The 55,153-nt window shown below is 39.1% G+C and overlaps 1 long non-coding RNA gene across 1 annotated transcript; it reads left to right on the top strand.

The window, feature by feature from the left end:
- The first annotated feature begins 986 nt into the window (after window positions 1-986).
- Window positions 987-3,730, top strand: LOC149775950 (uncharacterized). Its single transcript, XR_016416198.1, has 3 exons — window positions 987-1,242; window positions 1,787-1,895; window positions 3,566-3,730. It is a non-coding gene; the product is annotated as an uncharacterized LOC149775950 (long non-coding RNA).
- The last annotated feature ends 51,423 nt before the right edge of the window (window positions 3,731-55,153 follow it).

The raw sequence follows: 55,153 nt of genomic DNA, 5'->3' as shown, positions 1-55,153 counted from the left end.
TTACGAGGTTTATTTTGTCTTGATTTTTTTTAATTAAATAAATATTTGTTCCATGTCGGGATTCGAACCTTGGTCCTCTGCTGCGAGATATGGCAACTATCGCTATTGATTAAAGTAAGGAATATGCTTTTTCTCGCATCACCCTCAACACCCAGAAGAGGCAAATACTGAGTTCATGAAAAATTATGTATGTATCTTCCATATCATTCCTTCGACGATGTTCCAAACACTGCATAATTATCAACAGCATTTCCTTCCAAAACATTAACCTATTTTCATACAAAATCAGTTTCTACTTGAAACTTATTACCTATAGTATTATATTTTCCAATTTCCCTTAAAGATGCTTTTTGTATTAGTATGCAAGAGTGTCATGCGGCCGACATAAGCTACATGTATCTCTATATCTACCCCGTCTTCCCTTTCTACAGTGACAACATGCCATGCAGCCGACATAAGCTACATGTGTCTCTATATCTACCCCGTCTTTCCTTTCTACAGTGACAACATGTCATGCGGCCGACATAAGCTAAACGTATCTCTGTATCTACCCCGTCTTTCCTTTCTACAGTGACAACATGTCATGCGGCCGACATTAGCTTTTTGTATCTCTATATCTACCCCGTCTTTCCTTTCTACAGTGACAACATGCCATGCAGCCGACATAAGCTACATGTGTCTCTATATCTACCCCGTCTTTCCTTTCTACAGTGACAACATGTCCTGCGGCCGACATAAGCTACACGTATCTCTGTATCTACCCCGTCTTTCCTTTCTACAGTGACAACATGTCATGCAGCCGACATAAGCTACATGTATCTCTTTATCTGCCCCGTCTTTCCTTTCCACAGTGACAATATGCCATGCAACCGACATAAGCTACATGTATCTCTATATCTACCCGTCTTTCCTTTCTACAGTGACAACATGCCATACAGCCGACATAAACTACATGTATCTCTTTATCTGCCCCGTCTTTCCTTTCCACAGTGACAATATGACATGCAACCGACATAAGCTACATGTATCTCTAAATCTACCCCGTCTTTCCTTTCTACAGTGACAACATGCCATACAGCCGACAGAAGCTACATGAGGACCGCGATACAAGACCATTTCTCCAACATCCGACATCATGAAACAAATCCAACGTACAAATAATTGGCACGAACATTCATTTACCAAGAGTTTCGGAGATTTGTACTTAATACGGAATTCCACAACTTTAGAACAACCAATAATGTTTGTTTCAACACTCAGTTTTATGCCATTCACCCTCTCTTTCTCTCGCTCTTTCTCTCTGCGTGCGTGTGTGTGTGTTTATCAGATACACACACAATTGATCGATAATAATCCATTTTTAAAATGTTTCAGTGTTTGCATATTTCTCTGTTCATTTCTTTTCATTCTTCCTTCCTTCCACTCTTTTTTCCTTTTAGCCTCGTAATTTGTAATGACGTAATGTAGATTAGTTCATACGTGCTGTTGTAGGCAATCTGCTTCGATTGAGTACCATTACTAGCCGTGGGGTTAATATCAACACGAATATTTTCTATCCATTTGAAATATGACGCAAATTTCGAAAGTTTCACTTTTTCCTGCGTTTATTGAAAAATGCACGAGTTTCGTTCCGTTGCGCTTGAGATCTCTTACTTTTAATTGTAGACACTTAAATACTTATCTTTAGTATCAGAAATCCAAATTTCGGCGATTTCTTTATGTCATTTGTATCTTTTTTAGTGAAATAATATTTCCTGAAAAAATAAATTTCATTGTTTCTTCGCAGGTAACAGGGTTCAATATTATTGGGATCCTGAAAGAAAAACGGTTTGGGACTTTTGATGACAGAATTGCAGGGATTTGTGAACATTATGACACGGTCCATAATTCGCCAGGTATCACTTTAGTGCAGACCGCTATGCATCAAGTGTGGCAGATTTCATTGAATGGCTATCTACATTAACACAATTTTGGATGAATAATTCAATGTACTTCTGGCCGAACTCTGTTTCTTGCAAAATAATTTTGTTCTTAATACAATGTAATAAAACATGACATGCTACATGCTCATTACTATTTACAAGATCTTAAGGAAACAACATGTTTAATCTAGGGAGTTATCTCAAAAGGCACTTACAATCTTATTGAGTACTTCAACAACAACAAGTTTTACTAGACCAACTACAGTCTCGTGCTGTACAATATAGGTTCTCTCACATAAGTTGGTAGATGTTCTAACCTAACTTTCTCAAACTTATTTGTTCTGCAATTAACAAGAACTTAGGAAAGTAGTTTTAGCTCGCCCCTACGAAGTAGAGGAATGATATTGTACTAACGCATGTGTTAGCGTCGGTGTATTTGTCATCGACAGCGCATGTAGAAACATACCCATATGTGTAGCTTCACTGGGTTCAAACAATCGTTTTCTTCCTTTGACCTTAACACTTGTTTAGAGATGGTTTCACAGGATGAACATTATGAGACAAAGTCTTGACATGCACGCACATTATTTGTAAAGTTTTGGTTAAGATTGTTGCGTTTAGCCCATGTTTTGCCACATCTTATATACCTGAACTCACGACACATGATGAACGGATGCCTTTAAACAGGGGTGGGCAAACTACAGCCCGCGGGACATTGGCTGTAGTGCCTCAAGATAATTACTGATACATGAGCAATACGTTTTTAAGTCGAGCAATCACTCCAGGTCTACTCAAATCATGTGACATTCACCCAGTAAAATCTGGCTTGAAGGCGGTAGAAATACTAATAGGTTCTAAATAACGTTTGAAGAGTTTGTTTGTATACAAAACAGTATGAAGGAACCGAAAATTGATCTCATGTTTGTGTGATCTAATTGTCGTATCTCAACTTTGATACCATATAAAAATATCCTGTTGTTTTGATTTATTGTTTATACCATATCTATTCGTTATGATTTGTCCCAGCACATAAGAGGCTATACATGGCGGCCAGTTTAACTGGAGGATGGAGAACCTGAGAAAACTCTGGCAAGAAGCACAGACCTACGGTAAATCTACTGGCGAGTTTTCTCACATACTCAAGCCGGTAGAGCCCGAGTGTTCGACTCAGGTGAAACAACAGTGAGCTCTAAAGGTGAGCGCCTTAGACCACTCGGCCACCCGGAGCCTCTTGGATAGAATGTACATATCATGCATATGGCTTTAAGAAACAAGGGTACACTGTAGATTTTGTAGTTGTTGATTAAAATTTAAAAGTTACTTTCGTGAAACATACATAATAATAAACAGTGCAATAGAGAAAAACATTTAGAAAATGGTTCAACATTTCTTGTAATGATTGCTGGAGACTGAATTGATTTTCTGCTTGATAATTATCACTTAAAGTTGGTTGTTGCTTTGGATTACTAGAAGTTTTACAGAGGCGATCCATACAATCGTGTGTTACATTATGCTTTCTATAGTTTCTTTCCTTAGGGGTCGATGACAACGGATCTAGATTGGCAGCCATGTTGGATGTCGCAAAAAGAACCAGTACTCTGTAGAGCGATACCACGGTTATATTTATCTCTTTTGATTTGCAGGAAGGTAATGAAAACAGTCAAATAACAGCTTTCAGCCAATAACATAAATAATGGGACTATCTAAACCATGCATCCTCATTAGTAAGGACACTAGTTGGTAATTTCAAGCCTCAGTAGTCACACGTTTATCTGGATGCAGTGCAAGCCGGCCGATGAACTCAGAGAAGTCAATCTATATTATGATATTTTTAGTAAGTAAACTGAGACAAAAAAAAACCTGAGTATTCATATTGACACCATTAAAGAAGTCGCTCTGTTTGTTTCTGATTTCCATTATTCTATATTATTTATTTTCATGAGATATAAACAATTTCTTCCAACATTTATGGTCGATAAAAAGTTGAAGCATGATTTAATATGCTTACCATGGCATTATTTTGAGAAGTGAGTGACTTCAGACGAGATCACGATTCTTCACCACACATAAAATGCGAGTTTGAAATTTCCGGATAACCAGTATATCTTATTAATATTCGTTGATTGATCGATAACTGTCAATAAGCTACATCTTATGAACGATTCGCTCGGACTCTATACCAATCAAGATGACAGCACATGTTGCAGTATTACATAATAGTTTTGTCCCCTTATTGTCTGTCTAAACCCAATAAGTATCAAAAAGGGAGTTAATGCTGAGAAAATAATTTTGATTTTTTGCAGAATTTGATTTGCTGATTAGTAGGAGGAACGTACTCAACGGATCACTGGCACTTATATACAGATTGTCACGCTCATTTATTTACAAGAAATCTATGACATGATGAAACCGTTTTTTGGTATGTATGTATGTTATGCATGTATACATGCACATATGTATGTATGTATTTTGTGGGCCTTTTTGTGATATCATATACATGCAGTGTTTTGTTTTATACAGAGCATGTCATAGAAAACAGACGAATGATAGCAAAGCTAAAGCAGTATGCATTTGCTTAAGTTATGTAACACAAACTATCGAGTTATCGGATCCCTTTCTTCATTACAGATTAGATGAAATTTAATTTGTTTATGATGTAACCTCAGCTTTTATGCTATTGTTTGCTTCAGGTCATTTGAAGGGAAGGGAATTTTTTCTTGCACAATGGCTGCCCGGATTCCTGGTCAATAAAAACAACACAGATCACTTGACTTATGCAAATCAGACGAACATACACGGATTGTATGTATTGGACACCATCATTGAGTATAGCACCAGTGCACAGTCTCAGAGATTTCCCACCAATTTGACAGAGGATATGGTAAGTATCTTGGCCCCGTTTATTTTTGTACCCAAACCTTCATTCAACGCGTTCATCATTATCATGAGTAAATCTTTAGGAGTGGTATAATCATCAGTGCTATGGGGAGCGATTTCCTGTATAGAGGAATTAGAAAAAAATCAAGCCTGACTTTGAGCAGTATTTTAGCCTGGTGTTACATCAATACATGCCCTTCTAAATAAAAAGGACCACAGCTGACTTTATATATCTCAGTTCATGGATAGCTCTTTAACTAGAAATGTTAGGATGTTTATTTCTTCGTAGATGGTATCTTGCTACAATAAAGCTCGATGGTAATCCAACATGCTACCTTGCAAATTAACGGGTTAAAATACTGAGATAGACAAGAACGAAAATGTTAGTCATATGTTGGATATTAATTTCATTTCTGCATGATAGATCAAATGTGTACGTTTAATCTACCTGAGGGTTGATACATAAGACAACAAACTTGTTTGGACTGATATTTGCTGCCTAAAAGTTGAAAACACTGTGACATATATATCTCTGGAATGCATCTGTGCATAGTCCTCTTTTGCCTGTATTTTGCATCAAAGATATAGAACGATGGCAGCCTTACATTCATCCGATCTGTTATTACATTTGTCCTACTCATAATTGTTATGAGGCACGCATTTCTTCATCTTACATGTATATAATACCTCTTGTTTAAAGCCTTACAAAACTGATCCTTTATTTTACATAATTGACTTTTGTATTGGTTCTTTGTGCAGAAAAAAACAGGCGAATATTCATCTATCTTTATTCATTTGCCATTTCAAGATACACTATCTGTTATAGATAAATTTGAATGTATATATGGATAAAGATCTCTTAATCCGGAAGTAACCTTAATCATAAAAGAAGCAAAAAGTAAACAGCCAAAAATATCGAAAAATGTAATGTATTCGTTGAGCAAATGTACAATAATTTGGACATGCTCTTTTAAAAAACAAACTTAATCTATCCTGTCTTCTCTTAATAGAAAACCGAAACACTTTTGTGGTCGGTATTATATGAAAGATTCTAAATGTGAATAATATTTACACCAAAAAAAAAAATTAAAGGTAAAATTTCATCCATACTAAAGTATATTTACATTTCCGGTGAGTTGTGGACAACTATTATAATTTTTAAAAACATAAATGTTTTGGGAGCCTGTTTTATTGTGAATAATAAAGCAAAACTATAATGAAATAGCTATGTTTTCATTTCTTACACGGATTGCAATAGTATATGATGATACCCTGAAGCTCTGTAAAATTAGTATCATCGAGAAGGAGTTTTATGACAAAAATATTATTAACTATTACGTTCTGAACCTAAATGATTCCGATATCATACAAAATGTTTACAACACGCTGTTATCTATGGCTTTTCTGTTAACATTGAACAATGCCGACCCTTACAAAACTGTTTGACAGGATTTGGTTGTCATTTTGCAGATAAAGTAAACCATGTTTGAATAAGATCCTTCCAGAACCCGTACGGTCAATATCTAATGATATAGTTAACAAAATCAATCACAAATAATATATATCAAATATATATGGCCACAGAAAGCTTAATGCTTTTAGGTAGCAGTATTTCAATTGAGCTTATTTATTGAGGTTGATTTTAAATGAAAACATATTTATGTTCCTTGAATGAATACACTTGATGAAAACTATAGGTAGCGAACGTTGGTTCCAGTCTGCTGAACAGGTTACGGATATGGCTGATCTAACATTCGCTTCATCAGTCTGGGCAACGCAAGACGCTATGATTAATGTACCAGTAGTTGTGAGGTCTACAAGTTTATTATATGTGTCCTATATTGATTATCTGCAATACGGCAAAACTCGCGCATGTTTCAAAAGAAATAAAATTAAATCCGATGTTTGTAGCAACGATTAAACGAGTCCCTATCGTCCCACTATCATATTATCGCATCATCGGAATGGATGGAGTAAAATCTGTTATAGGTAAGGGCACTCCAACACTCGATCGTAGAGATCAAGAAACATACACTATTCCATATTTGTAAACCAACAGGAAGCAACAACAAAATCGATGATAATTTTAGTCCAAACGTACTAGATATTATTACTAATGTGCTCTTATTTCGGGACAAATCACCTCTGGAGATGGATTAAAACAACTTAACACTACATATAAATCTTGTCTTGGTACTAAATTTAACACTTAGTCCAATCATAATATTGCAAAATTATTTAGCGAGACAAAAATATGTAATGCTGAAATTCGGTTCTTTAAATAAAATTATTAAACATTTTTGATATATACTTTTAAAAATATTTCAGCGATGACCTTTTGAAAAGACAAATATAAAGTATCATATTAGAAAGTCGGCAGAAGAAACTGAACCGGGCAGTGTTGATGGAATCAATTGCTTTCTCAGTTATTTTTTTCTCGCGTTTGACATATACACATGTACTTGAATTAATAAAATCAGGTTAACAATTTCGGGTTCATTTTAACATCTGAAAACTGCTTCTTGGACGTGAAATTCGTTACCTGAGCATGAATTCAAATCATATAACAATAGCATAAATATAGTTGCAACAATCTCAAAATTCCTCAAGTGCCTGACTAGAAATAGCTAATGGGGAGAAATGCTACGTGATTGTACGCCAAAAGAATACAAAAGTGTGCACCAATGTTTTGCGGAGCACACATGTTGTGATGCATTTAGCCATCATTATATTTTACAGTCTAATATTGGCGAAAATTGTCAACTGATGTAATTAATTCTGAAGGAAAAAAATACTACTCCTACATGCTGGAATTCATTTTTATGAGATAGCAAATGCATGACAGATAGAGTTTCAATAAAAAAAATATTAGATTATATCATGGTTATGTAAGCCACATATTAATTACACAAAATACAAAACAAAACGTATATTACTCGGTTTGTTCGACGGTATCAAACAATCACTGTTGAAAAAACTTTGAAGCTATTAAATCTATGACAGCAAAGTTAAATCGTAAATAAAATATATGGACATGTTCAGCAATTCAAAATTGGAATAGGACTGCGTTGTTTGTGGTGACATTATCTTTCTGTTAGTAAGTGATAGTGTTACGCAGGAATTGTATCGGCGGATACAACAAGAGTTTACAAAAATGCAGCAGCTAGTATAAACTGTTGCTAAGCCCTGTCATGAATTTTCAATTTGTAAAGAAAAACATTTTATCAAAAACGCAGTTAAACTGCTCAATATCAGTTTCGCACGTTTCAGCAGCATTGATTGGTATTTATTTGTGCTACTTTCATTTACAATAAACTTTGGACTGCTTAACGAAAATCATGTTATCTTGCAACCTTATTCCAAGATAAAGGTTAAGAAAAACATATATCTGAGTCATTGTTTAGAATATTGTGTACCAACCTTAAAATCACATTTGTGCTACTAAGCATAAATATCTTAGGTGAAATATCTTAGGTTGACAAATCGCTAGAGAGTCTAGTTTTAGAAAAAGAGTGACCCAAAACATAAATAAACATAAACGTTAAGAAAGGTGGATTTGTTCTCTATTGGAAACAGTAACTTACGTCAATTATAATGCTTACAACAATACAAATGTCCGTGTTTAATTCATTTCAAGATGTCTAAATTATACCTATTTCTTATTTACCTGTATCATTTTTTTTTGCTTAATGCTATAGGTCAGGTCTCTAACACTACTTGTACTAAGTGCTTTATAAGACAATATTATACCTGTACTTGTGTTACTGGAAACTTTTAATGCCCAAAATAAGCAGATAAAATTCCAGGAACACAACTACAGGTATAAGACTGTCTTTATTGTACCTTGTGATGCAAACGTCTTTTCTTTTACATACACTGAATTACCATCTATTAACTCTAAAGCACCTGATCCAATGATACAATATAAGAACTATATATTAATCAGAACACATTTCTAGCAACCCAAATATAGGTAGAGGATCATATTTGTCATTTGTGCCAATGCAAAATGTCGGGAATAAAATATAACAGTATGGCATTTAAGAAGCCAGAACCTTAGTTCATTTTTTAATCCCTGTAGAGATGAAAATATACATGCCATTTATCTTGCCAATTTGCAGTGTAAACTGCAGTGTTGAACCAAACTAGAGCAAGAGCACTAGACCATTCGACAGAAACAAACAGGCAACAAGGGATGAGTATTTTAGTAATGAATAACTTTTGATGGTTCTGCAATCTATTAAAAATCGACAACTAAACATATTGATTGATATCTACCATTAGAGTAGGAAGTAAAATAAAACACCGCATGTATAGCCCTTTTTCTAGTTGTAATTGTTTTAATGGGTTACGTGTTTCTTTCAAAGGTTTTACATCTATTGAAATGCATCCTAATGAAAATATACATTCCTCTGCAACAGCAAAAAACTCCTCCATGCATTCAAAGTATAAATCAAACACATCACGGTATTACAACTGAACCAAGTACTTTTATTAAACCCGTAAAATATTTACAGGTTGTCTTTCCAAGTTTAGGCTATACCTTAGATTTGTACAGGATAGTTTTGATATACGTTTAGGTATAAAAGAGAAAGGGGATCTTAATAACTCGCTGATAATTAATCTGGGTAGAATGCCAATTAAAGACATGATATTTTCAGCTTAAATGGATTTATCATTTACATAGCTATATAGATATGAAGTTACCAACTATCGTAAGAAGCAACACGAAAGGAATATTGAATAAAAAACCCGACAAACATAGATCACAAGCAGATCTTTCCAAATACTTATACCACAGATCTTGTGATTATTATATAAATAAATAAGTTTAAGATTCCGTTAAGCATCCATAACATAATAGTTCCTTTTCCTCTCTTTTTGTATGTTCTCTCACAGGATTTAAAATTCATAATTATGCTAGAAGAAAACAGGGATTATATTCTGCATTAATTGCTCTATCAATCAGCACACAACATACAGCAACAGAACTCTCTGTTACGAATATGTAATTAGAGAAAAAGTTCGCTGACATAACGGCTAATATAACTCAGATAAAATTCCTGACTGGCCCTGGAATGAGTCTTAAATATAAACATAGACCTAGAGTAATAGGTGAAAAATGCAAAATAAAAGAATATTGGTTACTATTGAAAGCGTACCCACTATGATATATTCTAAATAAAAAAATTCCTTTCGGCATCAGCTCTCTGAAATCACTATTTCCTACGCAAATATTGGAGTTAGGAATGCAAATCCGAATAATAAGCTATGCATTTGAAATGCATAACAAGGAACTGCAGATACATAAATATCCACGTACCTGCACGGATGATATCAAGAATGATTTAAGCGGTGATGTTAGCTTTGAAAATAATTCTAAAGTTCTCAAGGATATGTTCACATAAATACTATAAATAAATATATGAGATATTTTTGGGAATAAATGGAAAATGTTTAAACGTTAGTCTTTTTAACGTACTTTCATAATAATTAAGGTGTTTGCTATATATTTAGGATATGACAATCAACACTTATTTATCAATCTTATCTTCATATTATAAGTGTGCTACTGATGTTAAAATAAAATCTTTTTAACCAAACAACTACCCAAATTAAATAGTAACCGATTGATAATCGAAGCATCTCTCCTGTCTGTTGAAAGTAGCTCTCATTTTCTTGGCCGTATTCAAACAAAGAAACAAACACTGTATTACCTACACAAAGCTCCATTTCTTTTTAGGTCTAAATGACGCTAGAACTAAATAGAATAGGTACGCAGTAATATATCCTAGATATAATATTTCAAACCAGCTTCATATCATGATAATTTAAAATGGTATAACTGCGATAAAATAAACTAAATAGAAAGTGCTATACAGTTTTGATTTGCTTTCACTATTTAATTTCATAATTACATGTGTCCATCTTGATAAATCATGGTGATATGCTTGACATGTGACAGGTTTCAACCAAACACTCTTGCTACATGTCAAGCACTGCTCCGGTGGCCTAGTGGTTAGATCGTCCGCCTCGGATGCGGGATGTTGTGGGTTCGATCCACGCCGAATCATACCAAAGACTTATAAAAATGGTACTAACAGCTGTCTCGCTTGGCACTCAGCATTAAGAGGTTAGTGTTAGGACTAGTCGGCCTGGTGTCAGGATAATGTGACTGGGCGTGACAGAATCCTACATGTCTGCGGCATGATGCCCCAGTGCTAGACATCACTATAAACTGCCACACTGCAGACATCGTAGCGAGAAGAAACAAGACGGCCACTATCGCGTAATCGGCTTGAAGCAGCTGTTCCGTTTTTTAGTGCCGTTTTCATGATATTTGTGCTTGTTGCCTGTTTTCATCTACGTTATTGTGTTCATTACATATTGGCTGTTAAATTAGCACGTGTTTCTTCATCTCCTTGTTTTGGAAATGAGAACAATTAGACTTTTTTTCAGCTATCTTGCTCCACTGTTTTTGAACAAACCGGCATCACGTGATACTCGCCAGTCAACCCGTTTATGCTACGATGGACCCTCATTAATTGTTTTAAATGATCACTCCTCGGCTTTCCACACTACATTGTGCTCTAGACTAAACGAACTGGGACTACATTCATCATTACCTAAATGTAAACAGAAGCGAAAAAGGAAACGTTGTTGCAAAGCTGGTCGGCGTAGAACAGGAAGAAGAATTCCAGTTATCTCCCTTATTTCGGCTCAACAATTTAAAAAAAGTTCGACCGTTAATTTAAATAACCTAATTCAAATCCCTATTAATTCGCCAACCTTTGTGTCGACTATCCAAGAGATACCTCTACGTAATGCATTATTCAATGCCCATTCACTCGGACCACCGGTAAAGCGCATAGAAATAGTTAATTGTATCAATGACCAGAATACTGACGTCTTTTTCCTGACCGAAACATAGCTAAAACATCAGGCGATGAGCCCAAGTGTGTGGATCTAACACCCACTGGTTACTCCATCAGGTCGTTCCCCCCGTAATTCTTGCGGAGGTGGAATTGCTGTCATCACAAAGAACTCCATTATAAGACGTCTTAAGCACACCAAAACATTCAATTTCGACAACACATCGTTTGAACTAGTCCTAACAACACTCACACTGGAGCAAAGGTCGGTCCATTGTTCCTGCCTATACCGCCCTCCTCCTAGTAGAAAAAACAAGCTGGCTGACTCTCTCCTTTTGGAGCAGTTTCCGAATCTCCTGGACTATGGCAATTCGATAGGTGGCAACCTGATTATTCTAGGAGATTTCAGCTTTCACTTTGACTGTCCCGGAAACCCAAATACATCAAAACTCATAGATTCCATTAATGTTTTCAACCTCTAACAGTCAGTTAACCAACCCACCCATAAACATGGTCACATTTTAGACTGGATTCTTCATAGACCTGATGATAACATTCTACGGTCCTCCCTGGTATCCCATGACCTTGCATCAGATCACCTCTGCATTATATGCCATATTGACGTAATCAGTCCCTAACCCTCCACCTTTATCTGCTACTAAGAGAAATATCCGTATGATAAATAGAACCAAACTAATGCACGACATCCAAACTAACCTAACAACTTGCTTACCTTCTACCGCAGAACAACTCGATAACTGCCTGCGTCCATTGCTTGACAAACATGTCCCAGCTACCAAGTACAGAGTATCAATTCAAACGTGTTCTTCATGGTATAGCAGTGTTAGGGACCAGCTTCGCATTGCTAAAAGAGACCGCCGTAAAGCTGAGAGGCTTTGGCTTTCCATATGACGCACTATTCATAAGCAAATCTATGAAGCCGCTAAGAAGAATGTCACAAATGTAGTCCATGCAGCGAAATCAGCCCACTATACTACTAACATTATGGAAAGTTCCAGCTGCAAAGAGCTCGTCGAGATTACTAACAAGTTAATGTCAAGGAACAAATCTACACCACTTCCAACTACCTTCTCTCCAGTCGACCTTCCGGACATGTTTGCAAATCTCTTCCGTGGCAAAGTACAAACCATCAGAGATAAGCTTGACAACACAATTTCAATTGATTCGTCGTTACCATACAGTTGGGATACAGAATTTGAGCGGCAATCATTAGCAGCATTTGAATCTGTCTCTATGGATTTCGTACGTATAACCGTGATGAAGAGTGCACCAAAGTCATGTGAACTTGATCCAATTCCAACATCACTGCTGCTTGAGTGCTTAGATCCAGTATTGCCTTCACTAACTGATGTTGTTAATACCTCTCTCTCATCCGGGGAATTCCCATCATTTTTCAAAACTGCCATTGTAAAGCCTCTGCTGAAGAAACCAACACTAGACCATAACAATTTAAAGAACTACCGCCCAGATTCTAATCTCCCATTCATATAAAAAATCTTAGAAAAGGTTGTTCTATCCCAGCTTGTATCTCATCTAAATTCAAACAGTCTTTTTAGCAATGTACAATCTGCATATCGCCCTTGCCACAGTACTGAAAATACTCTTCCAAAAGTAGTTAATGACATTCTCTCTGCGTTGGATAGCGGAAAGATTACAGTCCCCACCCTCCTTGATTTGTCTGCAGCATTTGACACAATAGACCATGATATATTACTTCACCGTCTCCAGCATGTATTTGGCATTCAACAGTAGTGAATGGGGCCACCCTAGCGTCAATGGGAATTAGCATTACAGACCCCCCCCCCCCGGGCCACTCTAGCGTCAAGGGAAAATTAACATGGAGAAAAATCGTGGGCCACTCTAGCGTCAAGGGGAATTTAACATGGAGAAAAAACCCTGGGCCACTCTAGCGTCAAGGGAATTGAATGTGGAGAAAAAAAATCGTGGGACTGTCTAGCGTCAAGGGAAATTGAATATGGGATTTTTTTTTTAAAAAAAATAAAAAAAAAATTTTTAAAAAAAATGGGGTAGGCAATTGAAAGTCATTCTCTTTTCGAGAAATATGGGTGGCCCTGAAAAGGGCCTTTGGTTTTTCTTCTTCTTCTGCTTCTAATTTCTTCTTTTTCTCAACCAACTTCTTATTTTCTCTCCTACACTCTTTCTCTTCTTTTCTTTCTTTTCTTTCTCCTCCTCTTCTTTCTTCTTCTTCTCTTCTTTCTTCCTCTTCTCATTTTCTTCTTCTTTTCCAATTTTTTCATTCCATTATCTTATCCTTATCCTTTCCTCTTCATCCTCCTTCTCCTCCTTTATCTCTTTCATGACACCACTTATTATGTCCTTTACTTTTCTTAAATTGTTGATCTCCATCTTTACTCGATGGGGACTATAGGAATAGTGGTCTTCATTGAGTCTCACTAACATCTGTTCCATCATTCCTAAATTGTCCAAAACGTCTTGTAATTTTTGCATTTTGTCAAGGTGGTTCGAAGCCATCTTCTTTTTTATTCTTTGTAGAATGGTTTGAACGACGAATACTGTGGGTTCTTATATGAAAAGCGCGGACGTGAAGGAAAACATCCCCCAAAACATAAAATTGATCTTACCTAGATCATGACCAAACAACGCGCGGACGTGAAGGAAAACATCCCCACTTTCTCATTTCATATAATAAAACCCAAACTATACTCTCCACATACGCTAAGAAACAATAAAGAAACCCATAATCTACTATTCACACTAACTTACGTGAGCAGTTACAGACACAAACACTTACACTCACACTATAAAAAAAGAGTCAGTGTTTATATTCACACTACTCTACCTACACACATTGGCAAATTAATGGTTATTTCTTTTCTTGAGTATTGAGTAGCCCTGAAAAGGGCTGTTTTTTTTTTTTGGAACTTCATGGACACCTGGTTAATGATGGCATCTTCCAGGCCTGGCGCCACATACACATCTTGTTCTCCAGTTGCTTTTTACTTTTTTGGGGGAGAGAGCAGAGGCGGGATAAATAGCTTCAGAATCCCAATTTTCTGTTTCTGGGATTCTGAAATTTCTTCTCTCCTTTTCCTCCTCTTCTTTGTTTCTTCTCTCCTCTTCCTCTTCTTTGTATCTTCTCTCCGCCTCTTCTTTGTATCTTCTCTCCTCCTCTTCTTTGTTTCTTCTTTCCTCCTCCTCTCTCATTCTTCCCTCTTCGACAATGGCCTCCCCGGCCAGTTCGTTCAACAGGCGCCTGGCATATTCCAGATGCACATGAAGTTCCAACAGTTTCGCTAGTCTGGTGTTCATTCTCGTGTTGATCAATCAACAATTGTAGCTGAACTTTTGTTGTTGTTGTTGAGTTGGATTATAGTGGTGTGCGCTCGCAATGAGCATGTGCCACTGGTTTGTGGTGCCACAGGCACCTTTTTGATTGCTCCTGGAGGAAGGAGTGGTGCCACTTCCTCCAGGCATTTATGTGTTCACAGAACACTTTTTGATTGGGCCGTCAGGTCGAAGTACTTTTGTGTACATATCGACCTGATTGTAAGGCCTATATTTTTGTTTGTATTTGTAAGAGTGGGATTGGACCCAGCACGCACTCTGTCATTCATCTGCATTGATGAGCGACCAGTGGGATTGGACCCAATCTAGTTCGCGTTTTAATTTATGATGCGTGCACTGCATTTATGGGTTTTGATGTCTGTCCGTGGTAAGGGGTGAAAGTGGTCGGGCTCGGGCGGAGTTGTCTTGCCACAGGGTTTTTCGGATCCAGGATATTTGTTCTAAATTTCCGTCTTTTGGAATTTGAATAAAAAATCTGTGCTGTTTTTAAGAGAGGTAGAGTTTATTGAGGTAGATGTTAGCTAATAGGTGACAGCAATTTGATTGGTTTGTTTTGCAGCATTGTGCTGCTGGCCCTGGATGGAATTGGTGTTTTTTTCCATCTTATTGAGTAATTATTTAGGGTCCTATTTTTCTAGTTATAAGTTTTGGTTGCAGCCTTGTGCTGCTGGCCCTGATAGTCATTGGGTCTTTTGACTACCTTATGCTTGTAATATTTTGGGGTATTGTTCTATGTTATTGTTATATTTGCAGCGTTGTGCCGCCGGCCCTGATAGTCGTTGGGTTTTTCGACTACCTCATATGTGTAAGTTTTGGGGTCTTAATAAGGGTATCCCTGATGGTCTATTCTTGCGACCACCTTATGCGTTCTATTTTTGGGATTACATAGTTATATCTAGGTTTATCTTGGCTGTCACCTATGTATAGAGAAAAGAGTTTTTGTAGCTGTTGGTTAGGATGTTAGGAGAAGGATAGGTAAGGAGGAGTGGAGTAGGATTTTATTTTCACCACCTACCCCTCTGTACATTTCTTCCTGGTTTTTGTACTAGTTGTTTTTTATGGTTGGTGTTTTTTATTTTATTCTTGTTATTTGTAAAGTTTTATCAGCCAGTGGATTTGTTTTGCTTATAATTGTTTGGATTTATCCTTAGTTTGTTTTAGTTTATCAGGTCCCTGAACGGTCGTGTTAGTCTGTGAACCCACCAGATCTATCCGGCCGTCCCAGTTCCTAACTAATTGTATTTAAATTTTTGTATAAAGTTCGGTTTTTTAATGAAAGTAATTCCTTAGTTTCTTTTAGTTTATCAGGTCCCTGAACGGTCGTGTTAGTCTGTGAACCCACCAGATCTATCCGACCGTCCCAGTTCCTAATTAATTGTATTTAAATTTTTGTATAAAGTTCGGTTTTTTAATGAAAGTAATTCCTTAGTTTGTTTTAGTTTATCAGGTCCCTGAACGGTCGTGTTAGGCTGTGAACCCACCAGACCTATCCGGCCGTCCCAGTTCCTAATTAATTATATTTAAATTTTTGTATAAATTTCAGTTTTTTTAAGGAAAGTAATGATATTGTTGTATGTGGTGTTTAAGTTGGGGTTTGTGCTATTGAGGAATTCTGGATATGTACTCGTCGATCCTATTTTATTCTGTTCCGTTTTGAAAATTTCCCTTTCTTTCCGTAATTTGTAACATATGTTAAAGATATGGTGCAGGTCTTCAGGCTCCCGACAGTAGTAACAATTTGGGTTGTGAGGTTTTGGTCCTATGTGTTTTCCGTAGCTGTTGGCCAACTTGGTTTTTCCTGTATAAATTCTATTTATTACTTTTTGATCTTTCCCTTTAAGTAAAGGCGGTTTCCTATTTCTAGTGGTTTCTTTGAGTGTGGTATGTAGTTTTTGCCTGTCTTGCTATTGTCCCAATATTCCTGCCATTTCTGATTTATCATGACTGTGATTAACATGTAGATTTCACTAACATTGTAAGACAGTGGTACGTGGTTTAGCTCGCTTAGTTTTAGTTTAGCCAAGTTATCTGCTAGATTGTTTCCTAGTATGTTTATGTGGGATGGGACCCATAGGAATTCTACTTGTTGTTTATTGCTTTTTAGTTTCTTTAGTATTAAGTTGGTTTTATTTAGGAAATTTTCTCTGCTGTTGGTGCTGTTATTTAGAATGGTTGTAAGGACGCTTAGCGAGTCGCTTATTATTACTGTTTGGGGTGGGTTGTTTTTCTCCACCCATTCTAGTGCTTGTAGTATTGCCCAGAATTATGCTGTGTAGATTGAACAGTGGTCCGGTAGTCGGTGACCAACTTGTATTTTAAGTTTGGGGATTACGTATGCAGCTGCTGTTTTTGCGGGTTTAGTGGTTTTTGAACCATCTGTGTATATTTGTAGATGGTTTGCATATTTAGTTGCTGAAATTTCTGATGTTATAGTGTGCAGCTGCAGTTCTTGATTTAATTTATTACCATGTTTGGTGGTAGAGGTATTGATGTTTGGATCTTCGTTATACCAAGGTTCAAGGGTCGAAGTTATTGTATTTTTCTTTTTGGTTTATGTCTATGGGAAGTAGTTTTGCTAATTCGTACACTATTTTTCCTGTTGGTACGTGGTGTTTTTGGGTGTTACTAAAGGAGATGTTGCATTTCTCTATTGCTAATAAGGTGGGGTGAGTGTTTGATTGTGTTCGTAATCGGGCTGCATATCTCAGTATTAATTCCTGTCTTCTGAGATGGAGCGGTAGCTCACCTGTTAGTACTTGGAGTTCTGCTAGTGAAGTTGATGGTAATGCTCCAGTTATTGTAATTAGGGCTTTTCGTTGTACTTGCTCTAATTTTTTTAGTTGTTTTGCTGGTGCTAGGTTGTAAACTTGGCACCCATAATCAAGTTTGGATCTTATTAGTGCCCGATATATTGCTAACAGTGTTTCCTGATTGGATCCCCAGTTCAATCCTTTAAGGCTTATTATTCTTTATTCTTTTATTCTTTAGGTGTTCGTCGAAGTACATACCCAGGAACTTCTTAAATTTAACATATTTAATTACTTGATTGTTTATTGTAAAAGTCGGTTGTGGCTTATTTAGTTTACGTGTGGGTGAAAATATTATGACTTCTGTTTTATCCTGTGACAGTTTGAACCCCCATTTGTCAGCCCATTTTCCTATGTTATTTAGACTATCTTGTATAGTTTGTATGGTTTTTTGACTGCTGGGGTTGCCAGCTTTCCATATTCCGCTGTCGTCCGCGAATTGCGAAATTTCAATTTGTGTGGTTGCCAGATTTTTATCTAGGTCGTTGATCATTAAGTTGAAAAGAGTGGGACTGAGTACACTGCCTTGTGGAGTTCCATTTTCAAGGGGGTGTATTTCAGAGTGTGTGTCTCCAACTCTAGTTATTATTTTGCGGTCTGTTAAAAAGTTTTCGATGAAATTGAACATTTGACCAGTAATTCCATAGTGATTTAATTTGGCTAGTAAGCCTTTGGTCCATACTAGGTCAAATGCTTTTTCTAAGTCTAAGAATACCGCTATTAGATTCCTATCTGCTTTCCTTTTTGAGTTGAGGGCTAATTTGATCGCTGTTTCCAGTCTTATGAGTCGATCCGTAGTGGATCTTTTATTTCTAAATCCGCATTGGTTTTCGGATATTAAATTATTTTGCTCTAGGTGGCATTTTAGGCGATTAGTTATTATTGTTTCCATGATCTTGCATATATTGTTTGTTAATGAGATAGGTCTGTATGAGCTGACGTGGTGGGGGTCCTTATTTTGTTTCAGTATAGGAATAACTATAGCAGTTTTCCATTTATCAGGTAGTATTCCTGTTTTCCAGATTTTGTTTAAGAAATTAATTATTGATTTTTTGATGTTAATTGGAATATTTTTATACATGATATATCCTATTTTATCCTCTCCAGGGGAAGTTTCTATTTTGGTGCTTAGTGCCTTATCCCACTCAGCAGTTGTAATATCTTTGTTTAAGTAGGAATTTTTATTGCCAAGGTCAGTAAATAGTTTACTATGGGTTCTTTCTACCTTGTTTCTATGATGTTGAAATGAGTTGGTGTGGTTTTTATTACTGCTCATTTTTGCAAAGTGCTTAGCTAGTGTTTCAGCCTTATCTTTGTTTGTAATTGCCCCTGGTAATTTTGGTGTGCTATTATATGTTTTTCCTCTAATGGCTCTAATTTTGTCCCAGACTTGTTTGGTACTGGTTTTGATATTTATACTTTTGCAGTATTTTTGCCAAGTAGTTTCTTTGGCTTGTTTAATGATTTTGTTGAGTTCCTGTTCTTTGTTTTTGTAAGTGGTGAAATCCAGTGAGTTTCCTGTGCGTCTAAATTTATTGAGTGCTTTTTTCTTATCTTTATGTGTTTGTTGGCATAGTTCGCTCCATCACGGGACTGGTTGTTTGTTGGGGCGGCCATTTGTGTTAGGTATGCTAGATGTTGCAGCTAGATTGATAGTATTAATCAGGTTATCATAGTATGTGTTTAAATTATCATTTTCTATATCCTTGTGGTCTATTGTGCTGAGTAAGGTTTTATACATTTTCCAATCTGCTTTCTCGTATTTCCACTTGGGTTGTGTTTGTTGTGAGTTGAACTGAGTAGTCATTTGCAGGGTGGTTATCAATGGGAAGTGGTCACTGCCTATGGTGTCAGTTTGATCCACTCTCCATTCCGCCACCTGTGCTATTGATGTGGAGCATATGGTTAGATCGATGGCGGTGAGGGTACCATTTTCGGGGTTTAATCGAGTTCTGGTAACGTTGTTTAGTATGGTCAGGTTGGATTCTACTATCCAAGTTTCAACCAACCTGCCTCTTTTGTCCGTTCGATCACTTCCCCATATCTCGTTATGCGCATTGAAATCTCCGCATATGACTACTCGGTCCACCTGTTTGTTGTCATTAATTTGTCGGTATAAGTCTATGTTTGAATTTTTACTACTGCCTCCTGGATCGTATAAATTAAATATTTGGATGTTCTCTATTCCAGTGTTTATTATTAGTGATTGAATTTCCACTGACTGATTTTCGTCTACTTTAAGAGGTATGGGCACTGGTGTTACGTTGGGCATGTTATTTATAATGAAGATAGCTAACCCTCCTCCTTGCCCTTTGAGTCTATTTTGAACGTACCCTGGGGCGTAACCCTGAATTTTTGGTAGGGCCCTTATTTTGTTGGTGATTTTTGTCTCTTGAATGCAGATTATGTCAGGTTTTATAGATAAGTTTTGTAGCTTTAGTCTTAGCTCATCTATATTGCCTGACAGTCCCCTCGCATTCCATTGCCATATTATTAAGTCCCTATTTGTTGTACTATACATGATGGTTATGTTCATTTATTGGTCTATGGTGTTGTGGAGTTTTATATCCTACTTGTTCCAATATGAGTTTTAGTATAGTTTCTAGGTGTTTGATCCTACTTTCTAGTGCGTCTAGTTTGTTATTTGTAATATTTGTTGGATCCTTGATTTGAGCGGTGTTAATGATATACGACCTTTGTGGGGAGGGTGGGTGTGGGATGGTAGGTCTACTAGAAGTTTTTGAGGATTTTGAAGTGACAGCTTTCAAGTTTGTTGTGCTGTTAGATACGGTTTGCTTCGGCTTGTTTAATAATATTTCCTGTTTAGCTAGATGGTAGCTCATGTTTTTAGAGTTCATTAGTTGTATAATTTGTTCTTCTGTAATAGCATGGGGGCAGTTTGGTGTGTCGGGTAGGTGGTTTCCCTTACAGTTTGTACATAGTGGGGTTTCCCTTTTGCATTGCCCTCTGTGGTTACCTCCGCACTGTTTACATGTGTGTTGGTATTTGCATTTAGTGCCATAGTGGCCCCAGTGTTGACAATTGTTACATAGTCTGGGTTTATTGATATATGCTTCAAGTTTATATCTGATTCCTGTGGGGTTTAGTTTAATTATTGTAGATAGGGGTAGGTTAGATTCTATTACTGCTGTGTTAGTTTCGAATCCATGGTGGTTCCTTAGTTTGAAGGCTCTATTGATTTTGGTTCCACCTTCCTTGATTTGAGCAGTGATTTGTTCATTGTTTAATTTTTGCAGATTCCTGGTTAACTTCAGGATAGATTTGAAAATTGTTTTTGGTGGCTCTGCCTTTTCCTGTGTTGGATACCTAGGTTTGTTTGGAATTCTGATATTTGAGTTGAGAGTGGCTCCTGTGGTTGTTTGGTGGTGTTTTTCTACTTGGACTGGTATAGTGTTGATGTCCCTTATTTCTAAATATTTGGCCATTTGCCTTTGAGTGCCGCAGTGCACTATTATGTATCCTGTGTTAGGTCTAATTATTTTGAGCTGCCCTGAGTGATTTCTTTGTAGGGCTCCTATGATACTGTTTGTAGTCATGTTGGTAAATCTGGGGTTTCTACTTTTAATGTATAGTGTTAGTTCTAAAGGGTGGTACTTAGATTTTGGTTTTTGATTTGCGTGTTTTGTACAGTTTGTTTGGGGGTAGGTGGTTTTCTCTAATTTGGTAATTTCTTCTATTTGTGGTATTTGGTTTGCTGGAGTCCGTTTTGTCTTAGTCATGTTAGTTGGTTCCAATTTTTGTTTCAAGGGTCCTTTTCCTTTTCCTAAATATCCCTTTTGTTTGATTGTTGTAAAAACGGGGGTGGGGGTGGATTCTAAATCGGTTGGACTATAGAGTAAGTCTTTTTCCGTTAATGGTTTGGATGGCCCCGGGGTTTGACTATTATGGTATTTAATTGCACAGCTTTTGGTCGGATTTAAGGGTTTTGTTTGGGTTTTGCCCGTAGGCGTTATTGTTGAGTTTCCTTTGTTGGTCTGCTTAATCCCCTGCTGTGCTATCTCGCTATAACTTCCTGCCCCTGCTGTTTTTGTCTCAATTTCTATAGTTATAGGTAGCTTTCTAGGGGATAATGCCAATGTTTGGAAATTGGGGGTTGGTGTTCTAAAAGAAAGGTCTATCGTGTTGTTTTCCATGGCCAAGGTACTTTCCAAAACCTCCCCCCCGGCAAGGTATCGTAAGTATTGAATATGATGGGAGAACTAGGGCTGATTTTTACTGCCTGTGCTCTTATCAATTCAAAGTCCGGGGTTGAGGAAGTGCATGATAATTCCGTGGCTTGTATTTGTTTGGAGTTTGGTGTAGTTTTAAAAGTTCCTATGTGTGTAGGAGCAGAATCTGTAGTGTGTTTTTTAGCATTTATTTTGTCCATTTTCCTTTTTTGCCTAACTTCCCTGTAATTTCTGGTGTTCCTATCGTGGATTGCCTGCTTTGCTAAATTTAGAGATGCCATAGTATTAGTTGGAGGTAAATTAGGTAGTACAGTAAAGAAAAGATGAGAGAGCTGTTTTTAATCCTTGTGACAGAAAGTCTTACAATATTACCGGTGCTGTAGCTGGACTGCCGAACGAGTTTCAATTTATAGTGAAAGCGCGGACGTGAAGGAAAACATCCCCCTAAAAACATAAAATTGATCTTACCTAGATCATAACCAAAAAACAACGCGCGGACCTAAAAGAAACACTCACTCACTTTTTTTATACTTCCCATCACTATTCTAAAAAATTTTTTCATTAATCACTTCAATATACTATCCACATACGCAAAGTAATCTAACCTTAAATCTACTCTCCCCACACCTCAAACACCAAAAAAAACCATCATCTTAATCTACTATCCACGCCAACATACGTGAGCGGTTACAAACACAAACTTACAAACACATACACTCGCACTATTAAAAAAAAGAGTTAGTGTTTATATTCACACTACTCTACCTACACACATTGGCAAATCGATGGTTATTTCTTTTCTAGAGTATTGGGGTAGCCCTGAAAAGGGCTGTTTTTTTTTTGTTTTTTTTGTTTGCTATGGCAATCTTTTAGTTTCTAAGAATGCGTCGTCCTCTGAGGATAGACTTTCTGACGATAGGTCTGCTTCTTCGGAAAGAGAAGAAGAACTCTTTGGTGTCGATACGACAATCGACAAAGCCTCTGTCAGGTTCAGGTTCCTGCTGCTGCTGCTGTTGTTGTTGTTGCTGTTGCTGTCTCTGAAGTCTGTACTTCTCTGTCCATTCTTCTTTCTCCCTGTTCACTTCTTCTCTGAAGAGCACTTCTATCAGGTCTTCAGTGACTTTTAACATTCTCACATTCTCTATCTCTTCAGCTTTCGGTATCAGACTGTGTCTGACCCTATGCAAATTCACGTAGGCTTCGTTTAGCTTAGCTAGTTTGGAGCACATCTTCGTAGGAGGATGAGTCGACAATGGATGGTTAGACTGGAAACTACCCCGGTTCTTAAAGTCAAAGCGCGGACGTGAAGGAAAATATCCCTCCACGGTTTTCGAGCCGGAACGTTCAATGAGTGACATGAGAGGGATAGAGAGAAGTCAAAGAGCATCAATCAAACATTCTTATAGCCAAGCAAAAGACAAAATCATTTTTTTTTAAAACACAACATTTTTTATTCAAAAATCACTTAACACTAACCATCAAGTGAAACATTTTTAACAATAATCCAACCATATAACATCAAAATTTTTTTTCAAAACACAAACAATTTTTTTCAATTTACAGTCTACTTTAAACAGGGCTGACAACGTTGTGAATCAAATTGTGATTTCCACTGTTGGAAGTCATTAAGCCATTGATGGACACTACGTTTCCTAGCCTGAGACAAAAGATAAGCATAATGGTCACAAAAACATCGATCTACTTTCACATCGTTTCTAGAAGAAGAACGAGGATCAAAATGAGTCACTAAATGTTCTAAGGAATAGCCCAGGCTGCGATGATGCAGAAAATACACACAATACTGTCCACACACCAAGGAATCTGTGCCTTGTAATTTCACATTATTGAATCGGGTGGTTTTAGCATTTCTTCTCATAAAGTCAATGATATCGTCTTCCAAAGGGGACAATTCGTACGAATCGAAATATTCCACACATCCTTCTTGAGGAAAGTAAACGGCTGCCCAGTGGGTTCCTGGGAGATGACTGTCGTCCGTGTTGATCACGTAAGCTAGATGGTCTTGAGGTTTGCGATGAGGGAGTTCATCTTTAGCACAGACGACGGGATTCCAAGAAGCCGTATACGAACTGTGGTTCAAAAGGTAATAAAGTTCCCAGGTATCCATGTTTTGTGTGCTTTTTTCTTCTTCTTCACAGGTAATAATACGTCGTCAATTCGATCCTGACTTTTTGCTTGAAAATGTCTGACAAATAACCGTTTCTTCGTTTCGTCTCCTCACTCTGATTCAGGAGAGCTTCGATACGATGGATCTCTTGAGTGGTTAATGGTGGACAAGAATGTTCACGCAAGTCTTTATACCACTGATGCAACACGACTTCGTCCGAGATGAGACTCCAAGCATCGTCCAGATACTCGTCCATTTTTTCTTCTTGACTCAACATCAGGCATTTATCGTGTTGAATTTGACTGGGATGATCGTTTTGACATCCATAGCAATTTTTCTTGATCAATTCCGTCATTTTTTCGACCAAGTGTTTGGCAAAACAGCAGACTAAATGGGCTTCTTGTTCTGGCCATCTTGACTTCATCATGATCACTTCTTCTTTTTCCACGGTCTCCTCACATTCCATCTCCAAAGTTTCTCCACTAGGTAAAGAGGGATAACAGTCTTCCATGGCTTCTAATAATCTAGAATGACTTCTCTCAAACTGTTGATTTATATGGTATTATCAAATTCTGCATACAGGATGACGTTCACCGTGTCTGGTAGAGCATTAGTAAATTGAAGTTCCACTCGAATCTGGCCGGATTTTATAGGGTGGAAATGTCCCTCGTCGCTGCCTTGGTCTGGAGTGAAATCGAAAGCCCACAAAGCATAGCCTCCTGCATAATCCTCGTACGTAATGCCATGACTGGTGTTGGTTCCTAACTGACCGGTAGCTTCGTACAGCGACAAGTACGATCTCAAATAATTCCTGTCACCAAACTTAGGCTCAAAGGGTCGGGTACACAAGGTCTTTCCATCGCGACTGACTTCGATCTTGGACATATTGTAATGATGAAACTCAAAAGGATTTTCGCTGTGAAGTCTATTGAAAGCTGAATTCTTGACGATACCAACAATCAAACGTTTGGGTAACTGGCCTTGGAACAGATGATCTTCGATCATGGATCGCTGTCCAGCAGGAATGGTGAACGTTTTCACTTCTACGCGTCGTATCGGATACTTGGCGGTCGTTCTGCTCAACGTCTGACTGACGTCGTTTCCCACTTTGGGTAACACTTCCACACGACGCACGTAAAGTCGGGCTTCTTGAATGATAGGTTTGTATTCACCGGCATGGGCCATCAAATGGAAAGCGGCACTGCTACGATTCAGTCTCAGGCGGATATCCACCCCGTTGAGCAAATACTTTTCTTGTAACCACATGTCCAAATGCAAACGATCCATCAGTTCTAAACTTCGCCCTTGCAGAATTTTCTTACGACGGTCGTTAAACCCCACATTGTGAGGATTGCCATCTTCTGTGAGGGCTGTGTCGATAACCGTGCCTACACCTGCCGTGTCAGGTTTCCATACCACGCAAGCATCCAGATGAGTATTCTTGGCTTCTTTTCCGTACGTCAAGAGATTTTCCAAGTAGGCACGATACGGGTAAGAATCCATGCTGCTACTGACTAGTTTGTTATTCAAGTACAAGTCCACTTCGCTGAACAAGGAATGCATGAAATTGTTGACAGGAGCTACTCTAGCATCGTCTCCTGGATTGGTGTTGTCCGTTTTGATCATTTTCACTTTCAAATACAGGTAACTGCTATTCAGATCGATGTAATCTTCGGGTTGTCCTTTGATTTCAAACTCGATGGGAGCGGAATCCGTCAAAGAGGAGACGGGGTGAAATTCCACCCACTGGGATTCTTGCATGGTCATCATGGTGGGGGGCATGGCAAAGAGACCCAGTTCCGACGTGGAACAAGCACAGGACTCTCGGTGCATCATTTTTTTCTCTTTCTCAATAATCGAAAACGTCTAAGTCTCGAACGGTTCTTCTTTTCTTGGCCTTTCTAGCTAGAAGTCTGGTGAAAGGGTGTTTTCTTCGTCGTCTCTTTCTGCCTTGTCCTTGCTGAATGCCTGAATCGGTAGCGTGCAGGGCATTTATAGGTGTGTCTCGTCGGCCTAAAATGTCTTTGCCTGTTTGCAGCAAGACATTTTTGCCTGTCCTCATGAAAGCTTCTTTAGGGTTTTGCTTGTCGATGATGACATTTTGGAGAAATTCTTTGCCTTGCGTCAGTGCCGCATCTTTCAAGGCGTGCAATCCGCGTGTCACCATCGGTTTCAACACCGGGGCCACCGAACGAAAGGCCGATTTCAGCATATCTCCTAAACCGTGTCCTCGCTGTCGAGCAACCCCTCGGTACACAGGATACATGACTTACGAGTCGTGAGAGAACCGTTTTCGAAAATGGAGTTTCACCGTGACTTTTCCTTTGGTGAATGGAATATTTTGTCCCAAATCTCCTTTTATAGTAATGTTGACCGTGTCCAAATACGACTTGCTGACAGGCAAATAGTGAGGATGTACAAATTCGCGGTGGACGTGGTAAGTGTTTCCGCCTTCCTCGTCAGCGTTCGTGGCAGAATCCACTTTGAAAGGAATGGCACGCAGTAACGGCACGGAGGTGTGTCCCACCACGTTGTACTCCACCACATCGGAATACACGAACATCAAATTCAGTCCTTGATTCAGTTCTACTGGGGTACGAAATAACTTGCTAAAAGACTCGTTGTTATAAACGATGGGTAATTCGTTTTTCTTCATCATGGTCATTCTCATGTTCATGTCTCCGCCCAACATGTCAAACAATTCTGGACAAAATAAGAAAGACATGATGTTACCCCCATCAGGAAATTTAATCAGGAAGCGACGAGCTGTTTTGTGGTATTCCAGGGTGACACTTTTTTTGGCAATCTCCAAAGCTTTCAGAAACACGCCATTAAACCTGGTGGCTATGGTGTTGACCAAATGTTGACCGCTAAAATAATAGCCTGGGGGAATGAACAAGTGACAGGTGGTGTACTTTTGATTTTGTGAACGGGTTTTCTTGTCATATTTGACATTGCCATTCAACCACTGTTGCATTTGTTCGTCATGAACTTCCACATCAAATTTATTTTGATTGGGAAAGACATTGAGGACTTGGGTCGGGTAAATGATTTCCACTAAAGCCACTTCCCAATGGGCTTCGTGATCTAAGGGGATGGCCTGAGGTAATTTGGCTGTGTAACAGCACAGCGTGTTGTTGGGAAACACCTCCATGGAACTGTCACTGGGTAAGGTTCAGTAAAATTGGTTTTGGTGACTCATAATTCCAGAGTTCTGTGGCTGTCCGAGGGGTTACTGGACATCAGAGGCGTGTCTCCGCCCAAAATGAGGTTCTGGTTGTGGTTGGAGTGGTGACTGGCACTGGCACTGGACACAAGGTTCCCGTGGTTCCCGTTCGAAGAGAATTTCAGAGAGGGATTGGGAAGCAGGTAACCGATGCAACTGCTCAATAAAATGGTCCACAATTGTTTGTCTCCTTGTTGCAAACTCAAATTGGCAATGGCTGCCCCGATGACACAATACACCACGAAGATTTGGCAGAAAAAGACGATTTGCGTTTTAGGCACACGTTCTCCACACCACACCCACAAGGGTTGTTTTTGTAAATCTTGCACAGAAGAACTAGGTGAAGGAGTGGTCGACGTAGCTGCGTCTGTGTGAAAGGGCATGATGGTCACTTCTTTTTATAGTCGATGACTTGCGAAGCGTCGATCCAAGAATCGATGTCGTACACGTCGTCTTCTTTTTGGTGACACGTTGTAACTCGGGCAAATAAAACGTTCCTTTGAGCACTTCTCCGTTCATGTCTTCCAATTTATAGACGGTAGGATGACGGCCATGCACTCGTCCAGTGACGCGAAACAATTCGGTCGTCCAGTTAGGTAAGTAACCTTTGTCGAAAGTGCGTTTGGTTTTGCCAATGCGCACCCAATCTCCTACTGCCAACTCTCCACTTTTCTTGGGGACAGCCCGCGTCGGGGACGTACCAAACAGGCGCTCAAACACCAGCACTTCGTTGTCGGGAGTCACTTCTTGCGGGGCACGTCCGATGCTTCGATGGTAAGATTGGTTGTACGCTTGCACCAGGTGCGGTAAGATGTCGATGTACTTCAGAGTGTGGTGATGCGTAAAATATTTCCACATGCGTTCTTTCAAAGTGCGTTGAAAACGTTCCACGATGCTGGCTTTGGTTTCGGGATTCTCGGTGGTAAAAAAATGAACGTCACGTTTCTTTAGTTCTTTATGGAAAGCTTGGTTCAGAAATTCGGTACCTTTGTCCGTTTGCCATCGAAGAGGGTGACGACCACTTTGTTTCAACACCCGTTGCAGGGCTCGCACTGACTCGCTGCTGGATTTGGAAGTCAAGGGCACGACCCAGGCAAATTTCGAAAAGACGTCGATGACACAAAACAAATATTTGTAGCCACGATTGTAGCTGGCCAAATGAGAGACATCGGCTAAATCGGCTTGCCATTGATGATCGATGCCTTCCACTCGGGTGCGACTTCTGGCAAACTTGCGTCGAATGGGTTTGTGTAAAGTGTAGGTAGCTTGTTCTTGTAACCATCGTTGCACTTGAGGTAAACGGAGCCTTTTCAGTCGCGTTTTGGCAGCACGATACAATTTTTGAACTCCTGCGTAACCTGCAGGATGGGAGGGATCGTAGTAAATGCTGGTTAAGACTTTTTCCATTTTTTTGTGTTTGTTTGTGTGTTAATAAGTCACCCACTCTTCGGTGATGCTACTTTGGGTGGGACGAAAGGGTGGTTTGGAAACGGATTTACGTGTCCGATGGGCTACGGGAGTAGAAGTCGAAGGTAGTGGTGGTGGAGGTGGCAATGGAATGGCTTTGGTTTTCTTTTCTTTTTTCACTTCTGGTTTCCCTTCTTTCTTTTTCACTTCTGTCGAAGGAGGAGTGGACATCATCTTTTTAACCCAAGCTTTCATTTCTTCTCGTTGGGGTGTGGGGGAACGGTGTCAACAAGGATGCTGCAATCTTACTCGAAATGGGAGCTGCTGACGGTGTTTGAAACACTTCTCGCATCTCTTCTTCCTCAGGTCTTCGTGGGGTAGCATCTCTGGTGACCCCTGGGGATGGTAGTAGTGGTGGTGGTGGTGGTGGTGGTAGTGATGATGGTGCTGAACTTTTCATCAAGGTCTTAAAATCTTTCAAAGTGGGTAGAGCTGTTTCGTCTAAAGCTTTCTGGTGAAAGAGTTGCAGTCGTTGCAAGAGTTGACCGTACTTTTGCGATTTTTCTGTTTCGGACAAATCTTGGCGATCCATCAAGGACTGCAATTCGTGTTGTAAATGGGACATTTCGCTCAAATTGGGATTGGGAGGTAAATGCATGGTGCGTTGTTCTTGCCACCGATGGTATTCCATCCATCGTTTGTATGGTACTAAAGCTAGTTTTCGTTCTTCCATGGGGTTGTCAGCGGTCGATTCTGAGATCTTGGGACTTCCGAGGGCCTTTTTATCTTGCTCCCACCAGTCCTCCCAACATGGTTCCCAAGACTCCTTTCAGTATGGGGCCTAACAAGAGGGGTAAAATGCCTCCACGTTGGACCAACATCTTCTTTTGACGAATGGGAATTTTCTTTTGAACCATTTGGCGAAGAACGGAACGATGTTTGCTTAAGCATTGTTTCTGGTGTTTGGACAAAGGGATCGTGCCTTTCAAAACGTTCAAACAACATTCGCACACGGTATCGATGATCTCTTTGGAGGCCGATTGAATGAGTTTTTCTCGTAGGGGTGGAGAAGCTTTGGACAGGACAGATAACATGTCTCCATGTTTGACTAAACGAGGAGGCAGTCCTTTCCTTTTCTTTCCTTGGGGTTTTCTGGAGGGTGACATCTTCAGGAGCACCAGAACACTGATACCCCCCGACTTGGTCAGAGGTCTTTTTTATACTGGAACACGTCGCCACTGATTGTCTTTACGTCGTATCAGTTTGAGGACAGGCATGACACGTCGTGCAAGGGTACGCAACGGACTAAATCGAGCCAGTTCTTGCTTGGACAAATCCAGTAAACTTTGTAACATGCCCGATCTTTCTTGGACTTTGATTTTGGGAGAAGGTATTTTGTGAGCAGCAGCCACTGCCACTAAATTGGAGGGTCCTGCCACTGGGGAAGTTCTTTTTGGGGTCATCAACGGAGAAGTTCTTGGTGTGATCAACGTCTCCAAGTATTCTTCAGTTCTTGGTGTCATCAACGGAGAAGTTGATGAACTTGAGGCTGCCGGAGACGCGGTCATCGCCGTGGCAGGTCGTGGTTTGCGAGTGTAAGGTTGCGTCCTGGCCGAAGTGCCTCTCTTGCGACTAGTTTTCTTCTGTGCGCTTTTCTTTTTCTGGGGACTTTTTCTCTGTTTCTTTTTTTGGGGGCTTCTTTTCTTTTTCCGGGGTGGTGTCTGGTAAGAGGAGGGTCCCGCCACTGGAGAAGTTCTTCTTTTTGGGGACCTGGTCTTTTTCTTTTTCTTCTTGGGGCTTTGTTGGACTTTTTTCTTGGGGAGAAGTTTGGGGGCATTAGGATCCCATCTTAAGAGAGAACGAATGATGACCCCTCCTAGAGTACCGCTCCCTCCAGGTTTCAAAATGATTTGTTTTTTGGTTTGAGTGTCGATGCGGGGATCGGCCAGTTGGGTCAAAGCGACTTTGTTTCAATCGGAAAAGCGTTTGGTTTGATGAGGAATCTGAATGTTTCCTTGGAGTATTTGACGTGCCGTCACCGTGAACCATCGTAAGACTTCTTTGAGACTAGCTTCTAAGACACGAGCTCGTATTTGTGGATTTTTTTCTCGACTGATGCCATACAAGGCACGAATCAATTTGACGGGAAGATGCGACTGAAGGGACGTCATGTTCGCACTGAGAGTGAGACAGACGAAAAAGGGTCTGAGGTTTTACTAGATTTTTTTATGTGGAGTGAAATTAAGTCGAGGACGGAGAGGTGACCAGGACAGGCCCTCCGTCTTGGCACCAGTGGTGAAACAAGTGGGTACGAAATCGCAAATCCTCGGGGCTCGTAGGTTTCAAATCGACGAGTAAATAGACGTGTGGCGTTTGAGTGGCATCGTCGTACGCGTGAGTCAGCCAAGGCGTTCCTAACTGTTTGGCTAAGACTTGCACTTGCGATTTATCTCGAGGACTTTTAAACAAGACCACGTAATGCGCATTGAGACTGATGGTGCGATGGGCTTTACTTTGTTGAAACAAATTTTGGGTAATGTAAACGACACTGGCATTACGGTGATGCCCTTTGCGCGTGAACCACAGTTTAATTTCTTCTTCGTCTTCTCCTAACATGTCGTCGAAAATGGCCAAATGGGTTTGACGGGAGTCAGAGACGATACCGTCGTCTTCTTTAGGAATGCCTTCCACAAACACGATGGAATCGCCTTGACTTTCTCGCAAGAGGCTGTACGCCGATTGCCACTCTTTGTAACACCACACGATCCGCTGAGGTGGCCGATCGATCAAATGTTGTTTATGTTCGATCAAACGTTTGACGAATTCGGTTTTGCCTGAACCGCTAGGTCCAGCAATGAGCATGTTAAAGGAATGGCGAAGATACAAAGCCAACCAACTGGCACGATCTAAGTGTTCGTCGATGACTTTGACAGTAGAGGAAGAGGGAGCAGAGACAGCAGAGGTAGCCATAGTGTGAGAAATGTCACTTGTGACACGAAAACAAACAAGACAAGAGTTTATATACTTTTTTCAGAACACGGTTACTGAATGTTTCAAATATGAACAACACGAAAGACAAAAATACATAAAAGCCAAAGGCTTAAGTACAAGGATAAAAGGCACATGATAAGCATTAACGTGGAATAAACACAAGTGTCTGTACAACATGTTTTGGGTAATGTTCTAACCAGATCTATAGTAGGGGGTAATGTCACACAAGTGTCCTCCCGAAAGGATCTTTCAGGCCTGTCCACGACAATCCCGTCCTGGGTGACGGGTTCTTCTGGCACCGTCACTAAGACGGGTTGAAAAGTAACTTTTTTCCTTGAACAACTCTCGTGCATACTGGGCCACTTCTTGGGTCCAAGCCTCAAAATCCCATTCTTTCCAGGCACGGACATCTGTCCAATGGGGATGTAAGTCACAAGCTACACACACATCGTCATACACGTCTTGGGTAGCTAAAAGTTGACGAATCTTTTTTTCCTGTTGAGGTCGAGAAGTATCCAGATGAAAACGCAAGGCTTTGAACAAAAGGAGTTTTTCGTGACCATTTAAGGCCATTGAGGTGGTAAGTACTGATCGTAAAGAGTCCACAAAGAATCGGCTGGTAAACGAAATCCCAGAAAACAAGTCACTAAGACACACACCACTTGTCGACCCAAATTGAATGGATACAGTTATTGTAATAATCGATGGTAATGATCCACGGTTTGAATATGGTCATTGAGTTCCTTCCACGGAATCTGTTCAATGACATGTGACATAAGTCGTGGCATGGCAGCCTGTTTTTATATTCTCTTTTTTTCGGATGCAATACACGTACTTTCTAGCCAGAGATCTTCGTTCTCCAGTAGGGAATCTAAATCTTGCATACTGTAACCGAAACGTCAGAGTTCGTTTAGAAGTTTCCTCTTCCGCTAAGTAGATTCCACGTAACAAATGTTGGTAATCCTTTAACTTGTCTTCCTCAATGCGTTGCACTAGGTGAATCTCGAAGTAAACATAATTATGAACATGTCGATCATTAGCGACCTCAAAGTTTTGAACAATGTCTGACCATTGAAACAATTTCTGACGAATCAGTTCTCTTATACCATTCAGGTAGCAGCGGTTAAAGATCTGGTGACGTAACGGATGCAATTGTTCTTTACGTTTGACTTGTATTTTCACTAGCTCTCGGTAAATCCTTTCTCTCAACTCCTCAGGCAAGCCCAAAATTTTCTCTTGTAAAGTATCCATAAGTATATACACTGTTTTTGGAATCGTTGGGTGGTGGCCAATAGCCTCGTTTACCTTTGTGCCTGATGTAATATCCACTCATAATCAGTCTTCTTGTACTTTGGAACAGAGCATAATTTAAAAACGGTTCAATAACTTTGCGTTTGCGTTTCACTTGTATTTTGATCAGTTCTCGGTAAATGCGTTCTCTCAACTCCACAGGGAAGGCACGAATGTTCTCTAGCAAAGTATCCATGAATAGGTCATACTAAATCCTCTTTGGTCTGACACAAGACATGTACTGTTTGCACAGACATGGTTTCAATTCATTGTCGAATCTAAATCGTTTAGTTACTAATTTACACGTTACAATTCGTTCAGAAGTTTCCTCTTTCACCAAGTTGACATTGTGTACAAGATGTTGGTAATTCGTTAACTCTTCCTCTGGAATTCGATGCAGTACGTTTACAATGTAGTAGATAGAATCGTCCATACCAAACCATTCCTTTTTAAAACCAGGGGGTCGTTGATCAATGTCTGTCCAGTGGAACACTTTCAACTCAATCAGTCCTTGTATAGCATTCAGGTACCAGTGGTTCAAACACCGGTGACGTAACGGATGCAATTGTTCTTTACGTTTCACTTGTATTTTGACCAGCTCTCGGTAAATGCGTTCTCTCAACTCCACAGGCAAAGCACGAATGTTCTCGTGTAAAGTATCCATGAACAGATTATGGTGAGTTACTTCAATGTCTCGGTCCCACTAAGGGTAAGTAATGACAATTCGGTGACCATCGAGCCTGTTCTACGTAGGCCGAATCTTACGGTTCCCAGTGGTGAAGTGACACACCGCAACTGAAGCACTTGACTTTATCTCCTTCGCCCAAGTAGAAAAATCCGGCTCTGGCTAATTCTTCGGGGGTCGGTCCTCCCAGATACTTAGGCCATTTTCCTTTGAACGAGTGAAGACGATTTTCAAAGTCGCAGTATTCCGACAAACGCACAGGGAACGAATATTCGTCTTTCACAGGTTCGTTTCGATGAGGGTTGGGTGACATGAACAGGAGTTTGCTCAGGGCTGGATGACATCCGTAGGGGGGTAGACGTGAAGGTGAACATGACCCTTTAAAACGAAACCCAGTAAAATGTCCAAGAGGACGAGCGGCATCGCTTTCGCATCCCTCAGGTTTGACACGCACAGCATCACTTTCCATGATAGGGGTAGTGAGAACAAAGTTTCCATGATGCTTTACGGCATCGCTAAGGTCACAGCGTACAGCATCGTTCCCATCGCAAGGCTCACAATCGCACTCGTCTGCAAACTCCGTTACGCAATTACAATGGTAACCACATGGACAATCGCAGTTTCCCTCCGGACATTTTCCGTCGCAATGCATGGGTCTTATCCATCCAATATTAGTCACACTAGAGGAAGATACAACTTTTTTACAATCCCCAAACTGGAACGATGTCTCTTTCAAAGTATTCATCTTGTTCGCTTGGTCTTGGTAGTCACAATGAACTATCGATCTTGCCTAGGGTTCCTTTTTATATACAGACCAATACCGATGTGACCGTACGTCAACGTAAAGTGATTGGGAAGTCTAACTCGCTTCTGGTACACGATTTGATAGACTTTTTCCAAGGGCCGACTGACGATGTGGTGAGTGGGTAAACGTACAATCTTGTTCGGTTGATAGGTGGTCACTTTAAAGTGTTCATCCTCTCCCTGATATCATGAACCTGGCTGGAGTTGCCCCAGATGAGGTTGTTATTTTTTAGGATCGATATGGTAAACTAAAAACGAGCAACATCAGATGGAATGATATAATTCGACGAGTACTCGGTGCAGTTACGGATAATATCCCTGTGTTTACTGACAGCGGCAAAATCAGGGATTCAAGTATATCGTTTACAACCATCAGAAATGAAATTGCAAAAAATGTTGCTAATCGCGTGAAAAAACACCGGCTACACAATGACGGGTGAACTCAGCATGAACGGAAATAAGATAGTAGTTTTAAGAGATCCAACATCCGACGAAGACGCAGCAACAAAAAAGTACGTTGACGTCAACTACAACACCGTAGATGGTAAACTATCCACGTTGCGGGCCGAGTATGACGTTCACGTGGGCGCGTTTGCAAGATTTCGAAGAAATCATCAAAAAACCGATGAATCCATAGATAAATTCTTCGGCACTCCGCACGCCATTGACATAAAACTTTCTGATATCAAGACGAACATCGACACGATCAAACAAACACAGCAAAACATCGTATTGGGGATTCCTGAGATCGTTAATAAAACCAATTTGATTAAAATTTCAGCCGGAATAACTGGGTATATTACCAACATCGTATACACAGTATCATCTGGATTCGCAACTCGGTCGCAGCAAAATAAAACTATCAAACATACCGCAACAGTCACTGGCGTGTACAGGTTGTCTGTGTTCAGTGCTGCAAAATTTGAAATATTTACAACGTATCCATGGCGTCATTCAACTGATATGTTTTCCGGGGTTGTATCTGTTATATTAAATAGCGGAAGCGAAGAAATTTTTATTCTGGAAGCAGCTGATAAGAAATTAACTGCAACATCTTACTGGTGATGTTTGGAATTTGTAGCTGAAACACCTCAATTATTTACTGCATAAAAATATATGGATGGTGCATAATACAGGTACAATCAAGCGCGTGAATGGCAGGCAGCATTAAAAGATCGAGTCGAACAGTATACAGTAAAACTAAAGAAATATCGACGACGATTAGTTATCGTTGATGTGATTTTTTATTCAGTATCCGCTGTTGTTGCTGGAACAGGTGTTATATTGTCAGCGGTGACAATGATGGCACCAGTAGCCGTAACTATTTGTATTTCAGCAGCAAAAACGATTGCAGGTATGCTCAATATCATTGCAAAAAAAATATGTTCCTGCACGAATGAAAAATTATCCGATTACATGATAAGATTACATACAGCGACGGTCGCATACTCGAAGTTATCTTCGTTGTCATCAGCGAGTCTCAGTGATGGAATTATATCTGATTTTGAATTTTCAATGATGACTAAAATATATCACGAAGGTATCTGTATTAAAAATACAAGTACTAATAATGACGGAATTACTCCAGCGGATCGTGACTAACACAACTCCGCCAATGATAACGATGATCTCGGTAAGTTCAACTAATCCTGGATTTAGTATTAACTTTCCTACTGCAATTCCAGTAAAGGAAATAGCACTAGCTCAATTACGGGATATTACAGCTGGCCAAATATCAAATCAAAATCATTTAATGGTACACCAGCAAATAATTCGCTTGTATTTGCTAACAAGAACAAACCAGATGGTACTCCTGACTGGATATATGTTGGAATACCCACTGGTAGTTATGAGATTGAATAGATCAATGAGGAAGTTCAACGTAGAATAAAATCAATAACCGGTAAAGAAGCAAAACTATCGATTAATGTTCATGAGCCGACTCTGTCCTCGACGATTGAAATACACTCTCCTGATTATGCCGTTGATATTTATCAGTCCACGATAAGATCCGTGTTAGGTTGGCCGGATGTTCCCCCAGTACATGAAGGACCACCTGAACCAAAATTAATTGAATTTCTCACTGACGAAGCCAAGATTATAACAACTCCAAAATACCGAAATTTGTATCCATGGACTGGAAGGGATACTCGTATTGTTCATGATGGTAAAAGATACCCTATAACACGGTTTTCTATCATTGATTTTGATAAAAAAGACTTCAACTAATATTGTTTATGAAAGAGATTTCAGATCAAAGGCTAACGAAATTAAAACTGAATACACAACTAAATTAACGATATTAGTACGTTTATTTAAAAATTATATCCTGGAGTATCCCAATATCGATCTAAAACATCAGATCATTACAACGATACAACATTTAAATCTGATTATTTCAGACATTAAATACGTTAATCAAACTATTGTTGAGGTAATAAATACTAGTACGTATGATGTTGGAGAAAAAGATAAAATAACAACCATCAAGCAGATATACCTTGATCATTATAAAATAGCTGAAGGAGATTTATTAAAATTTACATTACCAGGATTTGAAACTGGCGAATTAATAAGATCACTCAATGATCTTGTCGCGAAAAACCTTCCTGAAATACTAGCTGTGTAGAGAAAAACACCCTCACCTCCAACTGTTCTCAGACATAATAATGATTCATGATTGTGACGTAGTCGATGGTAGCTATCAAATATATCTCGGAAAATCAAATCAGGCTCAACAGGGATATATTTTATATACATTTACACCACAAGTATCCCCTGGAAATTTAATTGTGCAAGAACCAACTAATCCGATGTATCTGCGGTGTCATAATATGTTAACACGAATAAATTTTAAGCTCACAGACCACCTTAATCGCTTAATTGACCTACATGGAGAAGAGCTTGTAATAAATCTGTATGTGAAATCGTAGATCTTTGATCTTAAAGATCCGTGAATTAATCAAGTAAATATTATATAATGTACCAGTACGTGAGGGTTTTTATACATGACAAAGAAGTACTTGAAAACGCCATCAGAACAGCGTTTTCACAACCTCCAAACATAAAGACATTTAACGTTAATTTAGTTATTGATGAATACGGAAACGAGGATTTCTTATTAAAACAAGAACAGTTAGATGAGCTCCGTCGAGAACATATTGTCGCAATCATTTGTAACAGAGATCAGATTCTAAATTATGCACACTCCTGTATTAAACTCGATCAACTTAAAAAATAATATTTCAGAATAAATAAAATATTTCAAAATAAATAAAAATATTTCAGAATAAATAAAATATTTCTAAATAGATAAAATATTTCTAAATAAATAAAATATTTCAAAATAAATAAAAATATTTCAAAATAAATAAAATATTTTTTATTATTGATATGGTGATTGGTACTTAAAACTATGCAAAATAATCAGATTGTGTGTCTGATAGGGTGATTGGTACTCAAAATTATATAAATCAATCAGTTTTGTAATTCTGATGGGGTGATTGGTACTCAAAAAGTATACAAATTAATCAGATTGTATGTCTGATGGGGTAAATTATACAAATCAATCAGTTTTGTAAATAATTATTATAATCTGAAACAATTTATTCAGAAAAGAAATATCTTATTATTATTCTGAAATATTTTATTTTTATGAATTCGATCAGATTGTGTCTTTGATTTGTAGTTTGGTACTCAAATTGATCAGTTTTGCAAAAAATACTACAAAAATAATATCTTATTATTATTCTGAAATATGTTTTTATTCAGAAATATACAAATCAATCAATTTATTAATTCTGATGGGGTGATTGGTACTCAAATTTGTGTAAATCAATCAGTTTTCCAAAATATGCTACAAAAAAATATTTTGTTATTATTCTGAAATATTTTATTATTATTCTGAAATATTTTATTTTTTTATTATTGATAGGGTGATTGGTACTCAAATTCGTGTAAACCAATCAGATTTGTAATTCTGATGGGGTGATTGGTACTCAAATTCGTGTAAATCAATCAGATTTGTAATTCTGATGGGGTGATTGGTACTCAAAATTATGCCAATCAATCAGATTTCCAAAATATACTACAAAAAATATTTTATTATTATTCTGAAATATTTTATTATTATTCTGAAATATTTTATTTTTTTATTATTAATAGGGTGATTGGTACTCAAAATTATGCCAATCAACCAGATTTTATGATAAAAATAATATTTCAGAAATAAATAAAAAATAATATTTCAGAATATTGCTACTCAGGGTTGCTTTGGTAATTTGTAACTTCGTTACCTGCTGACATAATTTTTTTTTAAGTATCTTATGCGGGTACTGATTGTTTTTTTTTCGTTTCGTACTCGCTGGATAATCCCGATCTGATTTTTTCTACTGCAACAGAAAGAGGAACAGATTCATTTACTTGATCATCGTTCACCATAGCTAGTGACTGAAACATAGCTACCTGAATCCGCTTTATGAACTTATATTGAGATGATAGAACATACTTATTTTCATTTTTAAGTTCTTCTAACGTTTCAAAATCAGATATTATTTTCTCAGGATTTAGTTCATCAGATATATTAATTCCGATTTCTTCTAGATTTTTAAGAGCAGAAAAAATGTCTTTGATATATTCATGGTTCATTATATAATATATAAATCTTTAAAATATTTTTTTTATCCCTATAGAAGCCCTATCGAGTGTTTAGCGAGTTCGGCGGGATGTTTCAACGACGGCACAACATATAGTATTTACATATTTACAACCCAGAACTCGTAGCTTGCCACCGCATTCTACCAAAGTTCAACGGGCATACACGGAACACAACACATAGTATTAACATATTTACAACCCCATTAAACTTGTAGCTTGCCACCGCACTCTACTAAGTTTAGAGGATACACAGAACATATAATCTTAATTAAGGACGGCACAACATATATTATGAATGACGAGCCCCTAATCGAGTGTTTAAGCGAGCTCAGATTATATATATATAATGAATGAAGGACGGCACAAACATCCAATGAATGAGTATATACAATGAATGAAGGACAGTACAAAGATCCAATGAATGAGTATATACAATGAATGAAGGACAGTACAAACATATACTCTCAACAGAACACCCCCCCATAATCAGCCCGTGGGTGATACAAAACATATATCAACCACAGTGACGTGGTTGGAGAGGTTATGTTGGGGGGGGGGTTGGCGCAGCCCCCCAATTATTATAAAAATCGCAATTATGCGTACCACCGACACTTGTCAGCCATGGGGATTCGATCCTGGACCGCGAGCGTCACAGTCCAATACGTTACCGACTGAGCTATCGAACCTTCTTACAAACATATGTTTTAGAAATTGATACATAGCTAATAATCATTGAAAAGGAACTGATTTCAAGTATTTTTGCTCAAAATACAATTCTGAACTCAAGAAATACGTTTATACAATATATTTTCACCAAACAAGTTAGATTTATAAAGCTAATATTTTTCTGGATAATAAAAATAATTAGGGAATTCCCTATTTACTATGCCGCTTATGATCCACGCCATCTATGATAGAACAATCCGGTCTAGATCTTACAATGGATTCCTCTAACTGCCAGATTTTTCCATCCTCCCTATAACTGTTCAATGGAGAAAGTATCAGAAATATATATTACGAGATTTCTCACTCATAAACATGTATCCGTGAAGAACATAGTCAAAGGGAGTATTTAGTTGTAAATATTACTCGATGAAAAAGCAAAATAGATAACCACACATACGTACACAATCTCGTATTATATATATTTCTGCACTGAACAAGGAAAATGCAACTGATTTTTAATTCCAAACATTATTATACATGTATTTCTATAATCGAGTCAATATATGCAGGATCCCTGTACTGTACTGTAGATCTAAAATTAACCCGCTACGATCGATACAGACTAGACGCTGGTTTCTGCATTCACTAAGCTGAAATATACATGTCATACTGCGCTCGGTTTTCTGTATTTTAGTTGAAATATACATGTATTTTATGTGCTGTCTATATATAGTACGCTGTTCTAAATGTTTCATGATTAGAGCAGAAAATACACGGATCTAAACATATAACCGTATATTTTTGTAAGTTAGAAACCTTAAACGGGTACAGTTACTATGTAGATGAATATGACCATATACCGAGAAAAGCAATATATCATAAAATTACCTCCCTTCGCTAAAGTCGAAAAATAAGTAGTATAATAATGAGAATTTCTGACAAAAAAGATAAATAATTAAATAAATAGTTAATAAATATAATACTTGCTGGTGATGATAATTATTGATATCGGAAGGTGATTTTCTGTTTATATTTTTTGAGAAAGTTTTATGTATATTTTACGCAACTCTTTGTACCGAACGTGGATTAATATCAAAGTATCTCGCAACCGCGTTCATTGATTGAAATATAATTTCTTCGCCAGTTTCTGTGTTTGTAGCCTTGATCACCCTCCTTCCGGTTGTTTTACATCTCCCCGTATTACCACGTATATTATTCTTGCTCTGTGTAACAGGTTGTAAATTGGATAAGGAGTTGTTGTGAGGATTTGAATCAATATGATCAATAACAAGACCATCTTTGATCACTCAGAAGAAACACTCGTAAATGAAACGATGACAGTGATATCCTTTCTTCCCAACAGTAAATCTAAGATAACCAGTATTAGTAACAATACCAACCGGTCCTTTTAACCGACAATTTCTGATCACACCATTACGATTTGATTCATAGTTTGTTATGATAGGATGTCTCACAAATTCTTGCTCCATTATATAATAATATTATTTGTTTAAATCATTGTTTGTCTGAAATCTTGATATATAATCCTCCACGGATTTTATAGCGTTTTCACTGTTGTTGTTTTTTTGGTCATAATATCTCTTAAGTTCTCTGAACCGTTCTCCACCGCCATTTACACATAAGCCTGTTTTTTCTCGTACTCCAACACCACATCGCAGACACAATACTGGTCCTAGACTCCCTCGCCGTATACTTTGTAAGTGCATCCAACAAAATTAACCTCTACAGGATTTGTTGCAGCGAGTTACTGAGCTGATCATAAACCAAATGCACTGATTCATCATATATACATACATATATATATATATATATATATATATATATATATATATATATATATATATATATATATATATATATATATATATATATATATATATATATATATATATATATATATATATATATATATATATATATATATATATATATATATATATATATATACATATATATATATATATAATATTCTTTATTTAAATATTTGTTTTAATTATATGAACGAATTCGAGAGATTATCCCAAACTAGGCCTTCTAAATATAATTTAATCTCGACAGATTTTCTCCTGACTTACCAGTACGAGTTCTGGTTGATCCGAAAAATAAAAGTTTGATCTCGAAAATTCATGACGCCAAGAAAGAATTTTACACGGATGGTGCATCTCATGTATGGTCAACGTTCAAGATTATACGCCCTGATTCTGTCAAGGACAAAGTTGTTGATGCTACAATGAATGACAAACGAGCGGCAACTATCATTAACTACATCGCTGAGTACGAGGGAGATCAAAAATATTTCTTCAGAGTAAAATTTATTGTGTTAACAGAAAGATGTAGTTGGATTATCCGTGACAAATATGGTCCTGTCCTTGGTAAGAATAAAATTGCCATATTAAGTAAAAATTCCAGACCGGGTCTATTGACTGGTATTGACAAACCGTATTATGAGCGAACGTACCCTGTAACAGCAGTTATTTATGGAATCTATGAGATAAATAAAAAACCCAACGTTGATAATCTGGCACCCATGAAATTTTCAAGGTTAAATTGTGTAGCAGAACGAGTAATAGAACATTGTACAAACGCGATGCGTGGAAACGGATTAACTGATTTAAGACGTGAAAAAAATAAACTCGTGGGCTGATTCAGTTAAGGATACCAGTGCTACAATAAAAGATGTCGCTGAATTAGGAAAAATATTAAAATTTCCAATAATAGTATCAACGATAACGGAAGAAATATTATACAAATCAAAATATAAATCGAAAGGAGCCCCAATAAATATTATTGATCATAATGCGCACGCATGGACCAGCGCAGTAACAATATTTCCACGTGATCGAACTGTTAGATTTTACCCCCAGATAATTCTGGGGAGGCATGTTTGATTTTATTAACAAAATAAGTAAAAACGATCCTGTGTCGGTATGGTTATTTAAAAGTGATGAGGAAGGTGGATTTGATCAGTTTGTTAGACCAAAGGGTGAAATATATCGAACAGAATCTCTCCACGACGAGATGAAAAATCTCGCGAAGTTTTTCAAGTACAAACACGCGGAAAATACTGACAAATTACTAACTAATTGTTTTACCGTTCCATCTGTTGCGGCTCATTTCGCTAGAGAAAAAAATTCATGGAAACCAACACGATTTGATTTATTCGAGGACGTACGCGCAAGTTGCGTCGAATACGGACACGGTGGATTATGGAATACCAAGTATAATTACAATGATGTTATTTCGGTTGATATGGTTGCATGTTATCCGGGAAGTTTTCTAGGATACGGAGATTGTTCTGGATATTTTGCTAGATTTGGTCACCCAACAAACGAGATGACGTGAGTGGCAATTAATGGACCATTACCTGATTTTGATCTGACTGGATTCGCTTGTGTTGAATCATTCGAGTTTAACGAAAATCTTCACCAAATTTTTTATGTTTGGTTTGGTAGACGTTTTTGTGAAAAACGTTGGGCGCCTACAGTTTTATTACGATATATGCTAGATTGTGCGATATTGGTATCGTTTGTGGTTAGTGAGGCAATTATATCATATCACGCGCAGACCGAAGTTTGGTTGCCCATGCCAGATTCTATCAGTCTCGATGAAGTTATTAAGGAATTTAAGGAAAAACGTCCTGGTGTTTCCGAAGATGATATTATCAAAGAAGCTCCTAAAATTCTCGAGATTAAACTTAAAAAAAACGAAAAAACCACAAAAGATCTCCGTAGAAGAATTATAGGTAAATTTACTCAGAGTGGTGCATATGATCATAAAAGACATTACGCACGATTTATTCTAGATGATGTCGAATACGATTTTATAATCGCTGATACAACAGCGAGAGATATATTTGTAAATCGAGAAAGTGTTTATTTATCCGACGGAACAAAATTGGGTACGATCGTTAGTTACATAAATGATGTCTCCCCACAATATACTCATCTAAGATCTTCTATGTTGGCTTATGTTTCTATAAATTTATTATCGATGATTAATAGATTTCCTGAGACCTCAGTCAGGGTCGCAACAGATTCGTTTTATATTTCGAGTAAATATTTAGAATCTGTTATGGAATTTATAAGTAGTGATGAACGATGGAGTTCGTGGAGAATAAAAAAAGAAATATTACAGAATTATACAGAATCAGCAGATGTTCCGATGAGAGATTTTTATCGTAAGGGTAATAAAATATCAGAAATGTCGAAAGCGCCGTCGGTGAGTGATCCAATAACTAGATATAAGACAGTATATCTCAATGGACCTGGTGGATGCGGCAAGACGACTCGAGCAATTAATGTTTTTAGAAATTCAAATATGATCGTGCTGACACCCACACATAGACTTGCACGAGAGATGAAACAACGGCTAGTACAATCGTGCACGTATCATAGTTTCTTTCGGTGGCGCGGGGATGCATGGACTCCTGAAAGAATGGGAGAAAATATATACCTAAAATAATTATTTGGGACGAGATATGTACGGTGTCATTGGATACATTAAAAATGTTTCTTGATTGGTTGTTGACGATAAATACCGCTTTAACAATGTGTGGCGATCATGGTCAGCCGCCGCCTTTTGTTGGACCATCTCCACATGATTGGTTAAAAAATTTCGTTGATTATTACGAAGAAATAGATGATGATCATAGAGCTCTTGATGCAAATTTAAAGGAGTTTACAAAATTAATCAGATTACAATCAAACAAAATTCAGTGTGAAATAATACGCGGAGTGATCTCAGAGACCTCAATGAACGAATTTTTGAATTTATGGAGACCCGACGATTTGATAGTAGCAAGCAGAAAAATAATCAGAGACGCTTTACAACGGCAGTTATTTCAGCTGCATAAAGAAAAATACTCAGAATTGCCAGTTCCCTTATGTTATAGACCATCAGATACACGAAAACAGAATATTAATGTTGATATTCCAGGGCAGACTGAGAAACAAAATCTCGTATTAAATGATATTGTCGCTGTTGATATCAGTGTTGTCGAAGATGCATTACGCGCTGACAAATCTCCATGGGTGTTGGGATACGCTATGACGATCCACTCGTCTCAGGGATTAACTATTTCTGATACACGAGTTTGGATTGTAGACGATCGTATCGAGTGGTCAAATTTAGTTTATTTAGTGGTATCAAGGATTAGAAAAATATCTCAGTTACGGAGAATTATAATTCCTGAAATCGTTAATAAAACCAGCATCATCATCGATGATGATATAATAAGAAAAACATTAATCGGATACAAACAATCTGATAAAAAAAATAAACGCGACTTTGATCTTGATTTTGAATTTATTATTGAGTTAAAACAGCAGCAGAGTAATCATTGTGCAAGTTGTAATTGTATAACGTTGTGGAGGTATTCGAATAATGATTCAAGACAATTTACCGTAGACAGAAAAGATAGTAGCCGCGGTCATAAACGAGAAAATGTTATGCTGACCTGTCTCGAGTGTAATCGACGTAGAGGCGCCAGCGCCTTGGGTGCTAGTTAAGTGATCGTGGTGGTAGTTGTGTATCCTCGGGAATTATTTGTAGTTGTTCACGTACAAATCCACGTTGAGGAGCAGTTAAATCTAATCTGTAGATTGCACGTCTACCTGAAGATCTTGTCACGGTGGATATTTTGTGTGTGGTAACACTCCAAATAGGATCAGTCGCTCTTTTTTTTACCACCTTCAAGTTCACCCGGTTCATATAAATATCTAACTGTAACATCACCCAGTATTTTTTGTTTTTCAATATCCTTTCGTTGTATTGGTATATTTTTTTGTAATTGCATGAATGGGTTTCATGTTGGTTATTCGAGTAATCTCATTATTTAATGCAGCTATCACGCTTGGTAATCTTGCAACCCATTCGCGAGATCTTTTATCTTGAATAAATTCCTTCGCGTATTGATATCCAAATAACCGCTCAGCAAGTGTTCGACTAAATCGCCCAACAATTGCCTGATCACGGTGAATTGCAGTATGCCCTCGTCGTATTTTGGTATTATGTTGTTTCATCAACGATGATACTGGACCAAGAAATTCCTTACCAGGATCAACCTGTAGCAGCTGTGGCCATCGTAATGGTTCTCGTTGATAAATTCGTTCAAACGCATCAGATACTTCAGATGATGTTTCCGTTGATAGCGGCTCTGCCTCTTTATACTTACTTGCAACATCAACAACAGTTAACGCGTACTTGTATTTTTTTCTACGTACAGTATCATGTGGTAAAAATAAAATATCTGCTTGATGAACTTCATTAGGAACATTAACATCGAAATACGCGTACTGAATTCGTTTCTGTGGTAGTAGGTAAATTTGCCATATCGCTTGCCTGGATAACCACCCGTCAGCAGTAGAATGTTTAACCGCTAGTAGTAAGGTGGGGCACCCTACGTACAATGGAAATTAGCATTACAGGGACCTCTGGGCAAATCTACGTACAATGGAAATTTAACATGGCGAAAAATCGTGGGCAAATCTACGTACAAGGGGAATTAACATGGGGATAAATCGTGGGCCACGTTACGTACAAGGGGAATTTAACATGGGGAATATAGTTTGGGCTTGTTTAGGGACAAGGGGAATTGAACATGGGATTTTTTTTTTTAAAAAAATTTTTAAAAAAGGGGTAGGCAATTGAAAAGTCATTCTCTTTTCGAGAAATATGGCTGGCCCTGAAAAGGGCCTTTGGGTTTATGTTAATGTATCCATTAACATAAAGGGCACCGCGTTGGCCTTCTTCTTGTCCTTAGGCTTCGTCTCACTGTAGGACCGTAAATCAGGACTCTTTTGAGGCATCCTTGTCTTTCTACGTAGATCCTACGTATCCACAGACTGGTGTTTGACCTGTGGACAATGGTCCACTTGGATCGGACATACATGGGTATGTGCGTCCGGAACATCATGGAAGACACAAGCGTAGAAGATTGCACATCGGTCCACATCTTGAAGCGACGAGAACAGGTGAATCAATGCACTGAACTGCGCTTATTTATAGGTAGAGGTAGGATTGAAACGGATTGAGTTCATTCACCAATCCAAACACGCGTTACAAAATTCAGTCAGCCCGCATCCAATCCGAAGAGAGTAGTCTGTGACGTCAGTTGGTCTATATAGATTCGCTAGCGCTTGTGTGCAGTCAGTCTATGCGACAGTGATTCAAAATGACGGAAATTCAGAAAACGATCCATTGGGGTGCACCAACAGGGGAGACTGCCCAAGGGAACCCGGACTTACTTTCAGAAGAGGTGAATTGGGATTTTGTGGATTTTCTTTCCTCGCAAGAATTTGTTCCGGAACCTTCGTTACCTTCTTCATTACCGCAAGTGGAGAATTTTAGACAGAGACAGAAAGAAGAATTGGAGAAATTTATACAACGACAAAAGGAAGCGGAACAAGCTTTTCTCCTACAGCAACAGCAGCAAGAAGAGGTAAGAAAAAAACAACAGCAACAACAGGAAGAACAAGTAGCAGCAAAGAAACAAGAGGGTGAAAATCAAACGGTCACGGTACTGTTGGACATTTTAGCGGAGTTAAGACATCTGAAACAAATGTATCAGACTTCTTTATTACGACAGAAGAGAATACGACCTTCCCGAGCTAAACACGTCAACCCTGTGACTAAGCCTACCGTACCACCCTTAGTGATTTCAACCCAATCATCATCATCATCAACGTTACGCAGTCCAGAAGTAGGCCTTGGCCGTGGCAAAGGCTTAAGGCAGTTAAAGTTGATTGCTTAAACTCACCCCTACACCAAAATAAAAAGGCCCTTTTCAGGGCTACCCACATTTCTCGAAAAGAAATACAATTTCAATTTGCCAATAACTAACTAAAACCCCAAAAAACAAACAGCCCATTTTACCCCTATAGTACGTGTCTTTGTATGAGTGCGTGAGTGTAGCTTCTTATTTTAAAATCAAAACTCAAAGACACTTACCTTATATCATTAATTTATTCTTTTATCCATTGTTACAATCCAATTCACAATTCACAACACAACACTTTAATTAAAAGTTCATTGACTTCTTCTGTCTCCTTGTTTAGTCTCTCTGTTTTTTGAATTTCTTCACCGTCACACTCTTTTATTCTTTTTCCTCGCTTTCTTCCCTTCTTCTTTTCTTCTCCTGTTTCTTTTTCTTCACCTGTCTTCTTTCTTCCTCAGAAGAATCCATTTCTTCCTCTGAAGAATCCCTCTCTTCCTCTGAAGAATCCCTCTCTTCTTCTGAAGAATTCCTCTTTTCTTCTGACTCCTCTTGTTTCTTTTTTGGGCAATCTGGAGACCAATGTCCTTTTTCTTTACAATAATAACAGGTATCTTTACTTTTGTCTTTTTTAACCTCTGTTTTTTTTTTCTTTTTTGACGGTCTGGACACTCTGAAGATCAATGCCCTTTCTTCTGACAGATATAGCAAGTATCTTGACTTTTATCTCGAAAGGAAGGAGAGTAGTCCGTCGGCTGGTCTGAAGAGAATTTTCTAATGACCCCTCGCAAAGCTCTGACGAAACGTTCGATTTGGTTAGTCTCTTCCATCGTTGTGCTCAGCTTGAGAGTGAAATGAATAGTGAAAAGACAAGACACACACCCTTTTATATACGCTGGTCTGCCATGACTATAAATTAGTCTATGGTGTTTAAACTTGAGTCATTTGACGTTTTTCACTCAAGATGAAACGATCCTATTCATTTGAGAAGAAAGAAGAAGAAAGTAAGAGGCAGAAACGTGATCTATCGCCTCGTACCAGAGCTGAAATCTTGGCACAAATTCATGCCAGTGATTTTGAAGAGGACATGAGTGAACCAGAATTTGAAACCTCTAAACCAAGTTCACCACCCTTAGTCAACCCTGAAAAATACTATTCCATTCGAGAGACGGAAAAGCGCTCCTCTAGAAAATTTAGAACCACGGCTTACACCTACACAGTGAAGTTTAAAGATTTCAAGGCTGACGTACCATTGGAGAAAGCAGAAGGGTTTATCACCGAGATGTGTGATTCTTTGCTCACTGCACTCAAGCGACAATGTCAACCCAAAGTAGACGATCGCTTGACACTATCCATAGATCACGACGGTTTGAAATCCCCTGTTTGGATCGAGTTTAGCAGACCCGCAGAACTAACCCCTTCCAAAGTCATGGACAAGATTCAACACGTACAACAATCTAATGATCAGTTTGACATCACCGATGGTGAAGCCACACTGAAAATGACCCACGTCTCTCCTCCTCAAGGGACTGGACGCAAAAAGATGTTATTGGTGGACGATCTTCGCAACACCAAAACAAGTCTCGTCCGAATTAACAACACTCATGACCAGATGTGTTTAGCCCGTGCCATCGTGGTGGGACGAACCTATGCCAACAAGAACGACACGGTAGAATGGAAAAGAACCTGGAACACTATTCAACGTTCCTATCGAGCCAAACAACGAAACGAAGCAGAACTCCTGTTGCAACAAGCTGGCCTGTCCAAAGACACACCCTGTGGCATTCCTGAGATGCAAAAATTGCAAGATGTCCTAGCTCCACGCTACACCTTGAAAGTGCACCCTCAAGAAATGCGCGGGCCTCTGTTGTTTCGAGGCCAAGATTTTAAGGACGGAAAATACATTCATGTTTATTATCACGATGACCATTTCGATACCATTACCAGTATCACCGGATTCCTGGGATACAGTTATTATTGTGAGAAATGTGATTATGGTTATAACAATCGAGAGCAACACAAGCATTGTGGAATGAAATGCCCAGGATGTTTGGCCTCTCCACCCTGTATGAGCGAAGAACCAGTGCCTTGTTCAACTTGTCTGCGCACGTTTGTCAGCCCTACCTGTTACCAACAACATCTGAAGACGCAAGGTTCACAGCAGAAATGTGCTTGTCAACTCCTGAGATTGTGCCCTACGTGTGGACAAGGCATATGTACCAATGCTGCCAAGGCACACGTATGTCGAGGAAAGAAAAAATGTCACATTTGTCACCACATCGTGGACTTGGAACACCAATGCTACGTGCAAAAATACCAACCCCCACCAGAGAAAGAGGACGGTCACAAGAAGAAAGGCAATTTCATCTTTTTCGATTTCGAATGCATGCAAGAGACCGGCATTCACATTCCTAATTTCTGCGTGGCTCATCGAGCGTGCGAGAAGTGCATTCAAGAACCTATTTTCAGTCATTGCCCTCACTGCAGCAAGATTCCTGGAGGGCGTGAAAAAATCTTTCGGGGACCGAACACGTTAGCCGATTTTGCCCAATGGGTCTTAAACCCCATCGACAAGACGTGGAGCCAAGAGGACATCGAACGTTACGGAGATTGTCATCGTCATGCCACGGTGATGGCTCACAATTTCTCCGGATACGATGGACAGTTTCTTCTCAGATGCTATACGGAACAAGGCACCGAGCATCCTAAAGTGACTTTGAACGGAGCCAAAATCATTTTCATGCAAGTGGGACAAGTACAGTTTAAAGATTCGATGAGCTATTTGGCCATGCCTTTGAGTCGAATGCCTAAAACGTTTGGAGTGACAGAAATGGCTAAAGGGTACTTTCCACACTTTTTCAATACGGAAGCCAATCAACACGCCGTTCTACCCCATTTACCTGAGGCTCACTATTACGACCCCGACAACATGCGTACCGAACAACGAGAAGCTTTCTACGCTTGGTACCAGGTTCACGCCTCGGACCCTTTCGACTTTCAGGAAGAAATGCTAAGGTATTGTCGTTCCGACGTGGACATTTTACGGCGTTGCTGTGGAAAATTTCGAGAACTGTTCATGGAACACGGAGGGGTGGATCCTTTGAAAGAAGCTTGCACCATTGCCAAAGCGTGTTCCTTAGTGTATCGACAACGATTCATGCCTGAAAACACCGTATCTGTCATCAGCCCTCAAACGACCCACTTTGTCAAACGTCAATACTCGGTCAAAGCCCTACGTTGGTTACATTACTTGTGCGACAAGGAAGACAAGTGGATTCAGCATGCCCGCAACGGAGGGGGTGAAAAGACCATCGGAACGTATTCGGTCGATGGCTGGGACTTAGAAAACCCCAAGATCGTGTACGAGTTTAACGGTTGCTTATTTCACGGATGTCCCGTCTGTTACCCTGATCGTAGCACTAAAAATCAGTTTTTACAACGAACCATGGAAGACTTGTACCAGGACACTTGTCAGCGGCGCCTAAAGTTGGAACAGGAAGGATACCAAGTGGTGGAAATGTGGGAACACGAGTACGATCACCGTATGAAAACCGATCCCGAGTTTAAACGCCTCGTACAAAGTTACCAGTTCATGGACCCGTTGAACCCGAGGGATAGTTTGTACGGAGGAAGGACCAATGCCACCTGTTTGCTGTACCAAGCCGACGAAGAGAAAGGAGAAGAAATCAAATACTTGGACGTGTGTTCGCTGTATCCCTACGTGTGCAAATATCGTCTCTTTCCTGCAGGTCACCCGCAATTGCTGACGGAACACATCGACCTGAAAAACATTCGACAATACGAAGGCTTGATCAAGTGTAAAGTATTGCCTCCCACGAACCTGTACCATCCCGTCTTACCTCACCATTGCCAAGACAAACTGATGTTTCCCTTGTGCCGTACTTGTGCCGAAACGTGCAACCAAGACCAGCCTTGTCAGCACACCCAGGAAGAACGTGCCTTGACGGGAACCTGGGTCAGCGTAGAATTGTTCAAAGCTCTGGACATGGGATACCAACTGTTAGAAGTGTACGAAATTTGCCACTTTCCCAAGACACAACAATACCACAAGGGTCATCCCAGTCAGAAAGGCATTTTCGCTGACTACGTGGATGCCTTTTTGAAACTGAAACAAGAAGTCAGCGGCTATCCTTCCTGGTGTCACACTCCCCAAGACCAAATACAATTCAAAGAGAAATACTATGAACAAGAAGGCATCACTTTAGACCACATCGAGAAAAACGAAGGCAGGCGATCGTTTGCCAAAGTGATGTTAAAGTGCTTGTGGGGTAAAATGGCACAACGCCCGTGTTTACCCAAGACGGAATATTTGACAGAACCTTCCCGCTACTTTCAGATGATTCACGACAAAACCAAATACATGAAACACGTGGACGTCGTTCGAGAGGATTTGATCTTGGTCAATTACGAAGAAGATCTGGACTTTGTACAAGACGACCCTTTTGGAAATGTCATCATTGCGGCTTACGTGACAGCTCATGCTCGCTTAAAATTGTACGAAGCTTTAGAACTGTTAGGAGAACGCGTCCTGTACTTTGACACGGACAGTTGCATTTACATCCATCACCCGAGTCAACAGCACCCTGACATCGAAGGAGACCGTTTAGGAGCCTGGACAGACGAGCATCCCGACGACAAGATTCTAAGTTTCGTGAGTGGCGGTCCCAAAAATTACGGCTACGAATACCGTGACAAACAAGGAGAAGTGCACACGACGTGCAAAGTGAAAGGACTGACTCTGAATCATCGTACCAGTCGTGTGGTCAACTTTGGGGTATTGAAAGAAGCCTTGCAATCGGGAGAGGATGGAAACTTTAAAGTGACCACCTATCAACCGAACAAGATTGTACGTTTACCCACTCACCACATCGTCAGTCGACCCTTGGAAAAAGTCTATCAAATCGTGTACCAGAAGCGAGTGCGACTACCCAACCACTTTACTTTGCCGTATGGACACGTTGGTATAAAACATTGGTTGTAAGAGGATAGTCACACGCTAGAAGGATGACTTCGCCACAGCAAGAATCGAGTGAGAAACCCGATGAGAACTCCAAGTTCAAACCATACCATTTTCCAGTCTTCTTACCTGACTATTGTGATTGTGCCCGTCGACTGGACACGTTTCAGAAATGGCCTACGGATAGGGAAGGATTACCTTCTTCGCATGTTTTATCTAGAACAGGATTTGTCTACTTGGGACCTGAGTCAGGATTGGGATACGAGGTACAGTGTTTCGCTTGCGGACTGAAGTTACGAATGGATCTATGTATCTATAAAGATTCAGCTATTCTAGAACATACTCGATGGTCTCCGCACTGCCCTTACCTTTCTATGGCCTTTCCACCCATCACACTACGGTACAATGTTGACGGTACCTTAGAGACGGTACCTTTCAGAACAAGACATAAAAAACGTAAAAAAGGAAAGATGTACTAGCTGCAGACTGCATTGAGACTAGTATAAAAAGGGGGCTATAGTCAAGATCGATAGTTCATTGTGACTACCAATACCGAGCGAACAAGATGAATACTTTCAGAGAAACACAGAACAAGTTGTTTAGAAAGGCACAATTCAAGTGTGAGGCTTCGGAAGTGGAATGCGATTGTGAGCCTTGCGATGGGTACGATGCTGTACGTTGTGACCTTAGCGATGCCGTAAAGCATCATGGGAACTTTGTTCTCACTACCCCTATCATGGAATGGGATGCTGTGCGTGTCAAACCTGAGGGATGCGAAAGCGATGCCGCTCGTCCTCTTGGACATTTTACTGGGTTTCGTTTTAAAGGGGAATGTTCACCTTCACGTCTACCCCCCTACGGATGTCATCCAGCCCTGAATAAACTCCTGCCCATGTCACTCAACCCTCATCGAAACGAACCTGTGAAAGACGAATATTCGTTTCCTGTGCGTTTGTCGGAATACTGCGACTTTGAAAATCGTCTTCAATCGTTCAAAGGAAAATAGCCTAGGTATCTGGGAGGACCGACCCCCGAAGAATTAGCCAGAGCCGGATTTTTCTACTTGGGCGAAGGAGATAAAGTCAAGTGCTTCAGTTGCGTTGTGTCACTTCACCACTGGGAACCGCAAGATTCGGCCTACGTAGAACATGCTCGATGGTCACCGAATTGTCATTACTTACCCTTAGTGGGACCGAGACATTGAAGTAACTTACCATAATCTGTTCATGGATACTTGACACGAGAACATTCGTGCTTTGCCTGTGGAGTTGAGAGAACGCATTTACCGAGAGCTGGTGAAAATCCAAGTGAAACGTAAAGAACAATTGCATCCGTTACGTCACCGATGTTTGAACCACTGGTACATTCAGGCTATACAAGGACTCATTCAGTTGAAAGTGTTAAATTGGACAGACATTGATTAACGACCCCCTGGTTTTAAAAAGGAATGGTTTGGTATGGACGATTCTATCTACTACATTGTAAACGTACTGCATCGAATTCCAGAGGAAGAGTTAACGAATTACCAACATCTTGTACGCAATGTCAACTTGGTGAAAGAGGAAACTTCTGAACGAATTGTAACGTGTAAATTAGTAACTAAACGATTTAGATTCGACAATGAATTGAAACCATGTCTGTGCAAACAGTACATGTCTTGTGTCAGACCAAAGAGGATTTAGTATGACCTATCCATGGATACTTTACAAGAGAACATTCGTGCTTTGCCTGTGGAGTTGAGAGAACGCATTTACCGAGAACTGATCAAAATACAAGTGAAACGCAAACGCAAAGTTATTCAACCGTTTTTAAATTATGCTCTGTTCCAAAGTACAAGAAGACTGATTATGAGTGGATATTACATTAGGCACAAAGTTAAACGAGGCTATTGGCCACCACCCAACGATTCCAAAAACAGTGTATATACTTATGGATACTTTACAAGAGAACATTTTGGGCTTGCCTGAGGAGTTGAGAGAAAGGATTTACCGAGACCTGGTGAAAATACAAGTCAAACGTAAAGAACAATTGCATCCGTTACGTCACCAGATCTTTAACCACTGGTACCTGAATGGTATAAGAAAACTGATTCGTCAGAAATTGTTTCAGTGGTCAGACATTGTTCAAAACTTTGAGGTCGCCAATGATGTACATGTTCATAATTTTGGTTACTTCGACATTCACTTACTGCAACGTATTGAGGAAGACGAGTTAAAGGATTACCAACATTTGTTACGTGGAATCTGCTTAGCGGAAGACGAAACTTCTAAACGAACTCTGACGTTTCGGTTACAGTATGTAACATTTAAATTCCCTACTGGAGAACTAAGATCTCTGGCTAGAAAGTACGTGTATTGCATCCGAAAAAAGAGAATATAAAAACAGGCTGCCATGCCACGACTTATGTCACATGTCATTGAACAGATTCCGTGGAAGTAACTCAATGACCATATTCAAACCGTGGATCATTACCATCGATTATTACGAGAACTGTATCCATTCAATTTGGGTCGACAAGTGGTGTGTGTCTTAGTGACTTGTTTTCTGGGATTTCGTTTACCAGCCGATTCTTTGTGG

The sequence above is a fragment of the Sinohyriopsis cumingii genome, chromosome 18 (genome assembly GCF_028554795.1).
Source record: "Sinohyriopsis cumingii isolate HCF-2022 chromosome 18, ASM2855479v2, whole genome shotgun sequence".
Classification (NCBI taxonomy): domain Eukaryota; kingdom Metazoa; phylum Mollusca; class Bivalvia; order Unionida; family Unionidae; genus Sinohyriopsis; species Sinohyriopsis cumingii.
Note: the sequence above shows the minus strand (reverse complement) of the source record. Positions and strands in the feature narration are given on the sequence as shown.